Source organism: Triturus cristatus, chromosome 8 (assembly GCF_964204655.1).
Source record: "Triturus cristatus chromosome 8, aTriCri1.1, whole genome shotgun sequence".
NCBI lineage: Eukaryota > Metazoa > Chordata > Amphibia > Caudata > Salamandridae > Triturus > Triturus cristatus.
This window is the reverse complement of record NC_140591.1, coordinates 1,444,452,231-1,444,524,319: the sequence shown is the minus strand read 5'-3', so window position 1 is coordinate 1,444,524,319 and position 72,089 is coordinate 1,444,452,231.

Sequence of the window (72,089 nt, the reverse complement as noted above, 5' to 3'; positions counted from 1 at the left end):
GACCATCTGTATATTATTTCTAAGCTCAGGTCAAGTACAATGGTTCTAGCTTGGTGTGCATTCCTTTGCAGACACACACTGCAAATCTGAGGATGTCTACTAATTTAGGCAATGTACTTCTATATATTTATGTAAACATTGTGATTGTTACCAATGGCAGCCATGTATTCTAGACTATCTACTTTGCTCTGCACAGAAGTAAATAGTGAATTTTGACATTATAAAGGTTAATTGACGTTGCACACTTGGACGCCCATTCATCAAAATGCCAGGTGTAGTGTAAGTGACATCACATGCCATGTGACCCCCGCCTAATGTCACAGGAAGTGACATCACACACACATTGACCTTGTGACATCACAGGAAGTGACATCACATGCATGCCCTTTGACCCATACCAAACTGTGCACTAAGTAAGAAACAGGAAAAGAAAAGTTGTAAGTGATGACAGGACAGAAAGAAGTGAAACTCTTTATAAAGAAGTCATTTCTGAAAATTAATAAAGATGTTTTTTTTATTATTGAGAGAGCACAGGATTGTGAGAGACAACATGGTGGAAACAGCAGTGGAATAAGGACTATTCGTGTAACACCAAGGAATATGGTGACCACTGCCTATGTACTGTGTCTGGGTGTCTGTTACACATTTTAAGATTGATTTATTGCAAATAGTGTACATCTTGGGTGCTTCTGCAGAGCACATCATGGACTTGAAATTCTCACTGTCAGTAACACAAAACCCACCCCATTTTAAGTCAAATGATGCATCATATGCACTACAAAGCATATTGTAAAATCACCATTTACTTATCAGCAAGAACAAAGTAATATTTTGCTTTCTGTCCATCCACATTTCTCTGTTGCAACAAAATGTATGGATTCAACCCAGATCTGTGACTGGGGGTGAATGTCTGAAAAGTTTCAGTGCTCTGTCCATCCTCTCCTTGTGTTTGCTTTATTTGCCCTAAGTTGACAGGATATACCCAGATGTGGGTCCCTTGCTCACTTTGCCACTTGATTCAAACAAGCCTGGCTGATGAGGGGAGTTACCCCGAAACCGGTCCCAGGATGATTGTTTCCGGTCCAGGGAATACCTGGCTTGGCAGTTCAGGCTGGACTGTTCCCATGCGGCACAGGGTCAAGACTGATATGCATATGGCTTGGTCTGAACTGGGGTGGGGAAGTGAGCTAAAGAATGATGATGGATTAAACCTAGATCTGTGACTGGGGTTGAGTGTCTGAAAAGTTTCAGCGCTCCCTCCATTATCTCCTTGTTAATGTACATTTGATAACATTTTGCTTTTTCCTAAACCCTCCTAGTCCAAACCAAAATAAAAAAACATCATATTTATGCCATCAGATACAATACGAGTACGGTGGGTGAGTTTATCTTCCGTTTCATTCATCAGCTAATGGCTAGGACAAGGGTCTGACATATTCAGGGCACTCAGCAGGCTGAGGAGGGTGTAAGGCTTCTTTTGTGGGAGCAGGTGACTATCTAGGTTCTGCATGTTTCCTAATGGGATTATCATAGCTCAGTTTTTTAGTCTATGAGCTGTGCCCCCCCTTCTTTCCTTAGACGCAAACACTTAACTCCTGTCCGCCAACAGGGAACTAATGGCAGGTGTCCTTCATTTGTTACAATTTTGTAACTAATGCACTTTCGCCACTTGAGGGTGTCAAGCATTATCAGGACTAGGAAGGGAAGTGTGAACACTGGAAGCAGAATCTTGCCAACTGAAGCTCGCTCTTAGGCTTCTATTGAAAAGTAGTTTTCAGGTACTTTATTTGTTGACTTGTGGAAACAGAGGTAATTTTCGAATTCAGCTGTTGTGAAAATAAAAGCCTGTTTGTTACACATGCATGGCTAACTTCTAAGTTAAGTGTCTGACACTTTCCCTGTTGTGTTTTTCTCAAGAAGCAGTACAGCCGTCCCTTTAAGATAACTTCTGAAATAGACCCTCATTTGAATGATGGCACAAAAGCAGAGGGAAAAAGGTGCCACTGATGCAAATAGCGATAAATATTCATACTTTGTGCAACACCGTAACATTTCTAACTGAGGAGAACGGTAACTAATCAAACGTTCATTGTGTTTGGTTTGCCAAAGCTAATATCAATACGATTCCTATCTGATCTGCTCTTCCCTGACTGCCTGGAGTGCTTAAATCTGTTTGCCACGATGTGCTTATCAAGCTGGTGTTGCTAAGTTACACATTTTCAAACAAATGTTGATAACCCCATCCAAAAAGCAACCCAGCAGACAGCCACTCTCGCAGAAAGTTGCTTGTTTCTTTCCCTTGTACCAGCGGCTCACTGCAGTTGCCTGTTTCTTTCCCTTGTACCAGCGGCTCACTGCAGTTGCCTGTTTCTTTCCGTTGCACCAGCGGCTCACAGCAGTTGCCTGTTTCTTTCCCTTGTACCAGCGGCTCACTGCAGTTGCCTCTTTCTTTCCGTTGCACCAGCGGCTCACAGCAGTTGCCTGTTTCTTTCCCTTGTACAGCGGCTCACTGCAGTTACCTGTTTATATCCCTTGTACCAGTGGCTCACTGCAGTTGGTTGTTTCTTTCCCATGTGCCAGTGACTCACTGCAGTTGCCTGTTTCTTTCCCTTGTACTAGTGGCTCACTGCCACTGCTTATTCCAAAGCCTGGCGTTGCAAAGCCAGGGCCAGGGTTGAAAAGGGAAAGCCGAGGGTCCCGGCCTGCCCCAAGGTACGTCTTGCTGTTCCTTGGACTGTAAAACGCCGGAGGATAAAGGGCCAGGTGATGTCAAGTGACTGAGAGGCCCAGGCCTACAGCAGATACAATGTATCTAACTAAAACCAAGAACTGTGGGGTCCATCTGGGGTCACCATAGCAACGAGGGGCTTCCCTCCTCCAAGCCCAGCTTGCACGCCAGATTTACAATGTGTAATATCTCCGCAGTGAGAATGTCAGCAGTGCAAACATGCGCTGCACGCACTGGCTGCTTTTATGCCACCAGAGCACTTGGGAAGGCTGACAGTGAGGGAAGCCAGAGGTCGCAAGCAAAGTGACAGTGGTCGCAACAGGCGGTGTAGGGGTCTCAGTTGAGACTTCTGGCGACCGCTAATTGACGTCCATGCTTGCACATGTATTCCAGTCTGCGTCTACTTAACCCCTTTGCCGCGGGGGTAATTCCCCCATGGTGCGGGGGGAGGCAGAGGCGGCGGCGCTGTGCTCGTGATGAGCTGGGCTCGTCCCCGACTCCGCCCACTAATTGATTCACCTGTACAGGCGGGGAATCAATTACGCGTGGGAGTGGCGCGACCGTTATGACGAGCCCAGCTCGTCATGAGCACAGCTCCACTGTACCTCATGACGAGCTGGGCTCGTCATTAGCATACAAGGGGTTAAGTAAGAACTGAGCTCTTGCTTTAGAGTTTGTGGCAAGGGTACTCCATCACAAACATGACCGAGCCACATCCAGCTTATTATATGTGCCATAGGATAAAGTGCACTTGTAGTAAGGCGGACAGAACATCCGTCACATTGGGACCCATCCGCCAAACTTTAAAACAAGCCCGACATGTTTTTTACATGGTTTTAGCACAAACACAACATTTCTTTAAGATCTTTTCCAACTGTACATGCAAATGTGCTCTAAAGATAACGGGCAACCAGGGTTTAAAAACATTATGGGCTTCAAGTCGCGAAAGGTTACAAGTGGAAGTACCCAATGGAGTAAAAATGTGGGGAAGTGTAGTACTCTGAGGTATTGTGAATGGTGCAGAGACAGAATATCGATTCAAAAATATCGAGTTGCACAAATATTGAGTTGCAAATATTGTGGGTCAGAAATATCGACATACTGATTCTTATGGTCAAGAATATCGATTTCATGTAAGTAATATCGATGTTAAAAATATCAAAGTGTTTAATATCATTTAGAAAAAATAAAGTTGTTAAAAATATTGTTTGCTTATTAATGTTATGTATTTTAGTATATATTTTATATGCATGTGTTGCATTTTTTTGTATAACAATTGTTTGTATATTTAATAAATGTGTTAAAATTTTAGTAGTTATTATTTTTTTGTTAATTGGAATTTTGCATTTTCAGTTCCGTAGCGGGTTGTGGGCTTATATGGGAATGGGTGGGAAGTAATTTCATTATATTAAATGTATTGATTATTGTTTATTTGTTTAATTGAGATGGTATACTGTTAAATGGGTAAAGTAATGTATTATTAATTGATGAATAAGTGGTTGTTAATTGATTATAATTAATTAATTGGTAACTAATTATGTTAATTGTGTAATTAATATTAGGTGTGTTGTGGTGTTTATAGGTGTTAAGTGTGGGAAGTATTTTATTTTTAATTAATGAATTAATAATTGGATGTTAATTAATTTTAATTAATGATTTGGTAATTAATTAAGGTAAGTGTGTAATTCATTTTAGGTGTGTGTTTTGGTGTTTATAGGAGTAAAGGGTGGAAAGTAATTTGTATTCAATTAATTAATATATAGTTGTTAATTAATGTTAATTATTCGATATGTAATTTGGGTAATTGTTTAATTTTCTGTCTGTTGTTTTTACTTTTAAGTGGTTAAAGGGTGGGTATTAAATACATTTTAATTACTAAATTATTATTTGTCAATAGTAATAGTTTTTAATATTTAAATATGTTTTAATTGTATTTTATTATTTCAGAGTTTAATTTAGGTGTGTGTTGTGGATATCATACTGTTAAAGTGTGCATAGTCAATTAATGTTTATTAATTATTTTTATACACATTATTTTTAAAATTGATTATTAATTATGTTAATTTTGGTAAAGAAATGTTGAAGTGTTTTGTTATTGGTGTGGCGTTATAGGGTGGGAAATACAATAAATACATTTATGTATTAATTCATTTATTTGTATATAAATATTTTCTAGTATAAAAGAATTTTATTTTCTACATGTATTTATTATTTTATATTATATATTATTTGGAGTTTTTTTTATATGTCATTACATTTTTAATATTTTTAATTTTATATAGTTAATATATTTCCTTTTTCATTTATAAATATTGTTTATGTATTTTTATGATTTTTAAAATAATACATTGTCAAAGTACTATTCTATCAGACCTCATTGTGGGAGCAATACCATGGGTCATAGCCACAGCAGGATCACATCAGGCGCCTCTAGAATGGGGTAGCCCAAGTATACAGAGTAATTATATTGGACTGTTTTTCTAGTCAAATATAATATTACAGTTTATTTTAATTTTATTTTTTAACTTTATTTATTGATCAGCTTGCAGGCAATAAAAACACAAGACACCCCAACATAGGGTCCAGCATTCCACTGTTGTTTTTCCATCGCAGGACATCAATACAAGCTGTTGTGTAGTTACAGAACTTAACCCACAATGAACAGTCCCTCCACCCACTACCTAACCCCTCCCCTCCTCGGCACTGTGAATAGCATTTCAATAAATCTTGGGTAGCCCTTCAGAGTGACATGCAGCGTATTGCCTAACAGTCCCTTCTCCCCCGTAGACCGCATAGCACCTCTGACAGTAGCTCAGCACAAATCTGGCTTCCCAATTAAATACCCCGTAAGGGGAGCCAAGAAATCCTTGGTGTGAGAAGCCTCTGGTAGTTCCTTCGCAGAAGTGTCTAATTGATCGCTACAGTACAATAAGTCCCGGATCCACTGTTTCACTGTTGGGGCATCTTTAGCCCCCAACCTCTGTGCTACAGCTCGCTTAGCAAACAATGTGGAGATGGCCACGAGTCGTCTGTTACATGGTTTAAACCCATTCTGTACAAAGAACCTGGCTGATTTCACCCAGTGGTTTCCCCCCCTCCCATCAGGGCAGCTGCAGCCAGGGGCACCAGAAGGTCAGAATCCGCCTCATCAGCCGTGTGTGGTTGAAACCTCTGTGGAAAGTAAAAGAACTGTGCAAACTGCGCCTGAGTGCATAAGTAATATAGACAGAAATCTGGGGCCTCTAATCCACCTCGCTCAAACGGCAGCATCAGGACCTTCCAGCTACACCAGGGTTTCAGCCCCCCTCCCCCCAACGAACACAAGCAGAGCCGACTGTAATGTGTTAAATAGCGCAACATTCAATCGGATAGGGATGTTTATAAACAGATATAGTAGTTTGGGTAAAAATGTCATTTTTATGATCACGATGTGATCTGCAAGTGAGAGAGGTAGCTTAGCCCAGGATCATATAGGAGGCAAACCCATTTAAAGAAGAACTGAGGTAAGCCCATTCACAGCAAGACGGTGAACGCCTTCGCTGCATCAAGCAGCACAGCCACCGCTTGAAAATCCCGATCGAAATAATGCAATGTCGAAAAAATAGTTTGGAGGTTGTGTGTCGTGGATCTGGAGGGCACGAAGCCCGACTGGTTCGGCAGGACCAACTTAGGGACCTTAGGTTGGAGCTTGGTGGCAATCATTTTTGCCAACATTTTGGCATCTATATTAATAATACAGAGGGGTCTATAGGAATCACAGGCATTCGCCGCTTTATCAGGCTTCAAAAGCATTACAATTACGCTTCCGTAAGGGAGGGAGGCACCTTGCCAGATTCATACGCCTCCGCAAACACCTCCAGCAGCTGTGGAGCCAAATCATCGGCATAAGCCTTATTGAAATTACTTGGGAGGCCATCAAGGCCCACCGCTTTGCAAGTAGGGAGGGACATGGTTGCCTACTTTAAGTCTTCCATATCAAACAGCGCTGTGAGGTACTCCCGTTGATTGAGGGACAGCCAGCCTAATGCGACATCGTCTAGGTAGTCATTTATCTCAGAAATGGGTGGCTGATCGCGTTCCCCATATAATTTAGAGTAAAAATCTAAGACCACCTCACTAATGTCTGAGTTACCAAAGTGTGCCCCTCCCTCCTCATCCACCAACTCGGTAATGTAGGCCTGGCTGCGGGGAGCCACCAATTTCTGCGCTAATGAACGGCTAGGTCGACCCCCCTCCCCGTAATATCGAGCCCTGCTCCTTCGTAACCTATGTCTCATTTCCTGGTCGACTGCCTCATTATGTTCCGACACTAGCTCCCGGATTGCAGCCAATTTTTCAGCAATGGGGCAACTGGCATAATTGCGCTCCAAAGCAGCTATGTCCTCCGCGAGGTTCCTAATCCTGCAGCGCAAATCTTTGAGAACCCCGGCCTGTTCTCCGATACACACACTCCGAATGGTCACCTTGAACGCCTCCCAGAGAACCCCGGTGCTGTCCACAGTACCAGCATTTCCCCGGATGTAATTATGAATGGCTTCTCCAACCGTGTGCTTAAAAAGTAAAACCGGATCTGACAAAGAGGACGGTTGCAGTCTACACGCAAATGGGGCTTCCCACCACCGGTGACCTGCAGCGCAAGCAGAACAGGAGAGTGGTCTGAAAGGGTCTTGGCCAAATGTTTAACATCTACTGCCCACATGCAGACCGCCTCAGACAACAGCCAATAGTCCAGGCGGGACCAAGAGCCATGCACGGTTGAGATAAAGGTGCTCTCTCTGACCACAGGGTGCCTCAAGCGCCAGACATCACGCACATACCCAGCATCCAAGAGCCCCATAAGGGTATCAGTTGACTGTCTATGTCATGTAGCCCCGCTTCCCTCCTTATCCTCGTTGATGTCCAGGCACGTATTAAAATCCCCTCCCCAAATAATTTCAGCACTGGGGAAGGCAGATATCCTGCGCCAGACATCCGCAAAAAATGAAGAATCATCCACATTCGGACCATATACATTCACCAGGAGAACACTCGTGCCCCCAAGCGTACCATGCACAATCGCCAGCTGTCCTTGCTCATCCCTTTCCGTGCCATGGACCTGGAAGGCTGTACCCCTCTTAACAAGAATCATCACCCCCCGGGCATAGGATGAATAAGAGGAGGTCATTCGAACGTCCGCCCATCAGGCTCCCACATTTTTCTCAGTCACCGGAGGCAGATGCATCTCCTGCAAAAAGTCCACCTGAACATTCCACCTCTCCAGGGGCGATAATACAGTATGAATTTTCTTTGGACTGTTGAGGCCGCACACATTCCAGGTTACAAATCAGAACTCACTACCCATGTGTTGTGTAATCGAGCCAAAACATATCGATTTGTGATCCGACCCTTAGAACATTTCTTTCAGGTTCATATGTGGTGCAGTTCACAAGTGCCGTCACCCCCAACCTACCCTCCCCCTTTCCCCCACCCACTTCAGCTTCCCCAACTCGCCAAAGCCATTCTGTTTGAATACAACCGGCCCCAAACAAAAAGAAAAAAGAAAAAAGAAAAACTTGCTTGTGGGGCACACCCATTCGGGCGGCGTCGGAGCGCTACTATCCTCCCAACTAGTAGGAGGTAGCTGAGCAGGTCTATTGACTGTGCCACATTAACTACTCTACTCCACCCCAGAGTATAGTCTGATAGGAGTCCATCTTCCCTGGGGAGCACATACATAAACAAATGGAAAGCTTTTGCAATACGGTGTACACAGAACAGTAGTAAATCATAGAACAATGTTCAGGTGCTGTAGCCAGCCAACTCAACCATTACTGTTCCTCGTCATCCCGTGCCTCGCTGGACTCCCTCCGGTTCCGTTTCAGCTGCTTAGCATGCTTGAGTGCCGCCTTTTGATTGGAAAAAATTCTAGAGTTTCCATCGGGACCAATCCGCAATTGGGCGGGATACAGCATCGAATAAGGGACCCCTTCAGGGCCCCGAAACTGGACACACTGCAAGGGTGTAGTGAGCACGCTCTATGATGAAGAGAGGGGACAGCTGTTCAGTGCCAAAAATGTATTTGATTAGGTTTTCTACGAAGGTCTCCATTTTCCCCACATTAGCGGATTCCGGCAGACCCGTGATTCTGATATTGTTGAGCCGGGAGCACCCTTCCAAATCCTCGTTCTTGGCCTGAATGAGGGCCAGGACCTTCGCCATATTCAGCGCCCTACCCGCAACCTCGCTTAGACCATCTTCTGTCATGGATATACGCTGTTCAACCTATTCCATGCGGGTATTTTGTTTCTCCAGCTGCACAGACATGTGATCTAAGTGGTAGTTCACTGCCGCCATCGTACCCTCAATGGATTGGAGGCTAAGCTGCATGGCCAATTACGTAGTCTCAAGGGTAGGGGATGCATCGCTAAGAGCATCCGCCTCCGAGGCCGCTTTCTGCACTGTTTTTGCAGGTTTTCATGCTTCAAACGTGGGGCGCGACTGAGATTTTTCCATTCTCCCCATTGCATCCACTAGGGCATGCACCACTGGAGAAAGTGTGAGAAGCACCAAGACATTCGCACTCTGCAGTCCAGCACTGAAGATGGAATGGTTACCTAGAGAGGCCCAGACAGTGGGCCCCTTGGACCCCGGAGCCCAGTGGGCCCGCTTACGAGGCAGCGCCAGAAGATATAAATGACAATGCAAAGCTAGCACCCCGCATATCTGCAATAAATCGGGAGGCTAGGAGAAAGCGAGGGCCCAGTGATCAGTTCTTTAGACCACTCTCAGCCTCACACCCTGAGGGGGGGAGATCACCGCAGGCTAGGGAGGTCCAGTGACCCCCACAACAGGCAGCATCACAACACCAGGGCCCCCACAGAGCAACTCACGCAATCCACCAAGACGTGCACCAACTGGAGCGGGGGACACCGGGTAGTCCACTACTAAGTCTGTGAGCCGGAAGGACTCTGCCCAGGAGGCAGCCCAGCTCCGCAATGTCAGGCAATTCCACAGGCCAGGGCACTGCAAACAGGAGAGCACGTATCCACCATTCAGGACCCACCTTAGGAACAATGTGGAGCAGACCAGTGCATGAGCAAGGCTATCTACATCCCCCGCAGCTCTCCAGTCCATGCCGGTCCATGCTCTCCAAAGTGGCTGCAGGCACACATGCGGCGTCTCCATGGCCAGCTGTGGTCATCCACTCAGAGGGCAGTCTCTCCAGCAGATAGCAGCACCAGCCTCCCCCTCCGTCTGTGCACTCCCCAGGCACCCGCCTCTGCTCGCAGGGGGCTTCCTTGGCCTACGACCCACACCCACCACCGCAGCCACGGGCCCAGCCAGGTCCACAGCCCAATCACCACTGCAGGCGCCAAGAGCTCCTCGGGGAACATCCGCCTTCAGCGACGTAGTCCTGAGCCCAGGGGACGCGGTCGAGGCCTCCACACCACTTCGTTCCCAGTCCGGGGCTCCGCGCCCCCGCCGCTCGGTGCTCTCTTGATCATCCCGCCGCACAATATCTGAGCCTCCTGAGCTCACTGCCAAAGTGCGGTCTGCAGCTCTTCCCGCTCTGGTGCTGCTCACTCACCCGGGGCACTCATCGGGCGGGCCGCACTTCAAGGCCACGTGGCGGATACCATGTTGCAGGCTTTCTCCAGCAAACACAAGCAGGATTATACCCTCTGTGGCGGTCCGGGACACTCCAAATTACCCCCAGGTGAGCAGAAGAGTATCACAAATCAGCCCACACCAAGTAGGGGCTTGGATGCAATGTTTAGTTGGCAGATTATTGGCGGATGTTAGCTCAACCGGGCAGAGCTACACTAGGGTCTTGCCATCTTGCCGTGCACCCTCTAGCGCCCCCCAAATATAATATTACAGTTGATGTTACCATTTACTTTCTCCCACATCTTTATTCAATTGGATCTTCCACTTCCTTATGTGGGTCATTGTACAATAGCAAATGATGCTATCAAAACATCATATATCTCTGAAATGGTACCTCTAGAGCAAGTTGCAGTTGCAATGCATTTCTCAAACATCATTCTCTTGATAGTAGCACCATGAGGTATATTGAATGGTATTAACCAATGCCAGATCAGAGAAAAGAAGAGCATTTCATTTTCACTTGGCCAAAACTCATGCTGGCATTGTATGAAAGACATCTCTATGCCATTTTCTGAAAAATCTGAAATCAATTGCAAGAGAATATAATCAGGCTATGTTTTCTTCATAGACTATCATAGGTCATCAAGAGTGTACTCATAGGAATACTAAATATATGAAGAATTGAGGTTCTCTTTCTCTTAGTCACCATGGGCTACATTGCATAAAAGGAACACTGCCCTGGTCTGTGCCACAGAGCACTTTAAATAGGTGCACCATGTGCAGACCTGGTAATGTACCCTATTACAGTAAATGCCCAACCCTCAGGGCAGTCAAGAACTTGTACCTATTCTGGGCAGCCCATTAGTGAAAGATGTTTGAAGCAATAGGTCCATATTTCACTTTGCAGCTGGGGAAAATTGTCTGCCTTTCAAAAGCCAGATGCAATGAGTCAACAAACCCGGATGCAAAGGTCTTTTTGAGGAGATCATAGGGCCCCTTTCCCCCTTCTAGCGAGGTATCCTGGTGTGGCACACTGACTTTGTGCCACCTCTTGTGACATTCAATTAATACAACCCTGACAGCTCTTTTCCCTCCCATGCACCCATGTCTATAATGCGTCACTAGTGCATAGGTAAAGTGAAGCAAAACATTGAGAAGCCAGTTCACAAATAAATGTATGAGTAAATGAACAAGCACATGAGAGGTATTATTTCACATAATACTAAAAGCAATTCACTAAAATGCAGGCTGGGATTTCCACCTATTCCTGACCTACACCCTAATTCACATATTTCCACCCCACAAGCGAGAGCATACATCTCCATTTAAAATTAATCAATTGCATCCTTGTGGGAAGTTACTCATAGATGTAAACATAAATCTGTGGGTTTGGAGAGCTCCAGTTATAGATTTACCTGTGTGAATTGGACCTAGAAGTAAGCCAGGAGCAAGCAAGGACTATGTTTAAAATGTAGGAGTAAGACATGAATACTTTACAAGAAAAGTCACAGCTACTCACAGCAAAGTCTTAGTGAATTAGGCCTATAGTTTACAGTTTCGTTATGGTCCAGGTTAGTATTAGGGGTGGGTGTAACTCAAGTAATTCTGTGTAGCGTAATCATGTGGAATTACCTAAAATTCATCGAGATTACACTGAACTACCTGAGAAGAGTAATTCTGCATTTAGCACTCTTTCTTTGGGCAAATATGCCCCTTTGCATCCAAAATGGACGCGAGATTGCATTTTGGCAATAACAGATAGTCCTAAATACAGCTGAACCTCATTAGCGAGCACGAGTGGCTTGCTAAATGTGTTCTTGCAGTAGGGTTTTTCCCCTGAAATTACGTGAGCAGGAGTAATTGTGTAATAATCAGAAATTCTGTGCCAAAAGGTAAAGCGGAATTACTCAAATTACTCTGATTACGCCGGCGCACCACCAAGGCCTAACTAGTATGTCATCAAACAAGTAAAACACAATAATGAGCAATTCTGTCATAATTTACTGTTATGACCAAGCATTATATAATTGTCATTGCTGACCGACAACCATTGGCAGCTGATTCTTTTTAAAGTGTTAGTGAAATAGAGGTTCCTACAATGCAACAATCATTTGCAATGCAATCTGTCTCGCCTTTGGGACCTTATATGTATTTAGCTATGCAGCCAGTGTTGCAGGGGTGGCAACCCCTTTAATGCAATCTCCTCTGAGATACCTTTAATCTAAATCAAATACCACAGCAGAGCTCTGTCATCCCCAGCTCAACAATGTGGCTCCCCCCAATTCCCGCTCTCGGTTATACAATCCCATAATTAACGTTTTACAAGTAACAAAGGTATAGTAACAGCACCACCGTACAAAAGTGAAAAAATGAAATAAGATGGTGGCATACATGGTGTAAACAGAGACACAGGATATATATATATAGTCAAACGCAATGGACCGCACTCCGCTAGCTCCTCCTCCTGGTCGCCCCAAGGGAAGCTGGTACATGAAGTTCTTGAGTGGTTCACCCCAGTGGGTGCAAGTAAGTACTTGTTGAACTGATGCTCTCTGATGGAGTTCTTGAGTGGTTCACCCCAGTAGGTGCAAGTAAGTACTTGTTGAACTGATGATCTCTAGACCCGATACATGTCCCGGGTTTTAAAATATCGCCCGAGACATGGCTCGGGTTTCGGGATAACTTTCCTCCTCAGTAGAGAAAATAGTCAGGGGTAGAAGAGAGAGCCGCCAAGCAACCGTCAAGGGCCTCAGTGCCCGAACAGGCACGCAGGTGCGTCGTCCAGGAGCTCGTCAGCCCAAAGCTCGAATGAGCCATTTTATAAACAAACGCAATGGACCGCACTCCGCTAGCTCCTCCTCCGGGTCGCCACAAGGGAAGCTGGTACATGAAGTTCTTGAGTGGTTCACCCCAGTGGGTGCAAGTAAGTACTTGTTGAACTGATGCTCTCTGATGGAGTTCTTGAGTGGTTCACCCCAGTAGGTGCAAGTAAGTACTTGTTGAACTGATGATCTCTATACCCGATACATGTCCCGGGTTTTAAAATATCGCCCGAGACATGGCTCGGGATTCGGGATAACTTCCCTCCTCAGTAGAGAAAATAGTCAGGGGTAGAAGAGAGAGACGCCAAGCAACCGTCAAGGGCCTCAGTGCCCGCACAGGCACGCAGGTGCGTCGTCCAGGAGCTCGTCAGCCCAAAGCTCGAAGGAGCCATTTTATAAACAAACGCAATGGACCGCACTCCGCTAGCTCCTCCTCCGGGTCGCCCCAAGGGAAGCTGGTACATGAAGTTCTTGAGTGGTTCACCCCAGTGGGTGCAAGTAAGTACTTGTTGAACTGATGCTCTCTGATGGAGTTCTTGAGTGGTTCACCCCAGTAGGTGCAAGTAAGTACTTGTTGAACTGATGATCTCTATACCCGATACATGTCCCGGGTTTTAAAATATCGCCCGAGACATGGCTCGGGTTTCGGGATAACTTCCCTCCTCAGTAGAGAAAATAGTCAGGGGTAGAAGAGAGAGCCGCCAAGCAACCGTCAAGGGCATCAGTGCCCGCACAGGCACGCAGGTGCGTCGTCCAGGAGCTCGTCAGCCCAAAGCTCGAAGGAGCCATTTTATAAACAAACGCAATGGACCGCACTCCGCTAGCTCCTCCTCCGGGTCGCCCCAAGGGAAGCTGGTACATGAAGTTCTTGAGTGGTTCACCCCAGTGGGTGCAAGTAAGTACTTGTTGAACTGATGCTCTCTGATGGAGTTCTTGAGTGGTTCACCCCAGTAGGTGCAAGTAAGTACTTGTTGAACTGATGATCTCTATACCCGATACATGTCCCGGGTTTTAAAATATCGACCGAGACATGGCTCGGGTTTCGGGATAACTTCCCTCCTCAGTAGAGAAAATAGTCAGGGGTAGAAGAGAGAGCCGCCAAGCAACCGTCAAGGGCCTCAGTGCCCGCACAGGCACGCAGGTGCGTCGTCCAGGAGCTCGTCAGCCCAAAGCTCGAAGGAGCCATTTTATAAACAAACGCAATGGACCGCACTCCGCTAGCTCCTCCTCCGGGTCGCCCCAAGGGAAGCTGGTACATGAAGTTCTTGAGTGGTTCACCCCAGTGGGTGCAAGTAAGTACTTGTTGAACTGATGCTCTCTGATGGAGTTCTTGAGTGGTTCACCCCAGTAGGTGCAAGTAAGTACTTGTTGAACTGATGATCTCTACACCCGATACATGTCCCGGGTTTTAAAATATCGCCCGAGACATGGCTCGGGTTTCGGGATAACTTCCCTCCTCAGTAGAGAAAATAGTCAGGGGTAGAAGAGAGAGCCGCCAAGCAACCGTCAAGGGCCTCAGTGCCCGCACAGGCACGCAGGTGCGTCGTCCTGTGGTAAATATTTCATTACCGGTACTATTTTTTATGCGGTAAAATCTAGTAAGAATAACTCAGTAAATATAAGAGGCAGAATCCGTGGTATTAGAGGTTCTAAAAGGCTTTATTCCTTTACAAAGGAAATACAATTCGAATTGCAGGCTTCAAATTCCATCACCACGAAAGTTCAGGAAGGAAGGCAATACATTATTGACAGGTAATCACTTTTATAAGAAATGCATTATAGTGAAACAGGTGCAGGAGGCGTAACAGTTGATAAGAGAGATAAAATATGCATACGTAACCAAAAAGGCGGACATATAGGCGTAACTTAGAAAACGTCATTATACATGATGTCACAAGTGGGTGGATCCATAAGAGAATCCTGCAATATCAGCAGAAATATTTGGCAGAGATGCGTGCGCAGCCGCATGACGTGTGATTGACGTGCAACTAGAGGGTGAAGGGGACTTGACATTTAGCTCTACATGTGGAGACAGAAGTCTGAGGGGTCATGTCAACCTAATCCCAAATCATATCTAATATCTTATGTTTAAAGAACTGTATTATCCAAAAGGAAAGGTGTCTCGGACGGAATCTATTCTATACTGACTGTTAGTGCGTGTACGAGCGTCTAAGTGTCTACATGAGATGCGAGGGGGCAGGAATCTTCCATGGTAACAGGGGCTATGAATTACTTGCACGAGGACAGTGAGGCCTGGCCCCTTGCACGGTAGCTGGAGGAATGTTTACCTAAACTACTAGACAGGAATGCGTCAGATGAGGAGCGGAGCAGATAATCTTGAAGGTGAAATACAGTTTTTGGCAGGCAACAGGCTGGATCAGGCACCGTTAGCCGCGCAGGGAGTAGGACAAAGTTCATGGATACAGATGCAGGCTCGGGCTGGAGCTTCCAGAGGCAGAAAGCAGGAAAGGCTTGATGGCAGAATTCAGGGCCTACTCGCCTGAATCTGTAAAATGTGGAAAGTGAACCACATAAAGTCGGTGGCCTTTCATACTTAGGAATGGAATATCTGACCCATTCATGGTGGATCTGAAAGAGGACATGTTGACGGTGGACGCACATGTATTTGCGTCTTCAAAACTGGAACTGGAGGGAACATACATGTACTTATAGCATGCACATGGAGCCGTTGGGGTCTACGATAGGGGACATAACTGATCACAAAATTCATATTTCCTCATTCCCTCCTTGTCCCCTACGGACCCTCAGGAGATATCGATCTTCATCAATCCATCGATATGTTCATATAGCATCATTTGTTCTTCTTTCTTCTTCCGGGATTTTGAACGAAAACTTGGAGGTGGGATACACGATGTGGCACACAGGCCACAAATCGCTGGCCCACATTGTAGACATAAGCAGCAACTGAATAGTATGAGAAAGCCAATACCTAGGAAGGATAGGATCCTCCATCCCCAGGCGGACAACACGCTCCAGAACCAACCGGACCAAGTCCAGGTGCCTGGACTCTGGTGTATCTGGCTTATAATCTTATGAAGGCGGGTTATGGCTTTATATACGGACGGTGAATTTTCTGGTATGAAAATGCAGCAACTTGATCCGATGACCCTACAAGCTCCGCCCCTATCGGCCAGGATGACGTCAAGGACAAGACGATTTTGAAGCACAACAATCCGCATAGCAGACTGCTCTTCTGTTAAATTGCCTAAGGCGGAAGTAGTCTCATTTACTACTGCTTCAAGGGTTCTAGTTAATCTACGTATCAGTTTACTATTAGTGACTGTACCTATATAGGGAAAGAAACCTTTATTGAAATCTGTATATTGTTCCCATGCCGTTTCAGTGTAATCGACAATCGGGAGATCTCTCTGCTGTCTATTGTGTACTAAATGGGTATTTCTGTGATAATCAGGAGGAGCTAGGAAAACAGGTGGCAGAAGGAATGCTATGTAACAGGTACCATCCCAGTCTAGAGGTAGACGTATATATGCGGTCTGGCCCCATATGAAGTAGGAATGACGGGAAGCTCTAAATGTAGATTTGCCTTGATCACTGAATTTTATTACAGTGGTGCATTTACTATGGCCCATGTGTATGGAACCATTCTTTCTTACACATAATTCCCCTTTAACTGGGAATACTGACATAGCGGGCAAGATTGGTGTGGCTTCGGATTCAACATTCAGGATCATGAGGTTAAGTGTAAAATTACCTAATCCATATACTTCATTTTCTAGATCAGTTCCTGTTCTTTTGGGAAGTCCCTCCTTGTTAGGGTAGCAGACTTTAAGCAAAACTAGGTTCAGGTTTCCCCACACCCAGTTGTCTTGATAAACTGCGGAATTTGAATCTAGGGAATTAATCAAACTAAACCATGCTCCACAGGAGCCATTGTGTGTGAACGGATATGGAAAGAGGGGCAAAACTCCCTTATAGTTCTGATAGGGAGGGAGTCGGCCACATATCCAACAATTTGTAGCATTGCTGGTCTGATGGGAATGATGTAACATACTAATGAATGTGTTGTTGCGCAGCACAAATCTATAGGACAACTCATGCGGAGGTAATTCACTAAAAGAATGTTCAGCAGTAACATTATAAGCACGTTTAGAAATAGGGTAATACATATGCAGCAATATACTAAAAATGATGATCAGAAGACTTAGAAAAAACAAAATTAATAATGTTACTGTGCAGTGACTACGAAGTGATTTACAATACACATGCTTTTTAAACTGCGTCTGTCGATTTCTCTCTCTATTTCGGTCTAGAGGATACATGTCAGAGACAAATTCAACCGATTCACCTTGGAGAGGACTTAAACAATCAAATTGTCTGACTTGCTAGACCTTAATTTCAGTTTATAAAGTTCCGTTTTCGTGGGTTCAACCAAGGGGAGCTTTGAGTCTGTCTGTGAGGAAATGCAGGGCTGAGTGTCCACACTGGACGGTAGTCCATAAAATTTCTTGATATGACTCGAGTGCAACCACCCTTTACGTCCCTCGATCTTCACGGCTGTCCTTGTTGCTAGTAGAACAAGTTTTGGCGATCTCCACCTAGGCTCCAGTTGGGTCTTCCGGTCGAAATTCCGCACTAGGACCATATCACCTGGAACCACGTCATGGGGCTTCACCTCAGTGTTATCGGGAAAAGCTGCAGCTACCTGTGAACGACAAGATTGTAGTGCAGACATCAAGGAAGCCAGGTAATCTGTCAGCACATTACAGTCAACATCAGTAATTTTGCGAGGTATAGGCGTCCCCCACATATTTGGTGGTCTACCGAAGATCACCTCGTACGGGGATAGCCCTGTTCGAGAATGTGCTACCATTCTCATGTAAAAGAGTGCAACTGGTAAGGCTACTATCCAATCGACACCTTTTTCTCTACATATTTTGGACAATCTAATTTTCAGAGTTTGATTATGGCGTTCCACGAGACCTGCTGCCTCAGGATGTCGGACACAGTGGAATTTCCATTGGTAGCCTAACAAAAGTGAAACGTGTTTCATTAGTTCGGATGAGAATGGCTGGCCGTTATCTGAGTAGACAACACGTGGCAAACCATACCGTGGGAAGAATTCTCGAACTAACTGTTTGGCAGTAGTCGGGGCAGTGTAATCTGAAACCGGGTAGGCTTCTGTCCAACGGGAAAGAGCACAGACAACTACGAGAACATATTTGAATCCTCGACATCGTTCCATCTGGATATAATCCATCTGGAGGACTTCAAAAGCATGATCGGGAGGTTGAAATCCACCCTGCTCTACGGGGATGCTTTTACCTGGATTAAACTGACAACATATCATACAGGTACGAACTTTCTGTTTGGCTGCTGCTCGCAAGTGTTTGTTGAACCAAATGTGTTGAATACTGTCTAGCATAGCTTTTTCTCCTAGGTGCGCTGGACTATGTATTGTGTTAATGATGACTTGAACCATGGAGTCGGGAAGAAACCATATAGATTTTTCCTTCGTCATCCATCCTTGATCCGTTTGGATCCCTCCTAATTCAGTCCATTTCTTTATTTCTTCTGGTGTAGCATGTGTCTGTATGTCAATTATATCAAGGGCGGGATCCTTAACTGTCATGCAATATGTTGGTGTCGGAACTATTGTCTTTGTCGCGTCAGTTGTATGAGTCTGGTTCTGAGCAGTCTGTTTAGCTGTTCTGTCAGCTAGGTCGTTACCCTGAGAAATGATATCGGTAACTTTTGTATGGGCTTTGCATTTCATAATCGATATGGCAGTAGGTAAATGAATCGCATCTAATAGGGCTTGAATGAGGGGTCCGTGTTGGATGTGGGCACCATGAGAAGTTAGATAACCTCTCTCTCGCCACAGCACGCCGAAGTCATGGACGACTCCGAATGCATAACGTGAATCTGTGTATATGTTGACTTTCTTATCTTTTGCTTGAGTACAGGCTTGTGTCAGAGCGATGAGCTCTGCTGCTTGAGCTGACAAAGTGTTAATACAATTTGTTTCAATGACTTCAGTGTCTGTTGTGACTGCGTAAGCGGCCACTAACTCTCCTGTACTTGTTCTCATACATGAACCATCTACATACAATGTCAAGTCTGGATCTGATAAAGGGATATCTGTCAAGTCTTGTCTGGGTTTCGTCGTGATAGTAATGACTTCAATACAATCATGTGCTAATGGATCTGTTCCGTTTACTGGCAATAGTGTGGCAGGATTTAATGTATTACAACGTCTGATTTCTATGTGTGGCTGAAACAATGTTAATTCATAACCGGTGAGTCTCGCTATAGTCAAGTGTTGTGTTTGTGTGCGGTTCAAGAGAACCTCTACTGCGTGTGGTACTTGTACTGTCAATTGATGTCCTAACACTATGGCATCGCTTTGTCTGATTGCTAAAGCTGTTGCTGCCACTGATTTCAGGCACGCAGGAAGAGCCTGAGCTACTGGATCTAATGTACTAGAGAAATAAGCACATGGTTTGTGTGATCCTGCTTGTTCCTGAGTGAGTACTGACAAGGCAGTACCTTCGCGTTCTGTAACAAATAGTGTAAACTGTTTATTGTAACATGGTGTTGCTAAAACAGGTGCTTGGCATAAAGCTCTCTTTAAGCTTTCAAAGGCATATGTGTGTTCTTGAGTCCAAGGGAGGACAGTCGATGTGGCTGCCTCCTGTGTTGTCAACTGGATGAGGGGTTTAGCTAGAAATGCATATTGAGGGATCCACTGCCTACAGTATGAAGTGAGACCTATAAAAGCCCGTACCTCCTTTTGTGTCTTGGGTGGTGACATGTTAGCAATTAACTGGATGCGGTCGGGTGTAAGCTGTCTTCCCTCCTTGGACAGCGAGTGCCCAAGGTAGACAACTCGCGGGACACAGAATTGCAGCTTAGAAGGGGACACCTTGTGCCCTTTGTCGGCCAGAAATTTCAAAACCGTCAGTGACGCTGTTTCACATTCAGGTTCGCTTCGGGCGGTGATCAGCAGATCATCGACATATTGAAGCAAGGCAGTGTTAATTGGCATGTGGATACTGTCAAGTTCTCGTTTCAGTGCTTGGCTATAGATGCTGGGACTTTCTGTAAATCCGTGAGGTGCGCGTGTGAATTTAAAACTTCGTCCATTTAAACTGAATCCGAACAGATATTGACTTTCCGGGTCTATTGGGACGCTAAAGAAAGCATTCTTGAGATCAATTACAGTGAAGAACGTTGCTTCTGAATCAATAGCAGTTAGTAATGAAGAGATATCTGGGACTACAGGATATTGTGGTACAATGCATTTATTTAATTCGCGCAGATCAATAACTAATCGATATACTGGTGGTGCTTTTGGATCCGTTCTTTTAAGAATCGGAATTATCGGGGAATTGCATACATTGGAGTCGGTTTCGACAACCACTCCTTGTGCAATGAGCTCGTCAATGATTTGCAGTAAGGCCGCAACAGCATCTGGTGGTAACCTATATTGTCGCATTCGTGGTAGTACTACTCCTGTTTTTAGTGTGACTCGATATGGTGTAATGTTCATGCAACCAACATCAGTGGGGCCTTGTGCCCATAAATGTGTAGGTAAACTCTGCAGCCGGTGATCCATGTCTCTGGACACGTAGTGACCTTTAAAATCACGTAAAAATAATCGTACTCCTTCCGGAGAACAACATATTATAGCTCCTAGAGCTTTCAATGTTTTTATACCTAACAAGTTTTCTGGGCATGATTTAGTAAGCAATAAATCTGTAGTACGTGTCAATGGACCAACCGTGAGTGGAAGAGGTTGTGTTACGTCATTAATTATAGGTTTTCCTGAGAATCCAAGGGAAATATTTTGTGAGCCTGAGAGGGGTGCCCCTGGAACTTCACTGCGTCGTATAGTTGTTCTGCTTGCCCCTGTATCAAGTAAAAACTTTCTGTCTTCCCCTAATAGTTCACTATGTACATAAGGTCCCTCTTGATCTACAGGAACCTCAATAAGGGGTAAGCCAACTTCCCTCTCTAGGCTATTTCATGTGTATCGCTGATAATCGGGATAATCTGCTTGTGCATACTGGTACATCTGTTGCGTTGTCGCTTGTGTGGCAGCAATAGGCTGCGCTGGTGGTGGTGCTACGGTCTGTTGTGGAGCTGCCTGTTGCGGAGCTAATTGTTGCGGAGCTGACCTAGGTTGTGCATGCTGAGGAATTTGTTGTTGATTCTGGTCCTGTCTAGGTGGACGTGGTCTTTCCTGAGTTCTACCCGTGGCGATATTATGTTTCAGAACTGGACAATCGTGTATATAATGACCTTGTTGTTTACAATAGTTACATGTCCCTTTAACTGGACCTGTTGAATCACCCTTTTGGTGACCATCAGCTGGAACTGACTGAGCAACAAGCATTTTCATTTTTGTATCTTTCATACGTCTTTGTTCGTATTCTTGTTCTTCTCTAATTCTATTGTGGTGATATTGTAACATCTGTAACATCTGTGACGGGGTGTTACCCTGCCAGGTACTCTCAAATTTCAATACTCTATTCTTAACTTGCGGTAGGGAATTTTCAACTAATTTTGTCACAAACAGATGTGGATATGACTCGCTACTTGCTTTTATGCCACTATTTATACCAAAACATTTTTCAAATCGGGAATAGAAATCACTAGTGTCTTCATCTTGCTTTTGTTTACAGGCTGAGATTGCACCCCAGTCTTCTTTTTTCGTAGTTAATAAACGTGGCAGTACCTGCACTAGTAATCCTGGTAATGCTGTAGTCTTTTCCCCAAGCCCTGCTCCTGCAGCTCGGGCCTTTTCTTCGTTTTCTAATGCTGTCCAATCTATCTTTTGGTCTCCCACCTCCCATTCCTTTTCTTTGAGTTTCTCGTAAACACCGGCAGGCATTAACACTTTCAGTATTTTCATAATGTCGGGGTAGGTATACTCTCCCATGAGTAGCATGTCTTTTTTCTCACGGTGGAAACCTGCTGGATCCCTGTCATGGCTGGGTACTACTTTCTTCATTTCTAATAATTCGATTTTAGTTATAGGCGTGTACACAAACACGCGTGTAAAGTTATTACCTTCACCTCTGATTGGGTGTACTTCGCGTAACGGATTCAGTCTATCTATGTGATACATTTTTCTTCCCATAGTGGGAACTGGAACGTGTTCTGGGCACACAAAAGTTATATACTGGTTTCGAAATTCTAGAATTTCTTTAATCAAATCAGTACCTGACCCTCTCCATTTATTCGTGAGTAGTTCTGTCAATATGTCAGGTAAGGGTCCTGGATCGGAGTGTTGGCTTTTATATAATATAAGGAGGTGTTGAATCATGTATATACTAGCTAAACGCTGTTCGTATGGGGTAAGATTCAGAAACGTGTGTGCTAGTGCATCATCACTGTATTTGCTGGGACTGTCAGCCCATTGTACTGCTGACCTGGCTAATTCTTGTTCGTCCATAGAATCGGGCATATGGTACCCCCTTCGATCTCGGAGTAATTTATCAGCGGCTTGGAATAGGTGTTCAGGGGACCTTGTATTTAACATAGGGGTTTGAAAATGTCTGTTACATTCTGGACGTATCGGACATATCGGATCATTGAAGCCTCTAGTATTATTATGGGGTCTTCCTCTACCTACGTAAGCTATCGTTTCTATTTGTTCTGATTCTTGCTCCTCCTCTTCCTCTGATTCAATTCTGTCTGCTTCTCGTCTTTCTTTATGTATTCGTTCTACTTCCTTGCGGATCTTTCGATACATGGCGATTATACACGCCTGTTTATCATGTTTTTCTTCTGATATGTTCTGAGCCCATTTGGCAAGTTTTTGCATGGTATCATGATCTGCCCCAGGCCTGTCTTGGTTCCTGATCACGCAGTTTATGAAAAAACGTAGTAGTTGTCTTTGGACATCCACTTTCTGGTATTCCATAGCTTCGTTAATACTTTCTGGACCTCGCCCTGTTTGGACAAAGTGATATATTTTGTCTAGGTGTTCAACCATTCCTGGTATCGTCATTAAATATAATGTAGCTCGTCGTATACGTAGTGATGATATTAGCAGTCTGTCCTGTTTACCTGGCACTGGATCGTATCTACAATCCACAAGATGTTCTTTAAACATGTCGGATGTCACTAGTTGGGGTGTACGTTGGAGTGCTAAATCTCTAAGGGTCTGTTTATTTCGCGGCGGGGTGGCAAACATGTCTGTCGTACCTCCTGTAGCACCATCTGAGGTGCTGGGCAAGAAAGGATTCGTTGGACGTAAGATAGAAATTGTAGATGCCGGAAAAACGGTAGAAACGGACGGACCCGTGGGAATGGGTGTAGGAGTTTGTTGTTGCGGGGATACAGACGGATGATCTTGACGTTGAACACCATCGGCAAGCGGTGTGTGCGTTGTGGTATTAGCATACTCGGGAGCTACGTCATCCAAATAGGAGGAAAGGAAAACGTCCTTTGCTGTTTTGGGATGTGCTTTTATCGGGAGTAATGGAGGAGTCAAGTCTTTTGGTATTTCCGGGGTAGCCTTAGGTAATCCTTCGGCCAGAAGAGGATACATACCATTCATAAGAGTGTTTCTTTGTCTATCTATTTGTTCCGATTTAACTCGGGTACCTTCCTCAATTAATAGATTTTCTCGGGCTTTATTTGAATTCTCTCTACCTTTCTCTTCCTGTCTGAGCGCTTTTTCTGTACGTCTATATGATTCTTTACGCCATAATTCAATGGCATCTTTCTGTGACTGTCTGGCTTTCTTTTTCCATAATTCTTCTTCTACTCTCATGATGCAGTCTGCATCCCAGGTCCCCGCTGCGGGCCATTTCTGACTTTCTGGCAAATCCTTGGTGTAGTCCACCCATAAATCAAGAAATAACACGGCATCCAGGCCATGCTTATGATACATAAAGTATCCTGGAGTGTCCCTCGGTGGAATGGGAACAGCTTCTTCGAGTACCCCTTTTCTAGTTTTGATCTGTCTTAATTTCGAAAAGAACGGCATTTTTAGATCTGGTTACTTAATCTTAAACACACTTAATACAAATAAACACAATAATGAACAGTCATTCACACCACAATGTATAGAACGTATTAAAACATTTAACATTTAACATTTAACGAATAATGATGACTAATAGGAAACTAGTTACTGACATAATACTGACACTAGGTAATACTTATTTATATGCAAGACATACTAGATATACTGCTAAACAGTACAGATACACTGCTGAAACAGTGCAGACCGGATTTGTGTACCCAAACCCGTCTTGACCGGCACAGACTATGTGCACGTTTAAATGCCTCCCCGACAATGGTACTCACCGGGTAGCGCGGAACGGAAGGCCTCGGAACTGAACTGAAACTGGACCGGACTGGACTCGACTCGACTGGACTCGGAACTTCGGAACCTGGTGGGCCTCTGTATACCTCGGATCTTGCTCTCTCAGCTAGGCTCTGGTCGGGATACTTCGCACTTCTCACCGCCTCGTCTGGGTGTTGATCGCAGCCTCAGTCACCCCCGCTTGGCCGGAGGGAGATACAGGAAATCCTGCAGGTACGCGTTTTTGTCCGTTCAGCTGTGGCAGGAGACCGGGCCTGCAACGCACCTCCGGCGCGTGAGATGAGAAAGTGTCCCTGTTCGGGCGCCAATTTCTGTGGTAAATATTTCATTACCGGTACTATTTTTTATGCGGTAAAATCTAGTAAGAATAACTCAGTAAATATAAGAGGCAGAATCCGTGGTATTAGAGGTTCTAAAAGGCTTTATTCCTTTACAAAGGAAATACAATTCGAATTGCAGGCTTCAAATTCCATCACCACGAAAGTTCAAGAAGGAAGGCAATACATTATTGACAGGTAATCACTTTTATAAGAAATGCATTATAGTGAAACAGGTGCAGGAGGCGTAACAGTTGATAAGAGAGATAAAATATGCATACGTAACCAAAAAGGCGGACATATAGGCGTAACTTAGAAAACGTCATTATACATGATGTCACAAGTGGGTGGATCCATAAGAGAATCCTGCAATATCAGCAGAAATATTTGGCAGAGATGCGTGCGCAGCCGCATGACGTGTGATTGACGTGCAACTAGAGGGTGAAGGGGACTTGACATTTAGCTCTACATGTGGAGACAGAAGTCTGAGGGGTCATGTCAACCTAATCCCAAATCATATCTAATATCTTATGTTTAAAGAACTGTATTATCCAAAAGGAAAGGTCTCTCGGACGGAATCTATTCTATACTGACTGTTAGTGCGTGTACGAGCGTCTAAGTGTCTACATGAGATGCGAGGGGGCAGGAATCTTCCATGGTAACAGGGGCTATGAATTACTTGCACGAGGACAGTGAGGCCTGGCCCCTTGCACGGTAGCTGGAGGAATGTTTACCTAAACTACTAGACAGGAATGCGTCAGATGAGGAGCGGAGCAGATAATCTTGAAGGTGAAATACAGTTTTTGGCAGGCAACAGGCTGGATCAGGCACCGTTAGCCACGCAGGGAGTAGGACAAAGTTCATGGATACAGATGCAGGCTCGGGCTGGAGCTTCCAGAGGCAGAAAGCAGGAAAGGCTTGATGGCAGAATTCAGGGCCTACTCGCCTGAATCTGTAAAATGTGGAAAGTGAACCACATAAAGTCGGTGGCCTTTCATACTTAGGAATGGAATATCTGACCCATTCATGGTGGATCTGAAAGAGGACATGTTGACGGTGGACGCACATGTATTTGCGTCTTCAAAACTGGAACTGGAGGGAACATACATGTACTTATAGTATGCACATGGAGCCGTTGGGGTCTACGATAGGGGACATAACTGATCACAAAATTCATATTTCCTCAGTCCAGGAGCTCGTCAGCCCAAAGCTCGAAGGAGCCATTTTATAAACAAACGCAATGGACCGCACTCCGCTAGCTCCTCCTCCGGGTCGCCCCAAGGGAAGCTGGTACATGAAGTTCTTGAGTGGTTCACCCCAGTGTGTGCAAGTAAGTACTTGTTGAACTGATGATCTCTATACCCGATACATGTCCCGGGTTTTAAAATATCGCCCGAGACATGGCTCGGGTTTCGGGATAACTTCCCTCCTCAGTAGAGAAAATAGTCAGGGGTAGAAGAGAGAGCCGCCAAGCAACCGTCAAGGGCCTCAGTGCCCGCACAGGCACGCAGGTGCGTCGTCCAGGAGCTTGTCAGCCCAAAGCTCGAAGGAGCCATTTTATAAACAAACGCAATGGACCGCACTCCGCTAGCTCCTCCTCCGGGTCGCCCCAAGGGAAGCTGGTACATGAAGTTCTTCAGTGGTTCACCCCAGTGGGTGCAAGTAAGTACTTGTTGAACTGATGCTCTCTGATGGAGTTCTTGAGTGGTTCACCCCAGTAGGTGCAAGTAAGTACTTGTTGAACTGATGATCTCTATACCCGATACATGTCCCGGGTTTTAAAATATCGCCCGAGACATGGCTCGGGTTTCGGGATAACTTCCCTCCTCAGTAGAGAAAATAGTCAGGGGTAGAAGAGAGAGCCGCCAAGCAACTGTCAAGGGCCTCAGTGCCCGCACAGGCACGCAGGTGCGTCATCCAGGAGCTCGTCAGCCCAAAGCTCGAAGGAGCCATTTTATAAACAAACGCAATGGACCACACTCCGCTAGCTCCTCCTCCGGGTCACCCCAAGGGAAGCTGGTACATGAAGTTCTTGAGTGGTTCACCCCAGTGGGTGCAAGTAAGTACTTGTTGAACTGATGCTCTCTGATGGAGTTCTTGAGTGGTTCACCCCAGTAGGTGCAAGTAAGTACTTGTTGAACTGATGATCTCTAGACCCGATACATGTCCCAGGTTTTAAAATATCGCCCGAGACATGGCTCGGGTTTCGGGATAACTTCCCTCCTCAGTAGAGAAAATAGTCAGGGGTAGAAGAGAGAGCCGCCAAGCAACCGTCAAGGGCCTCAGTGCCCGCACAGGCACGTAGGTGCGTCGTCCAGGAGCTCGTCAGCCCAAAGCTCGAAGGAGCCATTTTATAAACAAACGCAATGGACCGCACTCCGCTAGCTCCTCCTCCGGGTCGCCCCAAGGGAAGCTGGTGCATGAAGTTCTTGAGTGGTTCACCCCAGTGGGTGCAAGTAAGTACTTGTTGAACTGATGCTCTCTGATGGAGTTCTTGAGTGGTTCACCCCAGTAGGTGCAAGTAAGTACTTGTTGAACTGATGATCTCTAGACCCGATACATGTCCCGGGTTTTAAAATATCACCCGAGACATGGCTCGGGTTTCGGGATAACTTTCCTCCTCAGTAGAGAAAATAGTCAGGGGTAGAAGAGAGAGCCGCGAAGCAACCGTCAAGGGCCTCAGTGCCCGCACAGGCACGCAGGTGCGTCGTCCAGGAGCTCGTCAGCCCAAAGCTCGAAGGAGCCATTTTATAAACAAACGCAATGGATCACACTCCGCTAGCTCCTCCTCCGGGTCGCCCCAAGGGAAGCTGGTACATGAAGTTCTTGAGTGGTTCACCCCAGTGGGTGCAAGTAAGTTCTTGTTGAACTGATGCTCTCTGATGGAGTTCTTGAGTGGTTCACCCCAGTAGGTGCAAGTAAGTACTTGTTGAACTGATGATCTCTAGACCCGATACATGTCCCGGGTTTTAAAATATCGCCCGAGACATGGCTCGGGTTTCGGGATAACTTCCCTCCTCAGTAGAGAAAATAGTCAGGGGTAGAAGAGAGAGCCGCCAAGCAACCGTCAAGGGCCTCAGTGCCCGCACAGGCACGCAGGTGCGTCGTCCAGGAGCTCGTCAGCCCAAAGCTCGAAGGAGCCATTTTATAAACAAACGCAATGGACCGCACTCCGCTAGCTCCTCCTCCGGGTCGCCCCAAGGGAAGCTGGTACATGAAGTTCTTGAGTGGTTCACCCCAGTGGGTGCAAGTAAGTACTTGTTGAACTGATGCTCTCTGATAGAGTTCTTGAGTGGTTCACCCCAGTAGGTGCAAGTAAGTACTTGTTGAACTGATGATCTCTACACCCGATACATGTCCCGGGTTTTAAAATATCGCCCGAGACATGGCTCGGGTTTCGGGATAACTTCCCTCCTCAGTAGAGAAAATAGTCAGGGGTAGAAGAGAGAGCCGCCAAGCAACCGTCAAGGGCCTCAGTGCCCGCACAGGCACGCAGGTGCGTCGTCCAGGAGCTCGTCAGCCCAAAGCTCGAAGGAGCCATTTTATAAACAAACGCATTGGACCGCACTCCGCTAGCTCCTCCTCCGGGTCGCCCCAAGGGAAGCTGGTACATGAAGTTCTTTAGTGGTTCACCCCAGTGGGTGCAAGTAAGTACTTGTTGAACTGATGCTCTCTGATGGAGTTCTTGAGTGGTTCACCCCAGTAGGTGCAAGTAAGTACTTGTTGAACTGATGATCTCTATACCCGATACATGTCCCGGGTTTTAAAATATCGCCCGAGACATGGTTTGGGTTTCGGGATAACTTCCCTCCTCAGTAGAGAAAATAGTCAGGGGTAGAAGAGAGAGCCGCCAAGCAACCGTCAAGGGCCTCAGTGCCCGCACAGGCACGTAGGTGCGTCGTCCAGGAGCTCGTCAGCCCAAAGCTCGAAGGAGCCATTTTATAAACAAACGCAATGGACCGCACTCCGCTAGCTCCTCCTCCGGGTCGCCCCAAGGGAAGCTGGTACATGAAGTTCTTGAGTAGTTCACCCCAGTGGGTGCAAGTAAGTACTTGTTGAACTGATGCTCTCTGATGGAGTTCTTGAGTGGTTCACCCCAGTAGGTGCAAGTAAGTACTTGTTGAACTGATGATCTCTATACCCGATACATGTCCCGGGTTTTAAAATATCGCCCGAGACATGGCTCGGGTTTCGGGATAACTTCCCTCCTCAGTAGAGAAAATAGTCAGGGGTAGAAGAGAGAGCCGCCAAGCAACCGTCAAGGGCCTCAGTGCCCGCACAGGCACGCAGGTGCGTCGTCCAGGAGCTCGTCAGCCCAAAGCTCGAAGGAGCCATTTTATAAACAAACACAATGGACCGCACTCCACTAGCTCCTCCTCCGGGTCGCCCCAAGGGAAGCTGGTACATGAAGTTCTTTTTACACATCGTGGCATAGGCGTACCCGCCGTCGCCACTACATTTACCACAGTCCTTTGGGGCAACTTGCTGGTGTGACGAGCAGTGTGCGACCAACTTTTGCACAATTTATTACGGCTCCCTTGAGCCAACGGGCTGACGAGCCTTGGATCTGCACCTGCGCGCCATGAGAGGTACTTGACCTGTTTTTAATTACATTTTGGCAGTCCACACGGCACCCCTTTACACTGACCTGCTCCCTGCTGACGAGAGGCAACTACCTCGAAACACGTGTCCAGGGATGGCTAACGCAACACATACTGTTCTTTTTACACATCGTGGCATAGGCGTACCCGCCGTCGCCACTACATTTACCACAGTCCTTTGGGGCAACTTGCTGGTGTGACGAGCAGTGTGCGACCAACTTTTGCACAATTTATTACGGCTCCCTTGAGCCAACGGGCTGACGAGCCTTGGATCTGCACCTGCGCGCCATGAGAGGTACTTGACCTGTTTTTAATTACATTTTGGCAGTCCACACGGCACCCCTTTACACTGACCTGCTCCCTGCTGACGAGAGGCAACTACCTCGAAACACGTGTCCAGGGATGGCTAACGCAACACATACTGTTCTTTTTACACATCGTGGCATAGGCGTACCAGCCGTTGCCACTACATTTACCACAGTCCTTTGGGGCAACTTGCTGGTGTGATGAGCAGTGTGCGACCAACTTTTGCACAATTTATTACGGCTCCCTTGAGCCAACGGGCTGACGAGCCTTGGATCTGCACCTGCGCGCCATGAGAGGTACTTGACCTGTTTTTAATTACATTTTGGCAGTCCACACGGCACCCCTTTACACTGATCTGCTCCCTGCTGACGAGAGGCAACTACCTCGAAACACGTGTCCAGGGATGGCTAACGCAACACATACTGTTCTTTTTACACATCGTGGCATAGGCGTACCCGCCGTCGCCACTACATTTACCACAGTCCTTTGGGGCAACTTGCTGGTGTGACGAGCAGTGTGCGACCAACTTTTGCACAATTTATTACGGCTCCCTTGAGCCAACGGGCTGACGAGCCTTGGATCTGCACCTGCGCGCCATGAGAGGTACTTGACCAGTTTTTAATTACATTTTGGCAGTCCACACGGCACCCCTTTACACTGACCTGCTCCCTGCTGACGAGAGGCAACTACCTCGAAACACGTGTCCAGGGATGGCTAACGCAACACATACTGTTCTTTTTACACATCGTGGCATAGGCGTACCCGCCGTCGCCACTACATTTACCACAGTCCTTTGGGGCAACTTGCTGGTGTGACGAGCAGTGTGCGACCAACTTTTGCACAATTTATTACGGCTCCCTTGAGCCAACGGGCTGACGAGCCTTGGATCTGCACCTGCGCGCCATGAGAGGTACTTGACCTGTTTTTAATTACATTTTGGCAGTCCACACGGCACCCCTTTACACTGACCTGCTCCCTGCTGACGAGAGGCAACTACCTCGAAACACGTGTCCAGGGATGGCTAACGCAACACATACTGTTCTTTTTACACATCGTGGCATAGGCGTACCCGCCGTCGCCACTACATTTACCACAGTCCTTTGGGGCAACTTGCTGGTGTGACGAGCAGTGTGCGACCAACTTTTGCACAATTTATTACGGCTCCCTTGAGCCAACGGGCTGACGAGCCTTGGATCTGCACCTGCGCGCCATGAGAGGTACTTGACCTGTTTTTAATTACATGTTGGCAGTCCACACGGCACCCCTTTACACTGACCTGCTCCCTGCTGACGAGAGGCAACTACCTCGAAACACGTGTCCAGGGATGGCTAACGCAACACATACTGTTCTTTTTACACATAGTGGCATAGGCGTACCAGCCGTCGCCACTACGTTTACCACAGTCCTTTGGGGCAACTTGCTGGTGTGATGAGCAGTGTGCGACCAACTTTTGCACAATTTATTACGGCTCCCTTGAGCCAACGGGCTGACGAGCCTTGGATCTGCACCTGCGCGCCATGAGAGGTACTTGACCTGTTTTTAATTACATTTTGGCAGTCCACACGGCACCCCTTTACACTGATCTGCTCCCTGCTGACGAGAGGCAACTACCTCGAAACACGTGTCCAGGGATTGCTAACGCAACACACACTGTTCTTTTTACAAAACGTGGCATAGGCGTACCCGCCGTCGCCACTACATTTACCACAGTCCTTTGGGGCAACTTGCTGGTGTGACGAGCAGTGTGCGACCAACTTTTGCACAATTTATTACGGCTCCCTTGAGCCAACGGGCTGACGAGCCTTGGATCTGCACCTGCGCGCCATGAGAGGTACTTGACCTGTTTTTAATTACATTTTGGCAGTCCTCACGGCACCCCTTTACACTGACCTGCTCCCTGCTGACGAGAGGCAACTACCTCGAAACACGTGTCCAGGGATGACTAACGCAACACATACTGTTCTTTTTACACATCGTGGCATAGGCGTACCCGCCGTCGCCACTACATTTACCACAGTCCTTTGGGGCAACTTGCTGGTGTGACGAGCAGTGTGCGACCAACTTTTGCACAATTTATTACGGCTCCCTTGAGCCAACGGGCTGACGAGCCTTGGATCTGCACCTGCGCGCCATGAGAGGTACTTGACCTGTTTTTATTTACATTTTGGCAGTCCACACGGCACCCCTTTACACTGACCTGCTCCCTGCTGACGAGAGACAACTACCTCGAAACACGTGTCCAGGGATGGCTAACGCAACACATACTGTTCTTTTTACACATCGTGGCATAGGCGTACCCGCCGTCGCCACTACATTTACCACAGTCCTTTGGGGCAACTTGCTGGTGTGACGAGCAGTGTGCGACCAACTTTTGCACAATTTATTACGGCTCCCTTGAGCCAACGGGCTGACGAGCCTTGGATCTGCACCTGCGCGCCATGAGAGGTACTTGACCTGTTTTTAATTACATTTTGGCAGTCCACACGGCACCCCTTTACACTGACCTGCTCCCTGCTGATGAGAGGCAACTACCTCGAAACACGTGTCCAGGGATGGCTAACGCAACACATACTGTTCTTTTTACACATCGTGGCATAGGCGTACCCGCCGTCGCCACTACATTTACCACAGTCCTTTGGGGCAACTTGCTGGTGTGACGAGCAGTGTGCGACCAACTTTCGCACAATTTATTACGGCTCCCTTGAGCCAACGGGCTGACGAGCCTTGGATCTGCACCTGCGCGCCATGAGAGGTACTTGACCTGTTTTTAATTACATTTTGGCAGTCCACACGGCACCCCTTTACACTGACCTGCTCCCTGCTGACGAGAGGCAACTACCTCGAAACACGTGTCCAGGGATGGCTAACGCAACACATACTGTTCTTTTTACACATCGTGGCATAGGCGTACCCGCCGTCGCCACTACATTTACCACAATCCTTTGGGGCAACTTGCTGGTGTGACGAGCAGTGTGCGACCAACTTTTGCACAATTTATTACGGCTCCCTTGAGCCAACGGGCTGACGAGCCTTGGATCTGCACCTGCGCGCCATGAGAGGTACTTGACCTGTTTTTAATTACATTTTGGCAGTCCACATGGCACCCCTTTACACTGACCTGCTCCCTGCTGACGAGAGGCAACTACCTCGAAACACGTGTCCAGAGATGGCTAACACAACACATACTGTTCTTTTTACACATCGTGGCATAGGCGTACCCGCCGTCGCCACTACATTTACCACAGTCCTTTGGGGCAACTTGCTGGTGTGACGAGCAGTGTGCGACCAACTTTTGCATAATTTATTACGGCTCCCTTGAGCCAACGGGCTGACGAGCCTTGGATCTGCACCTGCGCGCCATGAGAGGTACTTCACCTGTTTTTAATTACATTTTGGCAGTCCACACGGCACCCCTTTACACTGACCTGCTCCCTGCTGACGAGAGGCAACTACCTCGAAACACGTGTCCAGGGATGGCTAACGCAACACATACTGTTCTTTTTACACATCGTGGCATAGGCGTAACCGCCGTCGCCACTACATTTACCACAGTCCTTTGGGGCAACTTGCTGGTGTGACGAGCAGTGTGCGACCAACTTTTGCACAATTTATTACGGCTCCCTTGAGCCAACGGGCTGACGAGCCTTGGATCTGCACCTGCGCGCCATGAGAGGTACTTGACCTGTTTTTAATTACATTTTGGCAGTCCACACGGCACCCCTTTACACTGACCTGCTCCCTGCTGACGAGAGGCAACTACCTCGAAACACGTGTCCAGGGATGGCTAACGCAACACATACTGTTCTTTTTACACATCGTGGCATAGGCTTACCCGCCGTCGCCACTACATTTACCATAGTCCTTTGGGGCAACTTGCTGGTGTGACGAGCAGTGTGCGACCAACTTTTGCACAATTTATTACGGCTCCCTTGAGCCAACGGGCTGACGAGCCTTGGATTTGCACCTGCGCGCCATGAGAGGTACTTGACCTGTTTTTAATTCCATTTTGGCAGTCCACACCGCACCCCTTTACACTGACCTGCTCCCTGCTGACGAGAGGCAACTACCGCGAAACACGTGTCCAGGGATGGCTAACGCAACACATACTGTTCTTTTTACACATCGTGGCATAGGCGTACCCGCCGTCGCCACTACATTTACCACAGTCCTTTGGGGCAACTTGCTGGTGTGACGAGCAGTGTGCGACCAACTTTTGCACAATTTATTACTGCTCCCTTGAGCCAACGGGCTGACGAGCCTTGGATCTGCACCTGCGCGCCATGAGAGGTACTTGACCTGTTTTTAATTACATGTTGGCAGTCCACACGGCACCCCTTTACACTGACCTGCTCCCTGCTGACGAGAGGCAACTACCTCGAAACACGTGTCCAGGGATGGCTAACGCAACACATACTGTTCTTTTTACACATAGTGGCTGTTAGAAATGGCGATTTCTGGTTGGCTAAGGCTTGCGCCAAAGTCAGGCAGAAACCACCACTCTAGTCAGGGCAAGGAAGTTACACGCCAAAGATAACCCCTGCTCACCCCCTTGGTAGCTTGGCACGAGCAGTCAGGCTTATCTCTGAGGCGATGTGTAAAGCGTTTGCGCGCGCACCCAGCAACAACACCCAAGGCCCACCACAAAGGAAACTCCACACAAGGTATTCTATAAAAATAGCCTTTGTATTATACACAACACATTAGATAAAAACACACACTTTACAATGTGCCAACAGGCACGGGCAGAATTTACAAGGGATTATATATACAGGGGACAGGGCCACATGGACCCCTGTCAGGAATTAGCACTTTGTAGAAATTAGCACTTAGAACATAGGAATAAAACATTCAGAGGTGTAGCGCACAAGGAACACATGATGCATGAAAACATTCAGAGGTGTAGAGCAAAAGGAAACACATGATGCATGAAAACATTCAGAGGTGTAGAGCAAAAGGAAACACATGATGCATGAAAACATTCAGAGGTGTAGAGCAAAAGGAAACACATGATGCATGAAAACATTCAGAGGTGTAGAGCAAAAGGAAACACATGATGCATAAAAACATTCAGAGGTGTAGAGCAAAAGGGACACACATAAGCCACCACCTGTGGCAGTCCCTAGGCCAACTGGCCTTTGTCCAAGCTTAGGACGCTGTCTCAGGCAAGCTGCGCCAGCTGCGCAAGCCAAAGAGCAATTTCTTCCCAACCTAAACGTTGCAGCTGCCCACTAAGTGCTGGGCAGCTGTAGAATGAATCTCAGGCACTTTGCGTGCCTCTGGAGCCCTCTCTGGGCGCTGGCTATCAACAATGCCTTCGAGAGCCTTCGTGGCTCTGTACCCCCGATGCCCCACAACGTTGGAGCCTCGCTGCGCTCGAGAACAATGTGCCAACTTTTGGAGCCTCACTGGGCTCTCCCGAAGTACCCCCCCGGTCGTTGGAGCGTCAGCGCTCTAATATGGGCAAGCCCCCTCTCGTTGGAGCCTCACGGGGCTCGTGAGCACAGCCCCCTGCACCCCCCAGCACATGCGCGGAGTCCCCCAGCCCTCTCGACACTCACCGGCTGTTCGGGGGACTCCCGCGTCGTCTCCGATCCGATGGGGAGGCTCCGAGGCTTCTGGACACCGCGGAAGGGGCAGGCACCGACAACGTGCCTCGCGCCCCCTCCACACAAGCTCCGACCGTGCTCCTCCCTTCCTCTGGTCACCCGGGGCTCTCCCTCGCTCTCGGGAGCCCCGGTGGGAGACACACGCTTCCTCCGCTTCCAGACTCGCGCCGCGGCTTCGTTCTCGAGGCCCCGATCACGTGGGCCACACCCCCTCCCGCTGGACCAATCACAGCGCGGCAGGGGGATGACGCGACCGGGAACTCCGGGCTGCAGCGGTGATCGTTTCCGTGATAAGAGGGGTAGGCTCCCTCGATAAAGGCAATCTTTGGCGGGGCAAATGCCGGGTGGGCACCGGCCCTTAAAATACGAAAATAAGCGGGGTGGCACCCGTAAGCTGAAAAGCGCTCACAGCGCTATAAAGTCACGCACAGCGCTCCCAGCGCTGAAAAGCCCCACAAGCGCTCCCAGGCGCTACAAAGAGAGCCAGTCCAGCAAAACAGCGTTCTAAAGCCCATAAAGCGCTCCCAGGCGCTGCAGGTCAAAAAAAGGTCCAGTAAGTCCATCTGGCATCCAGGGGCTGGGCAGGGCCCAGGGAGGCAAGCCTTCCCCTGGGCCCCAGCAGCAGCATGCCCCTGGTAGATTCGAGTTTGGAACAAGAACCCTTTGTAAGGGGACACAGCCCCTTTTTATACACCAAATCCCTTTGTCTGGGTTCAGGGTGAGGGGGAAAACCAGTCGCAGCTGGTTGGGGAGCACCCTTGATGTGCTCAGCCCCTCACTCTATTCATTGGCAGGGCTAGGGTCGTCAGTCGCACCACAGGGGGCGGAGCCAGCAGTGTGTGGGGAAAACCCTGCCCTATTCAGGTCCAAGGTGCACTCCTCCCCAGCCATCAGCATGCTAATCTCACACTCACCACTGGGGCAGACCCAACCAGACTCCTGGAGCCAGGCTCACCAGCCAGCTCCAGCCAATCACACGCCAGACGCACTGCACACAGAAGTGCCCACTTCTAGAAGTGGCACTTCCACACTAGGTACATGCACGCCGCACACATCATCGCGCAGCATTCACTCCCACGAGTCCGCACATACCAAACTCGGGCCTGCACACCCCACGCATCAGGAACTACTAGGGACACATACATTCCCCATGCATTCCTATGGGAGGGCAGGCCTATCTCACCACATGCACTCAGAGTGTGCACGCACTTTACCCTGGGACACAGGGAAAGTGCGCAGGAACCAAACAAATCACCACACCAAGTCACCAATAAAAAGCAAAAAGTTCAGGGGTGAACCTGCCAGAAGGGCCAAGTCCAACACAACCCCCTTCCAGCCAAAACGCAGGGCAGACCAATCACCACCGTGATGGACTTCCCTGCTTGGGGCGATAGAACACGGACGCAGGCCCGCACTGCAGGGACACTCTCCGGTTCTACGCCATTCTCAATCAACATGGTTCCATCTGAAAAAAAAACAACCGCAAAGAACTCAGGCCCAACTAGGCTACCCCACTGGTACTACCTAGTTGTCCACGGCCAGGACCAGGCCCTAGGCCACCCAGATACCACTGGTCCTTGCCAAACCCAGAGTGGGGGGTAGTAACCCCTGGCATACAAGCCATTCTCCACTCTCCCTCTCAGTGTAGTTCCCAACTACCACTGATCCTTCAACCTAGGGTCCGCACCCTCAGGCTGACCAGAGGTCACGGGCAAGAATGCCCCACCCTACCTCTACTTCTGTGGTTCCGCACCCTCCCAGGGAAGCACCCACCAGAACACAACTCTCCCACCAGTTCAGGACCTCTCTCCACCAACTGGTCTACCACCTGGGATCCAAGGGGTCAGAGGCGAGGACTCCCTCCCTCTGCACCCCCTTCCACTGTAGAGCAGGGTCTCTTCACTTAAGATGAGCCCCACCTGCCCTCAGGACTACAGCTGCCCTTACGTCCAGATCCGGAAACACCGACTACTGGCTCCCCAACCGAGGGACGTACCCTTTGGTCAGATGCCGGGCGAACCAGGACTTAACGAGGGTGACACATAACTAATGGGTCGTGTGACAGTCTGCCTGGCGCTGATCTCACTACCTCCTGTCCATCTGACAGTGCGTGCAGACCCCCCAGGACAGAAGTGGCGACACCACGGTCACTCAGTGGTGACACAGCCCTCCCGGCTGGTCCCTGACCTACTGGTTCCCACTGGGGAATCCCTCCCCCTCTCACCCCTCCCTCTGGACTTCTGCACCCTCCCAACTGGAGCGGTACCGCCAGACACCAGGACTACTGGAGCTCTGATTACAGACGCTCCACGTCCTCTAGACACTGGGAGATCCTCCTCAAATGACCTATTGGTACAGCCTAGGCCCCCGACCTGATGTTCCCTAAAGAAACCATCCAGGCCCTGACACTGGGTTTCGGGCACCTGGAGACACGCAGTCCCACCCACTCCTTCTCCGCAGAGACAGGACGTGAGCCCCTACACCAGGACCTAGCTGGGCTACTCTGAACCTCTTCCACCACGCTGGGCTGGAAGACACCTCAGCCACTACTTTTGGAATCACTCCCCAATGCAAGTTCCCTATCCCAGAGAACTCACACCCAATCAACCAGCAAGCTCCTTATTTCAGAGAACTCACACCAAAGTATTCAGCAAGCTCCTTATTTCAGAGAACTCACACCCTTCATCCACACACACACACCCCCCAGACTAGTAAGACAGTTTCGACCGCCCCTGATTTTCTCAACCTGACCACCACGTGACACAGGTACTATTACTCTGGGAACTGGGAATGGGACATTCACATTCATCCAGCGCATTACACATTCATCCCCAAACCCCTCCCAAGACTGGTAAGACAGTTTCTACCGCCCCTGATTTCTCAACCTGACCACCACGTGACACAGGTACCACTACCCCGGGAACTGGGAATGGGAATACATACACTGGACACACATCTGCTGCCACCACTGGATCCCACCCTCTGGTGAATCCAGAAAACACAATGCACTAAGGGGGATGATCTACCCTCCCGAGCTAGGGACACCTAACTCACAGTGCACAAGAACACATTTCCAAAGAAATGACATTTAAAAGCAAACTTTAAAACAATAATCCCTATACCATGTGATTTGTCTAAATGCAGAGTTTTGTAGTGCGGCCAGTTGCTGCTGCGGTACAGCGCAAACGCAAGTCCAAATCCCACCGCTGATCACCAATGTTAGAAATGGCGATTTCTGGTTGGCTAAGGCTTGCGCCAAAGTCAGGCAGAAACCACCACTCTAGTCAGGGCAAGGAAGTTACACGCCAAAGATAACCCCTGCTCACCCCCTTGGTAGCTTGGCACGAGCAGTCAGGCTTATCTCTGAGGCGATGTGTAAAGCGTTTGCGCGTGCACCCAGCAACAACACCCAAGGCCCACCACAAAGGAAACTCCACACAAGGTATTCTATAAAAATAGCCTTTGTATTATACACAACACATTAGATAAAAACACACACTTTACAATGTGCCAACAGGCACGGGCAGAATTTACAAGGGATTATATATACAGGGGACAGGGCCACATGGACCCCTGTCAGGAATTAGCACTTTGTAGAAATTAGCACTTAGAACATAGGAATAAAACATTCAGAGGTGTAGCGCACAAGGAACACATGATGCATGAAAACATTCAGAGGTGTAGAGCAAAAGGAAACACATGATGCATGAAAACATTCAGAGGTGTAGAGCAAAAGGAAACACATGATGCATGAAAACATTCAGAGGTGTAGAGCAAAAGGAAACACATGATGCATGAAAACATTCAGAGGTGTAGAGCAAAAGGAAACACATGATGCATAAAAACATTCAGAGGTGTAGAGCAAAAGGGACACACATAAGCCACCACCTGTGGCAGTCCCTAGGCCAACTGGCCTTTGTCCAAGCTTAGGACGCTGTCTCAGGCAAGCTGCGCCAGCTGCGCAAGCCAAAGAGCAATTTCTTCCCAACCTAAACGTTGCAGCTGCCCACTAAGTGCTGGGCAGCTGTAGAATGAATCTCAGGCACTTTGCGTGCCTCTGGAGCCCTCTCTGGGCGCTGGCTATCAACAATGCCTTCGAGAGCCTTCGTGGCTCTGTACCCCCGATGCCCCACAACGTTGGAGCCTCGCTGGGCTCGAGAACAATGTGCCAACTTTTGGAGCCTCACTGGGCTCTCCCGAAGTACCCCCCCGGTCGTTGGAGCGTCAGCGCTCTAATATGGGCAAGCCCCCTCTCGTTGGAGCCTCACGGGGCTCGTGAGCACAGCCCCCTGCACCCCCCAGCACATGCGCGGAGTCCCCCAGCCCTCTCGACACTCACCGGCTGTTCGGGGGACTCCCGCGTCGTCTCCGATCCGATGGGGAGGCTCCGAGGCTTCTGGACACCGCGGAAGGGGCAGGCACCGACAACGTGCCTCGCGCCCCCTCCACACAAGCTCCGACCGTGCTCCTCCCTTCCTCTGGTCACCCGGGGCTCTCCCTCGCTCTCGGGAGCCCCGGTGGGAGACACACGCTTCCTCCGCTTCCAGACTCGCGCCGCGGCTTCGTTCTCGAGGCCCCGATCACGTGGGCCACACCCCCTCCCGCTGGACCAATCACAGCGCGGCAGGGGGATGACGCGACCGGGAACTCCGGGCTGCAGCGGTGATCGTTTCCGTGATAAGAGGGGTAGGCTCCCTCGATAAAGGCAATCTTTGGCGGGGCAAATGCCGGGTGGGCACCGGCCCTTAAAATACGAAAATAAGCGGGGTGGCACCCGTAAGCTGAAAAGCGCTCACAGCGCTATAAAGTCACGCACAGCGCTCCCAGCGCTGAAAAGCCCCACAAGCGCTCCCAGGCGCTACAAAGAGAGCCAGTCCAGCAAAACAGCGTTCTAAAGCCCATAAAGCGCTCCCAGGCGCTGCAGGTCAAAAAAAGGTCCAGTAAGTCCATCTGGCATCCAGGGGCTGGGCAGGGCCCAGGGAGGCAAGCCTTCCCCTGGGCCCCAGCAGCAGCATGCCCCTGGTAGATTCGAGTTTGGAACAAGAACCCTTTGTAAGGGGACACAGCCCCTTTTTATACACCAAATCCCTTTGTCTGGGTTCAGGGTGAGGGGGAAAACCAGTCGCAGCTGGTTGGGGAGCACCCTTGATGTGCTCAGCCCCTCACTCTATTCATTGGCAGGGCTAGGGTCGTCAGTCGCACCACAGGGGGCGGAGCCAGCAGTGTGTGGGGAAAACCCTGCCCTATTCAGGTCCAAGGTGCACTCCTCCCCAGCCATCAGCATGCTAATCTCACACTCACCACTGGGGCAGACCCAACCAGACTCCTGGAGCCAGGCTCACCAGCCAGCTCCAGCCAATCACACGCCAGACGCACTGCACACAGAAGTGCCCACTTCTAGAAGTGGCACTTCCACACTAGGTACATGCACGCCGCACACATCATCGCGCAGCATTCACTCCCACGAGTCCGCACATACCAAACTCGGGCCTGCACACCCCACGCATCAGGAACTACTAGGGACACATACATTCCCCATGCATTCCTATGGGAGGGCAGGCCTATCTCACCACATGCACTCAGAGTGTGCACGCACTTTACCCTGGGACACAGGGAAAGTGCGCAGGAACCAAACAAATCACCACACCAAGTCACCAATAAAAAGCAAAAAGTTCAGGGGTGAACCTGCCAGAAGGGCCAAGTCCAACAGTGGCATAGGCGTACCAGCCGTCGCCACTACATTTACCACAGTCCTTTGGGGCAACTTGCTGGTGTGATGAGCAGTGTGCGACCAACTTTTGCACAATTTATTACGGCTCCCTTGAGCCAACGGGCTGACGAGCCTTGGATCTGCACCTGCGCGCCATGAGAGGTACTTGACCTGTTTTTAATTACATTTTGGCAGTCCACACGGCACCCCTTTACACTGATCTGCTCCCTGCTGACGAGAGGCAACTACCTCGAAACACGTGTCCAGGGATGGCTAACGCAACACACACTGTTCTTTTTACAAAACGTGGCATAGGCGTACCCGCCGTCGCCACTACATTTACCGCAGTCCTTTGGGGCAACTTGCTGGTGTGACGAGCAGTGTGCGACCAACTTTTGCACAATTTATTACGGCTCCCTTGAGCCAACGGGCTGACGAGCCTTGGATCTGCACCTGCGCGCCATGAGAGGTACTTGACCAGTTTTTAATTACATTTTGGCAGTCCACACGGCACCCCTTTACACTGACCTGCTCCCTGCTGACGAGAGGCAACTACCTCGAAACACGTGTCCAGGGATGGCTAACGCAACACATACTGTTCTTTTTACACATCGTGGCATAGGCGTACCCGCCGTCGCCACTACATTTACCACAGTCCTTTGGGGCAACTTGCTGGTGTGACGAGCAGTGTGCGACCAACTTTTGCACAATTTATTACGGCTCCCTTGAGCCAACGGGCTGACAAGCCTTGGATCTGCACCTGCGCGCCATGAGAGGTACTTGACCTGTTTTTAATTACATTTTGGCAGTCCTCACGGCACCCCTTTACACTGACCTGCTCCCTGCTGACGAGAGGCAACTACCTCGAAACACGTGTCCAGGGATGACTAACGCAACACATACTGTTCTTTTTACACATCGTGGCATAGGCGTACCCGCCGTCGCCACTACATTTACCACAGTCCTTTGGGGCAACTTGCTGGTGTGACGAGCAGTGTGCGACCAACTTTTGCACAATTTATTACGGCTCCCTTGAGCCAACGGGCTGACGAGCCTTGGATCTGCACCTGCGCGCCATGAGAGGTACTTGACCTGTTTTTATTTACATTTTGGCAGTCCACACGGCACCCCTTTACACTGACCTGCTCCCTGCTGACGAGAGACAACTACCTCGAAACACGTGTCCAGGGATGGCTAACGCAACACATACTGTTCTTTTTACACATCGTGGCATAGGCGTACCCGCCGTCGCCACTACATTTACCACAGTCCTTTGGGGCAACTTGCTGGTGTGACGAGCAGTGTGCGACCAACTTTTGCACAATTTATTACGGCTCCCTTGAGCCAACGGGCTGATGAGCCTTGGATCTGCACCTGCGCGCCATGAGAGGTACTTGACCTGTTTTTAATTACATTTTGGCAGTCCACACGGCACCCCTTTACACTGACCTGCTCCCTGCTGATGAGAGGCAACTACCTCGAAACACGTGTCCAGGGATGGCTAACGCAACACATACTGTTCTTTTTACACATCGTGGCATAGGCGTACCCGCCGTCGCCACTACATTTACCACAGTCCTTTGGGGCAACTTGCTGGTGTGACGAGCAGTGTGCGACCAACTTTCGCACAAAAATTTTTACGGCTCCCTTGAGCCAACGGGCTGACGAGCCTTGGATCTGCACCTGCGCGCCATGAGAGGTACTTGACCTGTTTTTAATTACATTTTGGCAGTCCACACGGCACCCCTTTACACTGACCTGCTCCCTGCTGACGAGAGGCAACTACCTCGAAACACGTGTCCAGGGATGGCTAACGCAACACATACTGTTCTTTTTACACATCGTGGCATAGGCGTACCCGCCGTCGCCACTACATTTACCACAATCCTTTGGGGCAACTTGCTGGTGTGACGAGCAGTGTGCGACCAACTTTTGCACAATTTATTACGGCTCCCTTGAGCCAACGGGCTGACGAGCCTTGGATCTGCACCTGCGCGCCATGAGAGGTACTTGACCTGTTTTTAATTACATTTTGGCAGTCCACATGGCACCCCTTTACACTGACCTGCTCCCTGCGGACGAGAGGCAACTACCTCGAAACACGTGTCCAGAGATGGCTAACGCAACACATACTGTTCTTTTTACACATCGTGGCATAGGCGTACCCGCCGTCGCCACTACATTTACCACAGTCCTTTGGGGCAACTTGCTGGTGTGACGAGCAGTGTGCGACCAACTTTTGCATAATTTATTACGGCTCCCTTGAGCCAACGGGCTGACGAGCCTTGGATCTGCACCTGCGCGCCATGAGAGGTACTTGACCTGTTTTTAATTACATTTTGGCAGTCCACACGGCACCCCTTTACACTGACCTGCTCCCTGCTGACGAGAGGCAACTACCTCGAAACACGTGTCCAGGGATGGCTAACGCAACACATACTGTTCTTTTTACACATCGTGGCATAGGCGTAACCGCCGTCGCCACTACATTTACCACAGTCCTTTGGGGCAACTTGCTGGTGTGACGAGCAGTGTGCGACCAACTTTTGCACAATTTATTACGGCTCCCTTGAGCCAACGGGCTGACGAGCCTTGGATCTGCACCTGCGCGCCATGAGAGGTACTTGACCTGTTTTTAATTACATTTTGGCAGTCCACACGGCACCCCTTTACACTGACCTGCTCCCTGCTGACGAGAGGCAACTACCTCGAAACACGTGTCCAGGGATGGCTAACGCAACACATACTGTTCTTTTTACACATCGTGGCATATGCTTACCCGCCGTCGCCACTACATTTACCATAGTCCTTTGGGGCAACTTGCTGGTGTGACGAGCAGTGTGCGACCAACTTTTGCACAATTTATTACGGCTCCCTTGAGCCAACGGGCTGACGAGCCTTGGATTTGCACCTGCGCGCCATGAGAGGTACTTGACCTGTTTTTAATTACATTTTGGCAGTCCACACCGCACCCCTTTACACTGACCTGCTCCCTGCTGACGAGAGGCAACTACCGCGAAACACGTGTCCAGGGATGGCTAACGCAACACATACTGTTCTTTTTACACATCGTGGCATAGGCGTACCCGCCGTCGCCACTACATTTACCACAGTCCTTTGGGGCAACTTGCTGGTGTGACGAGCAGTGTGCGACCAACTTTTGCACAATTTATTACTGCTCCCTTGAGCCAACGGGCTGACGAGCCTTGGATCTGCACCTGCGCGCCATGAGAGGTACTTGACCTGTTTTTAGTTACATTTTGGCAGTCCACACGGCACCCCTTTACACTGACCTGCTCCCTGCTGACGAGAGGCAACTACCTCGAAACACGTGTCCAGGGATGGCTAACGCAACACATACAGTTCTTTTTACACATCGTGGCATAGGTGTACCCGCCGTCGCCACTACATTTACCACAGTCCTTTGGGGCAACTTGCTGGTGTGACGAACAGTGTGTGACCAACTTTTGCAAAATTTATTACGGCTCCCTTGAGCCAACGGGCTGACGAGCCTTGGATCTGCACCTGCGCCATGAGAGGTACTTGACCTGTTTTTAATTACATTTTGGCAGTCCACTCGGCACCCCTTTACACTGACCTGCTCCCTGCTGACGAGAGGCAACTACCTCGAAACACGTGTCCAGGGATGGCTAACGCAACACATACTGTTCTTTTTACACATCGTGGCATAGGCGTACCCGCCGTCGCCACTACATTTACCACAGTCCTTTGGGGCAACTTGCTGGTGTGACGAGCAGTGTGCGACCAACTTTTGCACAATTTATTACGGCTCCCTTGAGCCAACGGGCTGACGAGCCTTGGATCTGCACCTACGCGCCATGAGAGGTACTTGACCTGTTTTAATTACATTTTGTCAGTCCACACGGCACCCCTTTACACTGACCTGCTCCCTGCTGACGAGAGGCAACTACCTCGAAACACGTGTCCAGGGATGGCTAACGCAACACATACTGTTCTTTTTACACATCGTGGCATAGGCGTACCCGCCGTCGCCACTACATTTACCACAGTCCTTTGGGGCAACTTGCTGGTGTGACGAGCAGTGTGCGACCAACTTTTGCACAATTTATTACGGCTCCCTTGAGCCAACGGGCTGACGAGCCTTGGATCTGCACCTGCGCGCCATGAGAGGTACTTGACCTGTTTTTAATTACATTTTGGCAGTCCACACGGCACCCCTTTACACTGACCTGCTCCCTGCTAACGAGAGGCAACTACCTCGAAACACGTGTCCAGGGATGGCTAACGCAACACATACTGTTCTTTTTACACATCGTGGCATAGGCGTACCCGCCGTCGCCACTACATTTACCACAGTCCTTTGGGGCAACTTGCTGGTGTGACGAGCAGTGTGCGACCAACTTTTGCACAATTTATTACGGCTCCCTTGAGCCAACGGGCTGACGAGCCTTGGATCTGCACCTGTGCGCCATGAGAGGTACTTGACCTGTTTTTAATTACATTTTGGCAGTCCACATGGCACCCCTTTACACTGACCTGCTCCCTGCTGACGAGAGGCAACTACCTCGAAACACGTGTCCAGGGATGGCTAACGCAACACATACTGTTCTTTTTACACATCGTGGCATAGGCGTACCCGCCATCGCCACTATATTTACCACAGTCCTTTGGGGCAACTTGCTGGTGTGACGAGCAGTGTGCGACCAACTTTTGCACAATTTATTACGGCTCCCTTGAGCCAACGAGCTGATGAGCCTTGGATCAGCACCTGCGCGCCATGAGAGGTACTTGACCTGTTTTTAATTACATTTTGGCAGTCCACACAGCACCCCTTTACACTGACCTGCTCCCTGCTGACGAGAGGCAACTACCTCGAAACACGTGTCCAGGGATGGCTAACGCAACACATACTGTTCTTTTTACACATCGTGGCATAGGCGTACCCGCCGTCGCCACTACATTTACCACAGTCCTTTGGGGCAACTTGCTGGTGTGACGAGCAGTGTGCGACCAACTTTTGCACAATTTATTACGGCTCCCTTGAGCCAACGGGCTGACGAGCCTTGGATCTGCACCTGCGCGCCATGAGAGGTACTTGACCTGTTTTTAATTACATTTTGGCAGTCCACACGGCACCCCTTTACACTGACCTGCTCCCTGCTGACGAGAGGCAACTACCTCGAAACACGTGTCCAGGGATGTCTAATGCAACACATACTGTTCTTTTTACACATCGTGGCATAGGCGTACCCGCCGTCGCCACTACATTTACCACAGTCCTTTGGGGCAACTTGCTGGTGTGACGAGCAGTGTGCGACCAACTTTTGCACAATTTATTACGGCTCCCTTGAGCCAACGGGCTGACGAGCCTTGGATCTGCACCTGCGCGCCATGAGAGGTACTTGACCTGTTTTTAATTACATTTTGGCAGTCCACACGGCACCCCTTTACACTGACCTGCTCCCTGCTGACGAGAGGCAACTACCTCGAAACACGTGTCCAGGGATGGCTAACGCAACACATACTGTTCTTTTTACACATCGTGGCATAGGCGTACCCGCCGTCGCCACTACATTTACCACAGTCCTTTGGGGCAACTTGCTGGTGTGACGAGCAGTGTGCGACCAACTTTTGCACAATTTATTACGGCTCCCTTGAGCCAACGGGCTGACGAGCCTTGGATCTGCACCTGCGCGCCATGAGAGGTACTTGACCTGTTTTTAATTACATTTTGGCAGTCCACACCGCACCCCTTTACACTGACCTGCTCCCTGCTGACGAGAGGCAACTACCGTGAAACACGTGTCCAGGGATGGCTAACGCAACACATACTGTTCTTTTTACACATCGTGGCATAGGCGTACCCGCCGTCGCCACTACATTTACCACAGTCCTTTGGGGCAACTTGCTGGTGTGACGAGCAGTGTGCGACCAACTTTTGCACAATGTATTACTGCTCCCTTGAGCCAACGGGCTGACGAGCCTTGGATCTGCACCTGCGCGCCATGAGAGGTACTTGACCTGTTTTTAATTACATTTTGGCAGTCCACACGGCACCCCTTTACACTGACCTGCTCCCTGCTGACGAGAGGCAACTACCTCGAAACACGTGTCCAGGGATGGCTAACGCAACACATACAGTTCTTTTTACACATCGTGGCATAGGTGTACCCGCCGTCGCCACTACATTTACCACAGTCCTTTGGGGCAACTTGCTGGTGTGACGAGCAGTGTGTGACCAACTTTTGCAAAATTTATTACGGCTCCCTTGAGCCAACGGGCAGACGAGCCTTGGATCTGCACCTGCGCCATGAGAGGTACTTGACCTGTTTTTAATTACATTTTGGCAGTCCACTCGGCACCCCTTTACACTGACCTGCTCCCTGCTGACGAGAGGCAACTACCTCGAAACACGTGTCCAGGGATGGCTAACGCAACACATACTGTTCTTTTTACACATCGTGGCATAGGCGTACCCGCCGTCGCCACTACATTTACCACAGTCCTTTGGGGCAACTTGCTGGTGTGACGAGCAGTGTGCGACCAACTTTTGCACAATTTATTACGGCTCCCTTGAGCCAACGGGCTGACGAGCCTTGGATCTGCACCTGCGCGCCATGAGAGGTACTTGACCTGTTTTTAATTACATTTTGTCAGTCCACACGGCACCCCTTTACACTGACCTGCTCCCTGCTGACGAGAGGCAACTACCTCGAAACACGTGTCCAGGGATGGCTAACGCAACACATACTGTTCTTTTTACACATCGTGGCATAGGCGTACCCGCCGTCGCCACTACATTTACCACAGTCCTTTGGGGCAACTTGCTGGTGTGACGAGCAGTGTGCGACCAACTTTTGCACAATTTATTACGGCTCCCTTGAGCCAACGGGCTGACGAGCCTTGGATCTGCACCTGCGCGCCATGAGAGGTACTTGACCTGTTTTTAATTACATTTTGGCAGTCCACACGGCACCCCTTTACACTGACCTGCTCCCTGCTGACGAGAGGCAACTACCTCGAAACACGTGTCCAGGGATGGCTAACGCAACACATACTGTTCTTTTTACACATCGTGGCATAGGCGTACCCGCCGTCGCCACTACATTTACCACAGTCCTTTGGGGCAACTTGCTGGTGTGACGAGCAGTGTGCGACCAACTTTTGCACAATTTATTACGGCTCCCTTGAGCCAACGGGCTGACGAGCCTTGGATCTGCACCTGTGCGCCATGAGAGGTACTTGACCTGTTTTTAATTACATTTTGGCAGTCCACATGGCACCCCTTTACACTGACCTGCTCCCTGCTGACGAGAGGCAACTACCTCGAAACACGTGTCCAGGGATGGCTAACGCAACACATACTGTTCTTTTTACACATCGTGGCATAGGCGTACCCGCCATCGCCACTACATTTACCACAGTCCTTTGGGGCAACTTGCTGGTGTGACGAGCAGTGTGCGACCAACTTTTGCACAATTTATTACGGCTCCCTTGAGCCAACGAGCTGATGAGCCTTGGATCAGCACCTGCGCGCCATGAGAGGTACTTGACCTGTTTTTAATTACATTTTGACAGTCCACACGGCACCCCTTTACACTGACCTGCTCCCTGCTGACGAGAGGCAACTACCTCGAAACACGTGTCCAGGGATGGCTAACGCAACACATACTGTTCTTTTTACACATCGTGGCATAGGCGTACCCGCCGTCGCCACTACATTTACCACAGTCCTTTGGGGCAACTTGCTGGTGTGACGAGCAGTGTGCGACCAACTTTTGCACAATTTATTACGGCTCCCTTGAGCCAACGGGCTGACGAGCCTTGGATCTGCACCTGCGCGCCATGAGAGGTACTTGACCTGTTTTTAATTACATTTTGGCAGTCCACACGGCACCCCTTTACACTGACCTGCTCCCTGCTGACGAGAGGCAACTACCTCGAAACACGTGTCCAGGGATGTCTAATGCAACACATACTGTTCTTTTTACACATCGTGGCATAGGCGTACCCGCCGTCGCCACTACATTTACCACAGTCCTTTGGGGCAACTTCCTGGTGTGACGAGCAGTGTGCGACCAACTTTTGCACAATTTATTACGGCTCCCTTGAGCCAACGGGCTGACAAGCCTTGGATCTGCACCTGCGCGCCATGAGAGGTACTTGACCTGTTTTTAATTACATTTTGGCAGTCCACACGGCACCCCTTTACACTGACCTGCTCCCTGCTGACGAGAGGCAACTACCTCGAAACACGTGTCCAGGGATGGCTAACGCAACACATACTGTTCTTTTTACACATCGTGGCATAGGCGAACCCGCCGTCGCCACTACATTTACCACAGTCCTTTGGGGCAACTTGCTGGTGTGACGAGCAGTGTGCGACCAACTTTTGCACAATTTATTACGGCTCCCTTGAGCCAACGGGCTGACGAGCCTTGGATCTGCACCTGCGCGCCATGAGAGGTACTTGACCTGTTTTTAATTACATTTTGGCAGTCCACATGGCACCCCTTTACACTGACCTGCTCCCTGCTGACGAGAGGCAACTACCTCGAAACACGTGTCCAGGGATGGCTTATGCAACACATACTGTTCTTTTTACACATCGTGGCATAGGCGTACCCGCCGTCGCCACTACATTTACCACAGTCCTTTGGGGCAACTTGCTGGTGTGACGAGCAGTGTGCGACCAACTTTTGCACAATTTATTACGGCTCCCTTGAGCCAACGGGCTGACTAGCCTTGGATCTGCACCTGCGCGCCATGAGAGGTACTTGACCTGTTTTCAATTACATTTTGGCAGTCCACACGGCACCCCTTTACACTGACCTGCTCCCTGCTGACGAGAGGCAACTACCTCGAAACACGTGTCCAGGGATGGCTAACGCAACACATACAGTTCTTTTTACACATCGTGGCATAGGTGTACCCGCCGTCGCCACTACATTTACCACAGTCCTTTGGGGCAACTTGCTGGTGTGACGAGCAGTGTGTGACCAACTTTTGCAAAATTTATTACGGCTCCCTTGAGCCAACGGGCTGACGAGCCTTGGATCTGCACCTGCGCCATGAGAGGTACTTGACCTGTTTTTAATTACATTTTGGCAGTCCACTCGGCACCCCTTTACACTGACCTGCTCCCTGCTGACGAGAGGCAACTACCTCGAAACACGTGTCCAGGGATGGCTAACGCAACACATACTGTTCTTTTTACACATCGTGGCATAGGCGTACCCGCCGTCGCCACTACATTTACCACAGTCCTTTGGGGCAACTTGCTGGTGTGACGAGCAGTGTGCGACCAACTTTTGCACAATTTATTACGGCTCCCTTGAGCCAACGGGCTGACGAGCCTTGGATCTGCACCTGCGCGCCATGAGAGGTACTTGACCTGTTTTTAATTACATTTTGTCAGTCCACACGGCACCCCTTTACACTGACCTGCTCCCTGCTGACGAGAGGCAACTACCTCGAAACACGTGTCCAGGGATGGCTAACGCAACACATACTGTTCTTTTTACACATCGTGGCATAGGCGTACCCGCCGTCGCCACTACATTTACCACAGTCCTTTGGGGCAACTTGCTGGTGTGACGAGCAGTGTGCGACCAACTTTTGCACAATTTATTACGGCTCCCTTGAGCCAACGGGCTGACGAGCCTTGGATCTGCACCTGCGCGCCATGAGAGGTACTTGACCTGTTTTTAATTACATTTTGGCAGTCCACACGGCACCCCTTTACACTGACCTGCTCCCTGCTGACGAGAGGCAACTACCTCGAAACACGTGTCCAGGGATGGCTAACGCAACACATACTGTTCTTTTTACACATCGTGGCATAGGCGTACCCGCCGTCGCCACTACATTTACCACAGTCCTTTGGGGCAACTTGCTTGTGTGACGAGCAGTGTGCGACCAACTTTTGCACAATTTATTACGGCTCCCTTGAGCCAACGGGCTGACAAGCCTTGGATCTGCACCTGTGCGCCATGAGAGGTACTTGACCTGTTTTTAATTACATTTTGGCAGTCCACATGGCACCCCTTTACACTGACCTGCTCCCTGCTGACGAGAGGCAACTACCTCGAAACACGTGTCCAGGGATGGCTAACGCAACACATACTGTACTTTTTACACATCGTGGCATAGGCGTACCCGCCATCGCCACTACATTTACCACAGTCCTTTGGGGCAACTTGCTGGTGTGACGAGCAGTGTGCGACCAACTTTTGCACAATTTATTACGGCTCCCTTGAGCCAACGAGCTGATGAGCCTTGGATCAGCACCTGCGCGCCATGAGAGGTAGTTGACCTGTTTTTAATTACATTTTGGCAGTCCACACGGCACCCCTTTACACTGACCTGCTCCCTGCTGACGAGAGGCAACTACCTCGAAACACGTGTCCAGGGATGGCTAACGCAACACATACTGTTCTTTTTACACATCGTGGCATAGGCGTACCCGCCGTCGCCACTACATTTACCACAGTCCTTTGGGGCAACTTGCTGGTGTGACGAGCAGTGTGCGACCAACTTTTGCACAATTTATTACGGCTCCCTTGAGCCAACGGGCTGACGAGCCTTGGATCTGCACCTGCGCGCCATGAGAGGTACTTGACCTGTTTTTAATTACATTTTGGCAGTCCACACGGCACCCCTTTACACTGACCTGCTCCCTGCTGACGAGAGGCAACTACCTCGAAACACGTGTCCAGGGATGTCTAATGCAACACATACTGTTCTTTTTACACATCGTGGCATAGGCGTACCCGCCGTCGCCACTACATTTACCACAGTCCTTTGGGGCAACTTGCTGGTGTGACGAGCAGTGTGCGACCAACTTTTGCACAATTTATTACGGCTCCCTTGAGCCAACAGGCTGACGAGCCTTGGATCTGCACCTGCGCGCCATGAGAGGTACTTGACCTGTTTTTAATTACATTTTGGCAGTCCACACGGCACCCCTTTACACTGACCTGCTCCCTGCTGACGAGAGGCAACTACCTCGAAACACGTGTCCAGGGATGGCTAACGCAACACATACTGTTCTTTTTACACATCGTGGCATAGGCGTACCCGCCGTCGCCACTACATTTACCACAGTCCTTTGGGGCAACTTGCTGGTGTGACGAGCAGTGTGCGACCAACTTTTGCACAATTTATTACGGCTCCCTTGAGCCAACGGGCTGACGAGCCTTGGATCTGCACCTGCGCGCCATGAGAGGTACTTGACCTGTTTTCAATTACATTTTGGCAGTCCACACGGCGCCTCTTTACACTGACCTGCTCCCTGCTGACGAGAGGCAACTACCTCGAAACACGTGTCCAGGGATGGCTAACGCAACACATACTGTTCTTTTTACACATCGTGGCATAGGCGTACCCGCCGTCGCCACTACATTTACCACAGTCCTTTGGGGCAACTTGCTGGTGTGACGAGCAGTGTGCGACCAACTTTTGCACAATATATATATAGTCTCTGATACAATATTTTTGTATTGAAATGTTCCAAATGTCCATTGCAAACCAGCACGAAGAACAGCTACCACAATTTTAAAAGCCTTTTTTGCACAATCTAATTCAAATCTAAGGTCTATTTCTCCCATGATATCTTAGACTGATAATATCTGTCGATGTGGTACCTCTATGAAAATTAATTCTCTGGCGTGTTGTTATCCACCGTGCTGTCTAATGGTATCACACTAGCACTTGCCAGTGTTTATTAAGCACCTGGAAAAACTTTACAATCTCATTAACGCAGTTAATCTAGGGACCTCCTGTTTGTGGTTTACCTTCTTTCTACCTTTACGTTCAGTGCAGATGTCCTATCAATACTCAGCACACTCTTTCCTGCTCTCTCTGTAAGGTTGTCATCAGGCCTCTCTTTAATCTAATTTTCAGACCACTAACATCCTTAAAGACTCATGATCCTCGCCAGAAGCCCTCCTTTCTCTCATAATTTCCTCACTGTGATCACCTTCCGATGTGTTTTGGGGGGAGAAGCATAAAGGATTGAATTGGAAGCTATATGTTTCTTATAGACCCTGCTCTCAATCCTGCGCATGATTGTTTGGTGCTGTTTGATATCAATATCTGTCATGGGAAGTACGAGGGTAGCAGGAGACATCAGGCATGGAAAACACTAGGCTAGTACACTTTTTTTTTTATATATTTGAATTGACTCAAACATTATTTTAATCAACGAGAACCAGATATCTCTAAAAAGATAAAATAATTGTAAATAAATCTATCAACATTTTTTACATTGAGTATTGATCATGGGCACCAGAGTGTTTGTTTTGCATCTGGTGGTTTCAATAATTTATTGATTTTAAATATGTAAATGTTCCTTCTAGCCCTAAGGAGGTCGTAAGGAAATTAACACAACTGGTGAAAAGTGTTGGATAGAGGACCTTTGCAAATAACACACTTTTACTGGAATTTTGTGTCGAGGCATATGAAAGAAACTTTACAGACCAAATTTGAAAAATGAATATGATATTGGTCCTACTGTGCAATCAGTCATATTGAAGCTGAGGGTATTGCTGGCTGAGCTTGTTAAGGGGAGGGAAGCTTGCTGAGAGCGGGAAGTATGTTAAACCAAGGCAAGAGGACACCAACCAGACCTGGAGAAGCTACGCAACCTTTAACAACCACAGATAATGGCACTCATTGCACTGACCTCCCATGGTTGAGAGGCTAAGACACTCAGACAGCAGTAGAATATTTGCATTGCAAATTTCTGTGGTGACTCTGTGTATTATTATTTCTTCGTCACTACTAGGGCCCAATGCAAACTACTTCCAAACACTATCCTGTGGAAATCGAAGTGTCGTTAGCCCATATTGTCTTGGAGCAGAAGCAATTTTTTCACTTAAAGCTGAACAAATTTAAGTGTTACAAAGTACTGTGCTGCACCAACTATGCACTGGTGCTTCTTCTGCAGTCCCCTCAATTTTGGTGGTGGCAAATGTACAATCCAGGAATGAAGAAAAGAGTGGTGGTGTACATCCCATGCCTCTCTACCTCAGTGACCTGGAACACAGTTGACCATTACTCCTTTCTAGACATCACAGACTGCACCAGGCAGGGAGCACGTAAGGAGCCAATGACAGTCTTCTAGGTCAAACCACTCACAACCTGTCTTGGCGTGGGAGGAGCAGTTGCAGTTTTCCTCCTCCATCCCCCTCCGATGATGCAGTGATGGCACTCAATGGTAGGGCTCCACTAGATGTATGCAGTATATAGAAGGCATTTACCAACAGTTGTGGGTATTTGGGGAGAGGCCAAATCCTTCTTCTCAGCAGTACATTCTAGAACAGCTAATAACAATTGCACTGTGTGGCCGACATACCAATCCAAGATGGCTGTTCCCCATCACTCCGCTTTAAAACCTTTCAAAATCAAGATGAATCCTATGCTTCCTGTCTATCACTTCCAGATCCTGGTGCTGTCATTCTCTGTTTTCCCAAATATATAACACTGACTGTTTTGCAATGCACCACCTTTTGCATCACAAAACACTTTTCAGCGAGCTCTTCGCACCCCTGTTGCTTATATTTTTGTCCCCTGATTTTTGTTGTTTAACGTCAGGTCTCTGCATCTGTTATCCTATCGTCTCTCATATACTTCGCTCTCAACTTTTCTTGCCTGGAAGTGTTTTTTTTGCCGCAATAGGCTTTTTTCTTTAGTTGTTGATGCTCTTCTTATTCGGCACCTGTTCTTTCCACACTTCTTTCAATGCTACAAGGGCACCATGGCTACCGGAAGGAGTTGGTATTTCCTAGTGCAAGCTAAGTCGCGGAAAAAGGAGCCGTTATTTGGTCATTCACTTGTTTACTTAGAAGCAGGGCTGGACTGGCCGTAGCGGGCACTGGGCATTTCCCCGGTGGGCCGCCAGGGTGGGGGCCGATTTTGGGCCCCTGTGGGGCCGTTTTGGTTACCGGGGGCCAGCAATATCGGCCCCCTGTAACAAGATCGGCCGAAACCGGCCCTAACAAACAGCTCTGCCGCACACCCCCCCTTCCCCCCAGGGGTGCCGGCCGAGCAGTTTGCCATGGCCGGTTTCAGTCACCAGTTCAGCCCTGCTTAGAAGGATGGGATGTGACTGAGATAACAGTAGGGAAAGAAGGCGTGGGCAATTTGCATGCACACACAATGCATGAACCCCGAAACATTGCTCACATAGACAAGCAAGGATAGGTAAACACATATTCTGCACGCTCACATGCGTGCATATGTAATGACACACAATCTTCACACACAGACTGCATAGACATACACATGCTATGGACACTTTCCTCTGCAGTCTGAGCAGCCAGGGAGTTGGAGAAGTGTTACACAAGCAACCAATGGCTGAGCACAGACATTGCATATATTCACAGATATATCCCTAGGACAGGCACAGCATAAATCCACGTGTATCAAACAATTAAATCATTCTAGTGCCCAGAGGCTTTTCAGAGTGCTGTGCGTTCTCTACTTAATATGTTACGCAATTTCCATGCATCATACCATAACCCAATGTCACAATCTTTCATTGAGATCTGCCTGTATTTCAGTTTGTGCTCTAGAAATGCAACTGCATGCGCACATTTGTGCTTGTCTGTGTTTGCCCGGCTTGGCACATTAAAGCCCGATCTCCCGACTTTGCTAGAGCTTGTTAAACTTAATGCCTGGTATTACCAGCACTAGTTCCGCCCATTATGTTACCAAGCACTGAAAGAACGCGCCCTGAGCTGGATCCTTCACTAGTGTCATGAAGAAAGCAGCTGAATGGACATAGGCTGGGGTTAGGACTCAGACTTGAAGTGTATTTGTGCTGTTATCAAAACCTGGACTCAGGGGAGTGTGGCTCTGGCACTTTGAAGGGCACGCCCTTGATCTACCTCCTTCAGCTGCCCATAAGAACTTGAACATACCTATGCTTACTCGTAACATTTCACATAACCAAATTCACTTACATAGACACAACACATTTGGGCTGATATTGACCAAGATCGTGTCAATATTCATACAAGGTCAACATTGAATTACTGACATCAAAACATTTCTTATTTAAGTTATAGTACGCGAAAGAGCGCACCAGCGAACAGCCCTGCGTGCATTATTACATGCTTAGATCCAGGGGGTTGGGTATCAAGGGACTGTTAGCCTTAGTTTGATGCTATTAAAACTCCACCCCTCTAAAATGAATAGCTCTCCACCCCATGCTGGTGAGTGCCACACCGTAAAATATAAATAGGTGCCCGGTGATAACAGGCTGGCACTGCTAGTGCTCACACTTCCTGGGTCACAGCAGAGCTTTGTACTCTTTAGGGCGAGATGTGGGGTTCCCTGAACTCCCTGGCTGCCCCAATTACAAGGATTACTGTGTGGAGAGGCCTGTGAACATCATCGGCAATGCCAGCCTGAAGACACTGTGGCCACCATGAGCAGGGCAGAAAGGGATGACCCCGCTGCTCTCCCATACCCTCCTACCCTTACAAGGCCCAGGGGGCAGCACTTCTGCCTTCGTGATCCAAATAATTCATGTTAAAGCACATGCACATTAGGTTGCATGCTATATAGAGAACGCTGCAGTAAACGCTCACAGAAAGAACGCATCTACTATAGAAATACATTTCTGGAAGTGCAACATTCGTGCTCAACGTACACAAATACATAGTCTTTTCAAAATACCCTCAATGACGATTTTAAATGAAGCAAGTCGTACAGTTCTGCTCCCCGCGTTCATATCACTTTCAGGATAAATATAATCGGATTATGACTAGGTTAAGGGTTAACTGCCTGAAGAAAAAATGGAAGCATATGTGCCTGGAAGCATTTGACCTTCAATGAGCAGTTTAAACAAGCATTTGCAAAGCAATAGGACTCGCATTTACGCGAGACCTATTGCATCATGGACAATGAGCGGGAGGATGGGGGCACTGGCATGGACAACGGGAGTGCGGTGTGGGGAGAAGGGGGCACAAAGGAGTGCTCACAGTTCATGTATGGTGTAACACTCAAAGTAAAGGGGCCAGTTACCATGGGAGGTGACAAAAGATGACATAGCCATCATAAGGAGGGACTAACACGCCTCAAAATGAATCAGAAGACATAATTTATGGAGGAAAAAGACACAAGCCAATGGGTGGAGAGTGGGCGGAGCTTCCACGAAGACGTACTCAATACTGCATGCTTCGCAAAGCGGGCAGCGCATGCGTGCTACCGCTATAGGCTCGACCTAATCATACACACACATGCATTCTCACACATGCTCTCATCCATCCATACACAAACACACCCACTCAAAACACACATACTCAAACCCAGTCATTCCCAAGTGCTCACACATGCACACAGTCACTCCCACCAAATCACAAGTATACTTTGGGATATACGTCCACATTCTTTCATACATACACAAATTTACATACCCAAGCATTCAATAAACCACTTACGTATCAGGCCTTACCTTCAGGGATACGTAGAAATGGCAGCACCAGGCAGAAACGTGGCAGAGACATGGAGATTTTGAGGAGAAGGAACCAGAAACTTCTGCATCTCCTCTAATTGGTTATCCATATAAAGCATCAGACAATAAGGGGGTATCTTTCCTAACTCATCACAGTGAGGGGTGGGATCAGTGTTGACTAGCTGGCTCCACGACATTCTGTGATGAGTTGGGAAAGGTCAGTTTGTGGCTTCACTGACTAACTGTCAGCCATTCGTACTTCAGGGCTTAAAACTAATGCATCCTGGGCTTACTCTGTCAGTAACTCTCTCCTTGTCATCAGGGATAGGATTCTCACAGGTCATTACTGGGCTGATGATGTCACTGCCTTATGGGCTGTGAGATTGTAAGCCCTTCAGACATTGGCTGCATGGGGCAAGTGCATTTGCAAAAGTAAAGCATCTAGCTGTCTGACTTTGACTTGGTGGGTGCCTGTCAGGCTGACCTTCGTTCAGTCTGACAGACACTCATAATGCAATTAAAAATGGGAGAGCAATTTAATGAGGTATTGAGCAATTTTATTAAAAATCTTCATACTCGCCATCATATATTCAGCAACAAATTCCTTTGCGCGCGCTGCATCGCAAAATGCGATGCAGCGCGCACAACGAAATTAGTTTTATTTATTTAAATGTGTACATACCTCCGTTCATCCATATTCCGGTGTTTACATTCCCCCACCCTGCCCCTCCCCCGCCCCGTCCCACCTCACCGCCCCACGGAACTCCCTCCACGGACGGCTACTGGTGTAGGAGCCACCTCTGAAAATTGGATTATGTTGTCAATAACTATTTTCAAAATGCTCTTGTTCTGGTGCTGACATACAGTGAATGATGAGGTATCATCACCTGATGTATCCATGTCCCAATCTATTGGGGTCTTTTGCCAGAGTTAATCTTACCACACAAATATTTTCGTATCCTTGTACCAACTATGATAAACCACCCTGGTACCAGAGAGGATATCCACAATGCTGAACATGAATGAGATTCAACTGCAAGACTGCGAGATTCAACAGATGATAGCCACAGCTTGTAATCAATATTAGAGGATATTTTGGAAGAGGAGATCGAGGTTATAAGAAAATAAAAAAACATTGGAAGTCGAAGACTTAAGATTTAGTCTCTTTGTATTGACTGAAGCCCTGAAGAAGCGAAACTTTCACGAAACACGTGTTGGCTTGGGTGTATATGTCACGTTATTTGATGGAGAATTTTGATCAAGTTTATGAAACGAAGACAATTTTGAAATAAAAGACTTTATATGGATTTCTGAACTGCAATGGTGTCGGGCTAATTTTCTATTTCCCTTTTGTGAATTTTTTAATGAAAAAGATTCACCTTGTTCTAAATCAGGCATTTCTGATGAATAGCAGAATAGAACTAACATGAATTTTGGTGATGCTCACCGACTGGTAGATTTTACCAGGTCATCTTTAGGAGGAATCTGCCTGCTAATCTTCTTTTTGACTCAACTAGCCCCACATTGAAGTGAAAGTGAATCTTGTATTCCTTACTAACTGAATCAAAATTCCATGATTAGTCAACCTAATTTGCATTCAAACACTAGATCCCTCATTGCATTAGCACTGTTGTGTCACACCCTCTGAACCACCAGGGAGTAAACGGAAACACTCTTGGCTAAAATTATTATACCTGACACCAAATGCACATCCGTGCCAAGAATGCCACAGTATTCCAAACATGAAAATCAGTGCTGTATGCTTGCAGCCATAAATTAGAGCACCGCCGACATCTTGTAGCCCCATTGCCCATGAAATTTGTGTAATAGGGAGCATCTACATTCACTAATCTCTGTGACCCTTGCCAATCTAAGACTTCATTTATTATTGCCTCTCCAATACCACAGATACTAAATGTTGTGTTAATCCTAGTCTTTGACTCACTTCTGTAAACCAGTGTTGTGCCAGCACTTGTTGATTCAGTTAATATTCTAGGAGCTTGTTTTGTAAGTTGATGTGTAAATGAGCATGTAAATTCTGAAATTAATGATTGATCTGTATAATCACCAAACTCTCCAGCTCTCATGGCAACTTCAAAACTGAGAAGGCTTTCTTGAGGGAAGAATAAACGATTTTGTCAGCTGGTTCTTTCAAAAGATTCTCTTCCTCCATAGATGATCTTCCTACCAGGCTGGACACCATTTTAGTCTGCATGTACATTATCTGGTAATATTGATTCCATTTATCCCAGTGGATACAGATTTTGCCTTGAAACTAGAAAAGGAAATTTTCGCTGGGTCCTTCTACTCTGGATTTATCACCTCTGCAACAAAATTGATGTATAGGAACTTAGGAAGTCCAGAGTTTGGAAGCTTTTGAAATTGATTCAAGCTAAGTCTTGGGAAGTGTAAGGTTTTTCAACCGGACCAAAGCTCTCTACCATGAGCAAGAACTTTTTGTAACATTTCTTTAGAAATGTATCTGACATTATGATCTGGAGTAGGAAAGACATCATCACTGTCAGAGGAAATATCTGAAGCTGACAGCATTTCTCCTGATGATTTCTTGCCTCTATTCTATTTTAGGATTATCTTTGAATACAGCCAGATTGTCTAAGGCAGTCCTGCGGATTCTTTCATCCTAATTTTTTCTACCCCTCTTTTATCTTTTAGAAGAGGGAGAGGAATCTCTGGTTTAACTGGCAGATGATGGGGCTTTGGAAGGAAACACATGCCTACTTTTACTTGAATGCTTGCCTGTTATGCCTTAGTGGATTCCTTTACTCTGAATGTGAAGCAGAACAAACAGAGAATTTGCCCACAGAAATGAAATAACTACAATTTCTCTCCCCAAACCTAGAGAAACCTCCTTCTTCAGCTGCTTCTATTTGTACTGATCAAAAAAGGCCCTCCATTCTCGGCATCAACATGAAAGCTCAGGCCTATGCAAAGCTGATGCCCCAAAGCTGAACTCTTCTCCCTGTCTGAAAACAGCCAAGATAAGGAGCCCAAACAATGGAACTGGAAACCACTGCCGAGTGTTGTACATCCCTTCTGGGAATCTTCAAGTCTGCCACCTTGGCTTAGATTTGTGTTGCATTCATGACATAGGTAAGACTATTCCAAGAGACATGCATGTGGGCATTCCTCCCCCTCTGCATTATTTCCTGTGTTTTCAGCCCTGAAGGCCAGTCAAAAAAACCTGGAGTATTCTATTTAAGCTAGATGGGTGGGTGGGGCTTACTTTCAGAATTAATGCGTGTTTTTTCTGTTCTGGAGGTAGAGACAACTCAAAAGTCATGACTGGGATGAGGAGGAGGGATGTAGAGGAAATTAATTTAAATAATGAAATGAACGATTTGAAGTGCCTGTAAAAATGAATATCCCACTCACTGTTTTCGTCCTGCCTCAATCACGGAAACTGCAAAAATAGCACATCACATCAGTGAACCTTCTCTGATTTCCGGTCTAGACACAAGCTGTCTTTTATAACCTTGTAAATATCGGCATTTTGAGCTCATGTAGATTTACATACCAGTGCCTTTGAGTATGCATTGTTCTGGGTGGTGATAAGCATTATTACTTAATGGGGCCATTTTTTGGGCATATGTGTTTGGGGTGTATGAAATTTGCGTAATTTCTAATTTACTTTGCCATGATTACTCAAAATTACGGAAAAATTACAAGAAATTATGTGAACATGTGATATGCAAATCTGTCATTTCAAGCTATATTTTAGTGGGAAATGCAGTCTCTTGTCAATTTTTGATGCGAGGATACTTTCAATGAAACAGCGGCCGTTTGCATTCTGTTGTTCTCGTTGTTTGCTGTAAATTTTTACCACAAATGGCTCAGTTTGGTGTAAAGCGTAACATGAAATTTCCAAAATTAAGCAAATTATACAGAAGTAATTTAAATTTGCTCACGCACGGAGGTTGTTGTACCTAGCCCTTGATCTTGCTGTCCCTGATTTCATTCTGGACATTTAAGGTTAGTTTACTCCATAACTCTGGTCACTGTCGACTTCTGCTCTGCCATGCACAAAAGTCTGTATCCTTTATATCTAGATTTGAACCATCAAATGCACAGAATACCAACAAAGAAGTTCATGGAAAGCCAATAAGCTTCACTCCAGCATTGACTAAAACAATAATAAAAATGCTTGCCGCAGTTCAAACTTAAAAGAATTGAATTGTTTGTACAATATATGAATGAGATAAAGAATTTAGGGCACATTTTATATATTGGCGGTATGTATACTCTATCGCAATGGTGACGGAGTATGCATTCCGCCAATATGAAGGTCTGTCTACCTGATTTAAATGCGGGCCTACCTTCAGTTTGGCCATGGTGGAGACTACTCTGGCTCTGCCATGGCCAAACTTCTCTGACGGCACTGGGGGGGGGGGGGGGGGGGTAAGGGCCATTGGAGAAATGGCTACATGGCCACCCGTCCCATTTGGATTAGCAGACATGTAGTCATTTTTTGCTGTTTCTTACCCCCAGGTAAAACCTACTGGTAAGTAATAGTACATTTTTTATAATGCTCCCTCCACCATGGGGGAAGGTTCCCATGGTTAGAGAAGCAGTGCATGGTTTCTTTAGGAAAAAAAAATGATATACTCAGTGCTACAGGGCTGCATCCTGCTGATGTAGCCCTGTAGCAGAAAGTAAAATGCTTTGACAGGAACCGTCATCACAGTTCATGGCAATGCTTTTATAAATGTCCACCTGCCTGTCGTTCATTTATAAATCTGGCGGGTAGTCATTCCACCATGGCAATAGAGTCATTTACTCCATTGCCCTGGTGGACCCATGGGCTGTCCAGTAGGAATTAAATCGGGTGCTAAGAATTTAACACGTCATGACAGAGAGTACCTGTCAAATGGAAAATAGTACCTCGTGCTTTCCAATCGAGGTAAAGGACACACTCAAGCAGCTAATTGATAGAAGGTGAGACTAAAATACACCTGTGGGTTTATGCAAGATCTGATTGGCAATCTCTCAAGTCAATAGCTGAAGGATCCTGAGTCAAACAAGCCAATGGCCACATTAGACTAAACTAAAGCCTCTTAGAGTAGACGCACAGTACAATATGTGTGCTCATGAACAGCGCATGCATAATTCTATGCCAAAGCGAAGAAATGACATCTTGTGTGCAGTGCTCTGTTTGATGTGGAGAGCAATGAAAATGCCACCCAACGAGGTTACCCTCTCTTTAGGAATAGAATGTAACAAAATTAACAAACATTGGTACAGCCAACAGATCTCAATGTTCAGCTTTTTCAGTGCTTTTGCCAATACTTTTCAGCAGAAAACTAATTGTTATTGCTGATGTTGATCAGCATGGGCAAAAACGTATGATGATGGCTATGAGTGCCTGCATCATCACACATGTGCATCGTGACATGCACATGTGCATCGGGACATAGTAGCAGCCCTTTTTTTAACCTTTCAATTACGAGTTCCATTATGTGGACTCCCATCTAAAACTGACTGGCATTACTAAAAAATATAAAGAGTGCATTAAGGCACATTATTTAAAAAGAAACTGCCTAGCACTAAAAACATCTCACTGGTTGTCTGAAAAAGTGGAAATTAAAAAAGGGGATGGGGGGCACATTGGGTGGAGCAATAGAGCACTGACAAGCAGTGAGACATGGAGGAACAATGAAAAGGGAGGGATGGGGAGCAATAGATGAGCTGGTGGAGCAAATTTAAAAAAGCTGAGCAATGCAGGGAGGAGTGGGGGAGGGTGGAGGGAGCAAAGGGGGGAGTGCCGAAAGGAGAAATGAGAGGGGAAGAAACACACAGGGAGAACAAAAAACACACCTGCGTTCCCATGGAGTCCTAAAAGTAAAATAAAAAAAGTAGTTCTATCAATGAAAGTAGTAGAAGCATACCAGTCGTCCAATCATAAAGATATTAAAGGAGCTATGCAGACAAGGAGAGACAAACAAAGTGAAAAGAGGAAGGCAAGTCACTAAAGAAGCAGGCAGCAGATGAGATTGACAAGAATCCCTACCAATGAAAAGCATGGAGGCTAATTTATAACCGACTGTGAGTATTGCTAATATGCACAATAGGTCTTTCGAAACCAGACAGCAAACAGCTAAAGCTTTCTGTAGTGGAGACCAACAATTGAAATCATGCTTCAGTGTGCACCTGTTCACTTGACAGCAACTTAACATCACAATACTTTAAGGCTGCTTTTTCAGTTCATAAATCACATAAGATGCCTTTATCTCTCACTGATATTTCAAAACGTGAAATCTACTTTTCTACGTGGAGTTTACGTTTCTCCCACAGTCTCGTGTTTCCCACTTTCAGAGCAGAAGTGGCTGTCTCTTCATCTCTCCTCTGACACAGCACAAACAGAACAGGCATTCCACAGGACTAAAGTGAATCTTGCATTTATGCAGAAGGCAGCAGAAATATCGTGAAACCGCTTGCAAGGAGAAAATTGGATCCATATTTGGTTGCCCAGCCATTAAGCATTAATTCAATATCCTTCTTTTACATCTCGGATGGGAATCTTGACAGTGCACATAGATGAAATGTCATAAATAATAAAGTTTATGACTTGTACCAATAAGCCCGTTATGGATTGGAAAAATTAAATTATCCTTTCAAAACATACAAGGGTAATTGCATTTGTCTATCACCACCATGAAGGACAACAGAGAAAAAACGAATATGTCAATGCGAATCTTAGCAAAGTAAACTACTAGTTGTGATGAATTATTGTATAAAGTATGTAAGGGATAACATTTAGAACACACTACAGTTTGTCGAATGAATAGTCTGTGCTCTAACAATCTATATTTATTTGGTAATGCAGCTACTGGTATTAGTAGTAAAGCAATTAATTTTAGTAATACAGCTATCGATGTATCAGTGGGATACAGAATTCATGGGCGTCCTGTCTTTCAAAGCGTGTTCATCCGACTCAGGTAAATAGACTTGTTAAAGTGAATTTAATTTAATTTAATGACAATTGTAAAGGGTCTCACTTGTTCAAAATTCAAACAAGTTTCTGCCTGTATGGTTAATGCTAAACAAACATAGAATAGTGCCTCTTTGCCATTTTCCTAGCGCTCTAGAGTCAGTGGTACAGAAATATGTCATGGGCGCTAATGGTAAACAATGAAATTGGGCTGGTTTGGTAGTAAAACATATTCAGTAATAAATGATAGACAAGCCCATGTTTGCAGGCCAGTGTGATGCTTTCAGACCACAATGCACTGTCACGAGCCAAGGAGATGAACTGAACATTTTGCCAGGGCCGATTTTGGTTTACAGTAAGGCCCCGTCAGTGCCCAATTGTGAACAGTGGCAGGCAAAAACTATAAACAGGGCCTAGCTAATTGTCCATCATATTCCAAATAAAGATGCAGAAGGTAAACATAAACAGGTACAATTCTGCAATTCATTCAAGATGTGTTTTAGTGTCATTAGGTTAAACTTTGGGGGCATGTTTCGATGGCCTTGTGTATAGCATCCTGAAGCCACGGAAGGATGGGAGAGTGACTGTTTTGCTTTGATTTTAACAGTAAAAAAGAGAATAAATGCAGTCAAAATTAGTCACAAAGAAGTGGGTGATGAAAAGAGGATAGTGAATGTAGGTAAACAAATGACAGATACAAAGAGTATGCACAATGTGAGTCTGCAGAGTCAGATTACAGAAAGAGAAACCCCACAAATTGAAAAAACATGAGCGAACTTAGGGGGTCATTATGATGGATGGAAAAGCCCTCATACCGCCGTGCTTCCGGAAAAAAACTGCCCGCATGTTCCACGGCAAAACTGGCGGTGTCATTACGATGCAATGAATGTAAAATGTGACCGCGGCGGTCTGATTTCACAGTAAACTGTCCGCCACGTCTGGAAAAACTGAAATTCCGACCTCGGTGGACGGAAAAGCTGTGGAATGCATTAAAAAGGCAGATCCTTATGCGGAATGACCGCAAGCGAAATTATGATGAGATGGCGGAGCTGGCGTAACAATCATTGCGTTATGACTCCCGCCGTCGTGCGAAAAGATGAATGGCGGTCAAATGCAACTACACAACAAGGCCTCCAAGTGTGCCTATTCTCTCTACTGCCCTCAAACACATCTGACACACCCCAATGATACACCCCCAAGGTATTGAAAACCAATTAAATCACTAGTCAACATGGAAAATACACCTGACAGACAGTCCTCATTTTGACACACCCACAAAGCTGAGTATAAAACCAACCCCTTCCATGACCATCATCCTTTGCACAACTCCAGCAGTGAAGGGCCATACACCACAGCTGAAAGGAGAGGCAAATCATCACACAACACACCATCACAACCACCCACACCAACACTTCCAACACACACCACACACATTTCCTCCACCACCTTCCTAACTGCACGTGTTACTTATTTGCACATCTCACACGATGTCACAGAAAAAAATGCCTAAATTTACAGACAATGAGTTGTCACTGATGGAAGACAAGATAATTAGAGTAACCACATTTGTATGGAAGCATGGTCCAACAGACTCCACTAGTCGGAAAAAATCTAATGTGGGAAAGGAAAGTTAACTAAGTCAATGCAGTAGGGACCACCCTGCGCACACTGCGTGACATCAAAAAGAGGTGGCATGACCTAACGACCAGGGTGAAATACCGTGCCAACAGGATTCATGAGGCGGCTCAGAGGACTGGGGGTGTCCCTCCCATTCCACCACTAACATTTACTGAATGGGAGGAGAAGGTGCTTGCCATCCTGCATCCAGATAGTCTCACAGGAATAGCTATGGGAGTGGAGCCTGGTAAGTACCAACAAATGTATCCCATCATACTGCCAGGTATGTCTTGCACAACTATAAAGCTACACTTTCTAGACCTAAACACACTCTTCCCAACACATGTCTCACATAGGTACCATTTCCTTTCTCTGATCAAAGGTACCTAGCAATATGTGTACAGGTAGCCAGCACTACAACTCCCACCAGGTCCCCTTGCCTCAGAGCTGAGCAGGATGGAACACTACCCCCACCCAAGAGCCATGTGTAACCTATTATCTTCCTCTGCTCCACTTCACAGGGAGGTCACCTTCTCAACAGGAAGGGGGTGTGGACAGGCAGCCAGCGCTACAATTCCCACCAGGTATCCTAGCCTCACAGCTGAGTAGGATGGAACACTCCCCCCACCCAGAACCACGTGGCAGCCATTTCATTGTTATGCTTTACCTTACAGGAAAGTAGCTTTCTCAACAGGAAGGGGGGAGTGGACAGGCAGCCAGCACTACAATTCCCACCAGGCACCCTTGCCTCACAGCTGAACAGGATGGAACACTTCCCCCACCCAGAACCATGTTGCAGCCCTTTCATTGCTATGCTTCACCTTACAGGTAAGTAGCTTTCTCGACAGGAAGGGGGGAGTGGACAGACAGCCAGCACTACAACTCCAACCAGGCACCCTTGCCTCACAGTTGAGCAGGATAGAACCCTCCCCCACCCAGAACCATGTGGCAGCCATTTCATTGCTATGCTTCACCTTACAGGTAGGTAGCCTTCTCAACAGGGAGGGGGGTGTAGACAGGCAGCCAGCACTACAACTCCCATCAGGCACCCTTGCCTCACAGCTGAGCAGGATGGAACACTCCCTCCACCCAGAACCATGTGGCAGCCATCTCCCTCCACAGTGCCATCTAACAGGTAGGTAGTCAGCACATGCACCCTATCATCCTTCTCAAAATGCGTGGAGCCATAAGACCACCACATCCCTCACTTGTTAGCCAACTCTGTACAGATCCAAATGTCACATCAAGTGCACACACAGCTAAGCCCCTGTAAATGTGACCAAAATCACACTTTGAATCACAAAGTCCCATGCAAATAAATTCAGGGCCCAATCATGCAAAGCACACAATGCAATGTGTAAGTTCCATTGTTCCGAAGAATGAAGGTTCATATGAACACAACACATGCATGGACAATCTGTCAAACAAACAAAATCACATGATTTAGAACCAAAATGACCAACTGAAATTAGGAAGTTTTTGCATAACTGAAACAGATTCTCAGAAAAGTATACAATATCCCAGCATAAACCAAAGTGGACGTGCACCACATTGGTAGATGATGGCATGTCCATGTAAACACACCTCCACCATCCATCATGTTGCCTGCAACACTGTCCCTGCCTCAGAGGTTACCAACACCACCACCCAAGCCCAGGATGCTGGGGACAGTGTGTGGGTGCAGGTACAGCCAACACCACAGGTCTGTGTCAGCAGGGAAGGTGGGAGGGCAACTGGGGGACAATCACATGAGGACACTGAGACAGAATCCCTGGCCACCATCGCTAGAGTCCTTGGTGCATACCAACAGAACCAAGGACAGATGGGCCAGGTTGTAGAGGAACTGCGTGAGCTCTGCCTGCTGCAGAGGTCCATGGACACACAAATGGGACAACTTGTGGATCTCATGGACAAGCTTGTGGTTGTTCTGAGGGACATACATGCTGCTCAGATATCAGCTCACCAAACCTTCCAGTGGCCAGCCTGCTGATACTCCCACCACCTCAGCTGCGGCCACAGAGAGGGGTGAGCTGCAAGACAATGACTTCTCAGACACCTCTGCGCCTGCAGCAGAGGCTCCCCCTGCCAAACACAAGAGGGAATGTCCGAGAAACACCACGGGAGGATTACGTGGCAAAGCACTAACCAAAGCCAAGTCGCTGAGCCAGCCATGATGTCACCTATGTGGCACTGAACATTGACTTTATTGATTATCCAATCCCACATTGCAATGTTGATGGCAGGAGTTTGTTGGACTGTGTAATTCCATTATTGTGGTGACTACTCTATTTGTCTCTGTTACCCTCACTGACAACTCATACACTCAGTATGCACAACTAACTTTTAATTTGCTTTGAATTTAACACAATCTAATAGAAAATAAACACAATTCACACACCTATGCCTTTGCATCAGTTCCATGATTATCACAGTATATACAATGTAAACTCTGATTCCAATGTACCACAAGCTTTGATTGTGATGAGACATTGATGTGGAGGAGGAACTTAAAAAGGCACAAGAAGATTACATTGAGTTGTCATATATTGGCATTACAGCAACAACACACCACTAGTCAACACCGTACAATATTCATCCCACATAACACTGACCAACACCATCAACATAGACATGAGGTAAGTGGAAACAAAAACACAGTGCCACACACATTAGCCCTTAGCAGTGTGCCAACAACAGCCAGCATCCCAACACATCATCTATGCTTCGGCACTAACACCAAAGCAAACAGACACAGTCATAGTTGCTCAATGGTAACTTACACTCTAGGGAAGTAGTTGGCGATGAGCTGTTGACGCAGGTCAAGACCTTCCTCATCACCACTATCATCGTCACTGGGCATATGTGGATTTTCAGTGGGGGCCATCTGCTGATTATCATCGTCCACAATCAGGGGGATCACTTTGCGCAAGGCCAGGTTGTGGAGCATGCAGCATACGACTATGATCTGACACACCTTTTGGGGAGAGTAGAGTAGTGCACCACCACTCTTGTCCAGACACTGAAATCTAACCTTCTGAAGTCCACAAGCACTCTCCACTACACAACAGGTCCACCAATGGGCATCATTAAAAAGGACTTCCCCCGGTGTCCTTGGATTCCTCAGTGGGCTCAGCAACCAAGGCCAGTTGGGATATGCAGAGTCACCTACTTGTGAGAAACACAGACCAAGTTTGTAATAGAAACATTTCAGGAGACCAGCATGTCACACATACAGCACACTACGTGACACAGCTCACTCACCAACAAGCCACGTACGCTCCGGATGCAGATTTTCCATCAAGTGTGGGATGACGCTGTTACGCAGAATGAAGAACTCATGTGCAGAACCCAGAAATTTAGCCCAGACGTGGGAGATAATCAGATCCACTTGGCATACAACTTGCACATTTATTGAATGGTAATGCTTCCTGTTATGGTAGATGTGCTCTGCTCACGTGCCTGTGGTGGAACAAGGCCAATGTGTGTGCAGTCAATGGCCCCAACAACGTTAGGTATGTGACCAAGGTAATAAAATTCCCCCTTCACATCTGGCAATTCATGTCTCCTTGGAAAGTGAATGTAACTGTCCTTGTAGGTCAGCAATGCGGACAGGACATAACGCAACACCATGCTGAACATAGGTTGAGACATCCCACCTGCGATGGCCACCGTGTACTGAAACGACCCAGTGGCAAAGAAATGCATGGTGTCTATCACCTTTACTGTTGGTGTCAAAGCTGTTGGATATGTTCTGTGAGTCCTCAAATGGAGCTCTAACTGAGCATATGGCTCTTGAAGGGTAAGGCGATTCAGACGAAATTTCCTAATGATGTCGGTATCCTCCATTGTCTCAAGCTCTGGTTATTACTAATACACAGGTGGTCATCTCCTACGTATTCTGGCAAGGGACACATGTAAAAATTAGTCAGAGATGAGAAGTGTGTAAAAGCTTACATAATGACTAACACAACCACAACATTGACAGGACTGTAAAAACAGCTTAATGCACAAGTGACATGCATAGACACCTTGATCTCCTGTAGTCATTCATGTAGCCAGGATGTACATAATAACTACTGTCAAAACTGAATCTGACTATGTGTATGTTCAATGGTTCACTGCTACATTATGTGTCCCCAGCCCTGTGTTTAGCAGATACAGCACATGTGGCTAACAGCATCAATGCTGAGTTGTATGTAGCTGCTGTTACTGCACAACCTCAAGCTTTAGTCACACTAAGCACAGCATCATTACAAAATGAGCCCAGTGAGTGTAAGCTGGACAACTAACAATATAAATACAGCACTGTGTACAGACATATACACACATTACAGGGTCAGTCCATCATGACTGTGGGAGGAGTTTGCATTACACATATTAGCATGTTCACAAAAATGATAGCCAATTCAACATGAAATCTGTATACATGCACACATGGATGAAATTTGACATGTGAGTACAGACATACCAATGCAGTTAATCATGTGTACTGCCATGACATGTGTGGGCATACTTAAGTTAAATGTCACACTCTCAATTCACTTTTCAATGAGCTGAAATTGGTTTTGGTAAATGTGTTGCGATCAGTGATGCAATGCGCAAAGCGAGACCGCTAATGCACAATGTGTTCGCAGGCACGGTAGGCGTGCTCCGCCACTGCGGTGACAGGCATTGGCCCCAATTGAATGATGCGGGATTGCGGTAGAGACATCCGGACACCCTCGGTGTGACACCACCTATGCGAATGTCATTGCAGCCAATGGGAACCATCTTCGTGGTAGTGCCTTTCAGTTTTGAACATCACGGTAGGTGTGCTCCGCCACTGTGGTGACAGGCATTGGCCACAATTGAATGATGCAGGATTGCGGTAGAGATATCCTGACCCCGGCGGTGTGACACCGCCTATACGAATGTCATTGCAGCCAATGGGAACCGCCATCATAGTAGTGCCTTTCAGTTTTGACCATCGCAGTAGGCGTGCTCCACCACTGCGGTGACAGGCATTGGCCACAATTTAATGATGCAGGATTGCGGTCGAGACATCCTGACCTCCGTGGTGTGACACTGCCTGTGCGAATGTCATTGCAGCCAATGGGAACCGCCATCGTAGTAGTGCCTCTCAGTTTTGAACATCGCGGTAGGCATGCTCCGCCACTGGGGTGACAGGCATTGGCCACAAATGAATGATGCAGGATTGCGGTAGAGACATCCTGACCTCACGGTGTGACACCGCCTATGCGAATGTCATTGCAGCCAATGGGAACCAACATCGTGGTAATGCCTTTCAGTTTAAACATCGTGGTAGGCGTGCTCCACCACTGCGGTGACAGGCATTGGTCACAATTGAAAGATGCTAACCAGGCGCACCAATTACATCAGCAGAGTATCACCAGAACAACCCTAGGTGCCTATAAATGTCTGGGAGATAGCCACACCTGTCACTTGCATATAGACACTGCTGCCTGCCATTCATCACCACAAATTGCTGCTGTACCTCTACTCTGGACCCAGTCTTGGCTGGTACAGAGAACATCAGGGCCAGTCCATTCACCACAGAGGATCTGGAGGTCCTGGTGGACGAGGTCCTTGGCCAGTACGGGCGGCTATATGGTGCTGCGGGGGAACTGGTAAGTGTATGAGTAAAAGTTTTAGAGTGCTCAGAATGCTCACATTATGTCACTGTACAGTAGTATGTGCCTCTGAATGCAAGCCAAAGTTAATGCATTCAGATTGTGCTATCAGCATGGGCCATAAATGACGTAGACGTTTTTGCACTTGAGTATGTGGGGAGGATGGCACCAGAGACACTGGTGCAGCTCTATTAAAGCCAAACAAACATCACACATGTTTTTCTAAGAATGGGTCATGTAAATGTGTGATACACTGCCTAGCATAATGACTTTACGCTAAAGGGGTGTATAGCATTATTCCCCAGATCCATGACTGCATGCAATGATGATATTGATATGATATGGTTTAGCAGTTGTACACTACTGATTTGAGGAACTCTCACTCTGAACACACATTCCCTGTGCCATGTCATGTGATAGTTCATTAAGTGTGCATATGATCATTTGTGAGA